At 40.6% G+C, this 72,089-nt stretch overlaps 2 protein-coding genes across 5 annotated transcripts; one reads left to right on the top strand and one right to left on the bottom strand.

Annotated features, from left to right (window-relative positions):
• Positions 1-22,556: 22,556 nt before the first annotated feature.
• hsf2 (heat shock transcription factor 2) lies at positions 22,557-47,523 on the top strand. 4 transcript variants are annotated; one of them, XM_029496051.1, is made up of 13 exons: positions 22,557-22,730; positions 23,113-23,221; positions 29,066-29,193; positions 31,891-32,015; positions 34,266-34,341; positions 34,694-34,755; positions 34,913-34,963; positions 35,147-35,225; positions 35,342-35,475; positions 42,924-43,193; positions 44,263-44,365; positions 44,468-44,531; positions 44,927-47,522. In XM_029496051.1, the coding sequence occupies exons 1-13, from the start codon at positions 22,638-22,640 to the stop codon at positions 45,250-45,252; spliced, it is 1,620 nt and encodes a 539-aa protein (XP_029351911.1). In that variant the 5' UTR covers positions 22,557-22,637; the 3' UTR covers positions 45,253-47,522. The 4 variants fall into 4 exon arrangements, with proteins under 4 accessions (XP_029351911.1, XP_029351913.1, XP_029351912.1 ...); XM_029496053.1 differs by lacking the exon at positions 34,913-34,963 and having other exon boundaries at positions 44,468-44,510; positions 44,927-47,523; XM_029496052.1 differs by lacking the exon at positions 34,913-34,963 and having other exon boundaries at positions 44,927-47,521.
• Positions 47,524-47,823: 300 nt separating this feature from the next.
• On the bottom strand, positions 47,824-66,125 carry serinc1 (serine incorporator 1). Its single transcript, XM_029496028.1, has 10 exons — positions 66,002-66,125; positions 63,642-63,803; positions 60,974-61,167; positions 60,609-60,688; positions 50,947-51,084; positions 50,666-50,835; positions 50,397-50,487; positions 49,626-49,767; positions 49,315-49,539; positions 47,824-48,855 (listed from the first exon to the last, which is right to left on the bottom strand). Exons 1-10 carry the CDS (start codon positions 66,011-66,013, stop codon positions 48,717-48,719), a joined length of 1,353 nt encoding a protein of 450 aa, XP_029351888.1. The 5' UTR covers positions 66,014-66,125; the 3' UTR covers positions 47,824-48,716.
• Positions 66,126-72,089: the final 5,964 nt, after the last annotated feature.

Raw genomic sequence — 72,089 nt, 5'->3', positions numbered from 1 at the left:
GCTGGGATTTTTCCGTTACGACTGGGACAGTGGACCCAGGGAGAGAGTGTGTGGCAGCTTTAAAAAAGTGGACATTTCGGATAATTGAATCTCCAATTATTAATCTAGTTGGGGGGAAGATAAATACTGATTAATGATTGATTATATCATTGAACAATTTGCAACCAAATCAAAATTGATGCTGCATACTCCTGTACAGCTTTAAATTGCAAGTACAAAAGAAAGAACATACAAAAAGATATTGATTTAATCACAGTTATTCTAACAGTTACTGATATTTTACACATATTTTGCCGATCATGTTTGTTCTACTTGTTCCTTCTGTTCTTTTGTGTAATTGTGAGACCAAAACCAAATTTCCTCATTTTGGACAGTAAAGTGAACTAATTAACTAAATGACTAACATATTTGATAGATGGCATTTACAGATCATAACAAATATGGATTATTTGACACAGCATTTGGCCTGTCTCTGAAATACTGAAATGTAAATTTCTGAGTGGTAGATAGAGAGAATATGTAAATGTCCCAGCAGCACTGATATGGTGTGAAAACTAATCTCTAATGCATTTTCATTTTAATATAAACCACATTGGAAGAGAAGAATCAGTGGATTTCCTGACTATCCTGCTGTAAAATCAAAATATTTGAATGGAGCGCCACAAAATATGAAAGCTCTTACACAAATGGAAATGGTCTGAACGCTCTGAAATACTGTTGGAGCTTGCAGGGAATAGTATTGTCCTCATCTAAAAACTTACACTCCTGCCTAGGTAAGGTTGATTGGAGTGATTTCTGGCTGATTTTCTGGTTCAGTGTCATTATAGCATCGCGCTAAATTGTATTGTATAATAGTGTGCATCTTTTGCTCTGATTCACATTGGTTCGAGCCAGATACCTGACATCTCTTCTTAGATGCAAGTGCATCATGTCTGGGCTCTGAGTTGAGGAAATCATCAGGACTGAGTGAAGATGTTCATCAGTGAGACGACTCCTTAGTGGTGTTTTGTTCATCTTCATCAAAGAGAACATTTGAGCACATATCTATGTGAGCAAATGTTCTCACAGAGAGAGCATCGGTGGTGAGTATGAGTTTTTCAGCAAACTGTGCACTAGGCAACATGGCGGGCGAGATAAGTTTGTCCGAGGTTCTTGGTAGAATCGATTGTCAACAGAAAGGGATGGGGCACTTAGCAGTCTCAGCTGACGCATTCTGTGCAAAGCATTCTGTGACTTGTAGTATTAGCTACTAGTCTACATCTGATTAATCTGACTTTAATTCTGGGTTATGTACCTCAGGCACTTAAGACTGCGGTCATCAAACCCCAGCTTAAAAAGCCTAATCTTGATCCAGATGTTTTGGCAAACTATAGACCCATATTGAACCTTCCATTTATTTCTAAAATCATTGAGAAAGCTGTAGCAAAACAACTACACGACCATCTGGATGGGAACAGTTTGTTTGAAGAGTTTCAGTCAGGATTTAGAGCCCATCATAGCACAGAAACAGCATTGGTTAAAGTCTCCAATGACATTCTAATGGCTTCAGACAATGGATCAGCCTCCATACTTCTCCTTCTAGATCTTCGTGCTGCATTCGACACCATAGATCATAATATTTTACTACAGAGACTGGAACATGAAATTGGAATTAAAGGAACTGCACTAAGGTGGTTCAAATCCTTCTTATCAGATAGACATCAGTTTGTTCATGTAAACAACAGCTCCTCCTCATGTACTGTAGTCAGTCATGGAGTCCCGCAGGGTTCGGTACTTGGACCAATCCTCTTTACGCTTTATCTGCTTCCTCTAGGCAACATTATCAGGAAACACAGCATCAACTTCCACTGCTATGCAGACGATACTCAGCTGTACCTATCAATGAAACCAAATGAAGTCACTCAGATAGTCAGACTGCAGGCATGTCTTGAAGACATAAAAGTCTGGATGACTGGAAATTTTTTACTTCTCAACTCTGACAAAACAGAAGTTATTGTACTCGGTCCTAAGCACCTCAGAAAAATACTATCTAATCATCTCATCAGTCTGGACGGCATTACTTTGGCTTACAGCTCCACTGAAAGAAACCTTGGAGTAATTTTTGACCAGGACATGTCCTTTGTCCCTCACATAAAACAAGTTAGTCGGGCAGCTTTCTTCCACCTGATAAAACATTAGGAAAATCAGAAACATCCTTTCTCAGGATGATGCCGAAAAACTAGTCTATGCATTTGTAACTTCTAGGCTGGACTACTGTAACTCATATCTGGATGTCCAAACAAATCTCTAAAAGGCCTTCAGTTAATTCAGAACGCTGCTGCACAAATATTAACAGGAACTAGGAAAAGAGATCATATCTCTCCTGTGTTAGCTGCTCTTCATTGGCTGCCAGTAAGAATTCAAAATCCTTCTTTAACATATAAAGCTCTTAATGGCCAAGCTCTATCATATCTCAGAGAGCTCATAGTTCCTTGCTGTCCTAGCAGGCCACTCTGCTCTCTAGATGGAGGTTTACTTGTGGTTCCTAGAGTCTCCAAGAGTAAATCTGGAGGAAGATCGTTCAGTTATCAGGCTGCTCTTCTATGGAACCAACTTCCAGCATCGGTCCGGGGGGCGGACTCTTTAGTAATTTTCAAGACCAGGCTTAAAACTTTCCTATAAGACAGAGCTTATAGTTAAAAAGTTAAAGTCCTCTACTCTTTAGCTATGTTGCTGTAGGCCTAGGCTGCTGGGGGAAGGACTGAGCTTCTCTCTCTCTCGCTCTCTCTCTCTCTCTCTCTCTGTCTCTCTGTCTCTCTGTCTCTCCCTGTCTCTCTCTGTTACCCTCTCTCCCCCGCTCCCTCTTTCTCTCTCCCTCCGTCTCGCTCACTCTCCCTCCTCCCCCCTTCCGTGTGTTGATAAGAACCATCCTTCTTAAAAAACAACCCTAACCCTAACCCTAACCCAGTTTCACCCAGTTCTAAGCATTTATACTGCATTTACTAACCATGTTCTGCCAAAGTATCTGTCTCTCCCAGTTCCTCTCCTCTCTCTCCTCTCTCTCTCCCTGTCCTCATCCTGCAGGTGGTGACTCATCGCCATCCCATGTTCCTGCAACACCTGCTGGTCCCATATTTCATGAATTCTGTATTACAGCTCAACTCCATGAACTTCATGCAGCAACATGTTCCTGCCTACACCCCCCCTCCAATGCCTGTGTCACTCTCTCTCTCTCTCTCTCGCTCTCCCACTCTCAACCCAACCGGTTGAGCCTGGTTCTGCTCGAGGTTTCTGCCTCTTAAAGGAAGTTTTCCCTTGCCACTGTTGCCAAGTGCTTGCTCCTCGGGGGATCTGTTGGGTCTAATTTATAAAGAGTTTGGTCTAGACCTTCTCTATATGTAAAGTGCCTTGATGTAACTTTGTTATGATTTGGCGCTATACAAATACATTTGATTTGATTAGCGGTGTATGTGCTATATACTGACGGGCCAGCTCTAAGACATATTTGGTATGATCTCGTGGGCCAAATGTAATAACACAGAGGGGCAGATTTGGCCTGCGGGCCTGAGTTTGACACCCATGTATTACGTCAAGTGGTTGCACTTTTGGTTGCAAAATTAAGTTATTTAATTCTAGATGGATTTCTTAATTTGAATGTAATTGTAATAAGTTGGACATGCATATCAATTTTAAGTATTTATAAACTAAACTAATTCATGACTTTAACTTATTTATTTTCAGTAGAATGTACTTACTTTTTTTATTCTCAGCACTGAAAATGAATTGTGTACATTGTCTTTAAACAAGAATACTCTTGGTCTTGCCTCATAAATGAAGTTTAATTTACTTAGTTTTAGCTATTCTTAGTGTGTGCTGAATGTGGTAGGAAGAACAACCCAGCAACAATGGTGAAGAGAACCAAGGTTCTTGGACTGCAGGGTGGATGAGGTGATGAGCAGCAGGTGTTGTGGTGACCTGACTGGCAAGTGCTGATAGCAAACAGCAAGAATTCTGCACAGTGGCTCACTAACATCCAAGACACAAACTTGACCAATAAGACAGTATTGTGGCTCCCAACTGCCAAGCTGTGGGCCGGATAGGACCTGGCAGTAGTGCTCAACGTGGTCTTCCAATCTTCCACCACCACCACATAAATCGATGAATAGAGTTGCCCATTTGACAGATAAACACGAGAGGATTGTGGTCTATATAGATGGTGATTGGGCAACCAGACGAATCGAGGTTCCTCAAAGTGCTTCAAAGTGCTTCAAAGGCAAAACCAGCGCCAGCACCTCCCTCTCGATGGTGGAATATGCCTGCTGGTGTTGATTACATTTCTTGGAGAAGTAGCACAATGGGTGTTCCACCCCATCAGGACTGCCTTGCAGGATGGAACATCCAGATATTCATCCATCCATCCAGATCTGGTAATTTTGGAGCAACATGATGTGTTAATCGGTCAGCTGAACAAGTGTATTAAAGGAACTGTGAGTTGCGTCATAGCTGACAAGCTAGGAGCCCATGGGATGGCAGGTTTTGTGGAACATTTTTCTGCTGAATACATCTGCAGATTCTGCGCAGCTAGTGTAGAACACAGGAACTTCATGTCGCCCATTTGAAGTGTGCACTAGAAACAGCAAGAGCATGTTGTGGAGTTAAATGGGATTGTATTTAGAGTAAGAATCTAAGCCATTTTTATGTCACTGCAGGCGTTATACCTGTGTACCTCGGTTTTGTGAGTCTCCAGCCCTCCCGCCAGGAGGATATTCAGGAGGCGTGGATGGCAGAGGTTGGTCAGCTGTCGTCCCTGCTGCGGGAACTGCAGGGACACCTGCAGTTGACCTCCAATCCACTCATGCAGCCACCTCCCGCTCCTGATCATGTGATTCTGTTCCGGCTGGGCCGCCCCCACAGCATTCCTGCGATTCTGAACCGGCTGGGTGGCTGCCGCAGCCATCTTGTGTTCCTGTTCTGGCTGGGCTGCCGCTGCCACCCTGAGCCCTGGCCTCCTCCTCCCTCCGTCTTCCGACGGCCCTCAATCCCATGTTTGTTTTTTGGTTTTGGACATCTGGTAGCCGTCCTTTAAGGCGGGGGTACTGTCAGGTTTTGAGTTTAGTCTGTCTAGTGTTCTGTCCTTGTAACTTCCTGTTTTATTTTGAAGTCCTGGCTCTGTTGTGTTCCCCATTACTTTACTTCCTCGTTGTGTCCCATGTTGATTGCCTTCCCTGCCCTAATGTGGATCACCTGTGTCTTGTTTTTAAGTCCTGTTTTCTGGTTGTTCGGTGTGAGATCCTTTCTGTTGTCATTCCATTGGCCCTGCTCTGTCTATTGTCCATGCTCTGTCTAGCCCTCGTTAGTTCTTTGTCTGATTCTGTACCTGCTCTGTCTGTTAATTATTAAAGTGTTTTTCATCGTGACCTACCTGGTCTCCGGCTCCTGCATTTGGGTCCTCACCCTACAATGCGCTTCACCGCGTCTCCCTGTCCTTCCTGCCTGACAGAGGCCTGCGTCTGGTTACTCTGAAAAGACACACTAACTTGCAGGGTAAACAATAGTAATATATGTAAGTACCCCCCCATATCACATTTTATTATTTACTGTGCCGATAAATAGTAAAATCATGCTTTACAGACCAGCTGCTACTTAATTTATTGAGAATTGACAGTTTTTTTTTAACTAACCAGTCATTAATGAAAGCAATGCAAGACTAATACGAAAATACATTATTCCCTTGTCCTTTTCCAGTTACAATTTCCTAGAGGCCAAGGTGACATTATCAAATTATTGTTGATTGTCTTAAATTGATTTTGACCCATGTGTACACACTCATGTAAGTACCTCAAGTTTTTTTTTTTTCATTGTGAAATATTCAAGGAGTGTATTTTTATTTTATTTTTTTTTTAATTAATGTTCAGGTCAACACAATGGTCCAGCCCATAAGACTGAGGATCATACTTGGAGAAGATGATGCTAGGAAGCTAATTTTACTAGCGGGGGTATCAAACTCCATTGAGGAATTATGCCAGGAAATAAAGACTAATTTTGGAGTTCAAGGACAGCTCTTGATTGCAGACTTCAAAATGTTTTTCAGTTTGACAAGGAAATCCTTTGCATATCAATTGTGCCGCTGCTATCTACGTTCTTTTCTGAACTAGACTAGCACACTCCAGGCATAATGGAGATCTTTAGATACAGAGGAGGGGTGGCTGGAAGAAAAATTAGACACATCATGGCGGCCATCTCCAAGGTTTGTATTAAAATGGTTAGTACTCTTTATGCCCATATCACAATTGCATGAGCAAAAATATTTATACGTATGGTCCTAAGATGTTTTTACCTAATCAAAACACTTTTGTTTTGTTTGTTTGTTTGTTATGCTACATAAATATCAGTCTGAGATTAATAAGCAATTGATGAAATCATATGGTGAAAAAACATTAGTTTGTATGGCTGCCTCATTTTGTGTTTGATTTGGTTGAGATTACTTGCCTTTTGGTCTCCTTCGACCTAAATATTGTCTACCACAGTTTTTTCAAACTGCTGCCTGAAAAGCTGAATATTTTCATAATGGATTCCCTTTTTTCCCTAGGATGACACAGTACACACAAGATGAGCATGCATCCTCAAGTCCTTGTGCGTCTACCTAAACAAAGACCATGAGAAACCAAAGAAATACGTGGTGAGTTACATTCACTAGGTGTGACAAAAATGTAGACTTACAGTAGATATTTCACACATTTACTTGTGATATATGAAATGGCAAAATGTGATACCCTGTTCAACTGAAACATAATGTAATTTGTCCTTGTTTTGTTTCATGTCAAATTTCTGCGGTTGGTAACTAGACATAGACATAGAATTTAGCATTTTGTAAACAAATCTGTTTCAGCTATTCTAAGGCAATATAATTATTTTAATATATTTTGTTCAGAGCTGGGCAGATGTCATAAATAATTTGTTTATAGAGATAAAACGCACCACCTACTTCCTCTAGGAAAAAGCATTTGGGCTTTGAATGTTGTTTAGGCAATGGCAGGCCACTTTGATGCAAGTGTCTTGATGTGGTTGAGCTCTTTTATAGTGATCCCTCTTACTTTGTTGCCTTCTATAATGAGTTCCCTTATTGCTCACTTTATTTGTAATGGGTTACTTCACAGAACACTGAGGCCAACACTGAATCCACAGAACAAACTGTGATGGGAGTGTATGTCATACAGCAGTAGGGTGCACAGCCTGGAGATGACCCAGAGAACATTGGTGTGCTGTTGTGTGGAGGTTCTCACTGATTTGGAGAGCATCTCAATTACTTGTACTGTATTTTGTTATTTGTTATATATTCTTTGAACCTAAGCTACTCACTGGCGCTCAAATGCACTTTTGAAGCCCTGCAAAAGATTTTCATGAATCTGGATGGGCAAAGGTTGTCATCCAAGGCACAGATCCTTTTAAAAAAATAAATAAATATAATAATAATAATAATAATAATAATAATAATAATAATAATAATAATAATAATAATAAGAAGAAGAAGAAGCAGCAGCTAAAGGGGTGAATGAGCTTGAAACAGACACATGGAAAACAGGTGTTTTTACATATCTATTTTTTTTTTTTTTTTTTTTTTTTTTTTATTTATATTGAAAGTTAAAAATGAGAAGTTACAAAAACACTCAGAAGGACTGTTTTTCTAAGACAGTCTAAGATTGTTGGCTCATAAGTTAGAATTCTCATATACGTATGGTATACACATTGATTTTACCACATGGACAATTATTAAAAAAAATATATGATTGACACAGTCATACTTGAACCTGAACACTCAATGAATGCGTTCTCCACAAGTTGTATAGGATAAAGTGACCATTAATGAATATAGCCTCAAGTTAGCAAACAGTACAGCACAGTAATGTTTCATTACATATTTTTGTTTTTCCAATGCACATATTGAATGTTATAACAGTGTTTAAAATGGTGTTAAAATGCATATTGCTGGTTCCGATGCATATTTTATTGCGTTTTTACAAATATGTTTTTAAATTGAATTGTTGCACAGTTTAAGTTTTAAAATTCTAAGTTGTGTACAAATCCCAAAAGATTGCATAAGGGCTATTAATTTTTGTTGGCAAAATATTGTACATTCGTTGAATTACAATATTAATGACAACATTAATGACAACCTTATGACAGACGAGCCCACATTTTCAAGGAATTTTTGTGAATTGTTTTATTTCGCACTCATTTCCACAATTATGGCAGCATTGACATAATGATGATAGTTAAGATCTGGTGTAATGTTTGGGCCACAGGAAGTCAGCATGTCTAAATTGTTCTGGAAGTTCTGTAGTCTTCTACATTCATTGCTCTCAATGAAAGATTCTAAATATACCTGTTATTTACTCAGCTCATATCAGTTCAGCTTGATATCCTTCAGAAGAGTGTGGTTGCAATTTCCACGATTGATTTGTATCCTCTGATGGCATGAAGGAAGCTATTGAGTCCAGTGGGCTGAAGTGGGATTTTGGCAATTGTTTTAAGAACGTTAGAGCAAATTAAAATAGATGGTTTTGCAGGTTCTCCTTAATGTATCTTTCAGTAATGAAAGAATTTACATTAGCTTAGCTTACATTACATAGCAATAAAAACACGAATTGAAACAAGACTGTCGCAAGTATTAGAGAAAAGCTACACGAGTTCATTGAACAAGATTAGTATTGGTATAACTGACAAAACATTTACGAGTTCATAAAACTAGATTAACTTATGCTGTTTCAATGTGTTGAATCAGTGACAAATGAATTTAAATGAATTTAATTACACTAGCGTGAAACAAACATTTGAATTTAGTAAAAGCCAAATCAACTGAATGGAAAATTTACATGTTACGTTTACAAAAATATGTGGTGTTGAAATAACATAATCACAATTGATTGTGACTAACCCTGACTGAACATGATTTATTTAGATGAAATACATATATTACAATAGACACTGAACAGCACAAATATTACCACCTAAATGACAAAATAACACAAATGACTGTCAAATATAAAAAAAAAATGTAAGAAAACTATTTTAATGATTTGCAGTGAGGGGTCTGGAGAAAACAAAGAAACACTCACACACAAATAAACAACCTCCAACAGAACATCAACGGAAAGCATGTTTTGAGTAGTTTGTGAAGAGATTTGAGAACTGTGGTTACATTTTGTAGAAATGTGAAAATCTCACTCTACATGCTGAATTATGTGTGGACTACTGTGAAAAACAGTAAATTAAGCAGTTTCCAGCAAGAAATCAACAGAAAAGCATGTATTCAGTAGTTTGTGAAGTGATTTCAGCAATTGATTAGCATGTTGTTCAAATGTGAAAACTCACTCTACATGTTGAATTATGTATGGACTACTGTGAAAAACAGTAAATTAAGCAGTTTCCAGCATGAAATCAAAAGAAAAGCATGTATTCAGCAGTTTGTGAAAACATTTCAGCAATTGAGTAGCATGTTGTTAAAATGTGAAAACCTCACTTTTCATTGTAATTTGCTTCTGGACTACAATGAAAAACAGTAAATTAAGCTGTTTCCAGCACAAAATCAACAGAACAGCACCTATTTAGTAGTTTGTGAAGTGATTTCAGCAATAGAGTTGCATGTTGTTCAAATGTGAAAAAGTCACTCTACATGTTGAATTATGTATCTGCTACTGTGAAAAACAGTAAATTAAGCAGTTTCCAGCACGAAATCAACAGAAAAGCATGTATTCAGTAGTTTGTGAAGACATTTCAGTAATTGAGTTGCATGTTGTGGAAATGTGAAAAACTCACTCTACATGTTGAATTATGTATCCTGCTACTGTGAAAAACAGTAAATTATGCAGTTTCCAGCAATAAATCAACAGAAAAGAATGTATTCAGTAGTTTGTGAAGACATTTCAGCAATTGAGTAGCATGTTGTTAAAATGTCAAAAACTCACTTTTCATTGTGATTTGCTTCTGGACTACTCTGAAAAACAGTAAATTAAGCAGTTTCCAGCAAGAAATCAACAGAAAAGAATGTATTCAGTAGTTTGTGAAGTGATTTCAGCAATTGATTAGCATGTTGTTGTAATGTGAAAAATTCACTCTACATGTTGAATTATGTGTGGACTACTGTAAAAAACAGTAAATGAAGCAGTTTCAAACAAGAAATCAACAGAAAAGCATGTATTCAGAAGTTTTTGAAGTAATTTCAGCAATTGAGTTGTATGTTATTGAAATGTGAAAAAACTCACTCTACATTGTGATTTGCTTCTGGACTACTGTGAAAAACAGTAAATTAAGCAGTTTCCAGCACGAAATAAACAGAAAAGCATGTATTCAATAGTGTGTGAAGTGATTTCAGCAAATGAGTTGCATGTTGGTCAAATGTGAAAAACTCACTCTACATTGTGATTTGCTTCTAGACTACTGTGAAAAACAGTAAATTAAGCAGTTTCCAGCACGAAATAAACAGAAAAGCATGTATTCAATAGTGTGTGAAGTGATTTCAGCAAATGAGTTGCATGTTGGTCAAATGTGAAAAACTCACTCTACATTGTGATTTGCTTCTAGACTACTGTGAAAAACAGTAAATTAAGCAGTTTCCAGCACGAAATAAACAGAAAAGCATGTATTCAATAGTGTGTGAAGTGATTTCAGCAATTGAGTTACATTTTGTTTAAACGTGAAAATCTCACTCTACATGCTGAATTATGTGTGGACTACTATTAAAAACACAAAATTAAGCAGTTTCCAGCAAGAAATCAACAGAACAGCACGTATTTAGTAGTTTGTGAAGTTATTTCAGCAATTGAGTTACATTTTGTTGAAATGTGAAAATCTCACTCTACATGCTGAATTATGTGTGGACTACTGAGAAATGTGAAAATTAAGCAGTTTCCAGCAAGAAATCAACAGAAAAGCATGTATTTAGTAGTTTGTGAAGTGATTTCAGCAATTGAGTTACATTTTGTTGAAATGTGAAAATCTCACTCTACATGCTGAATTATGTGTGGACTACTGTGAAAATGTGAAAATTAAGCAGTTTCCAGCAAGAAATCAACAGAACAGCACGTATTTAGTAGTTTGTGAAGTGATTTCAGCAATTGAGTTACATTTTGTAGAAATGTGAAAATCTCACTCTACATGCTGAATTATGTGTGGACTACTGTGAAAATGTGAAAATTAAGCAGTTTCCAGCAAGAAATCAACAGAAAAGCATGTATTTAGTAGTTTGTGAAGTGATTTCAGCAATTGAGTTACATTTTGTAGAAATGGGAAAATCTCACTCTACATGCTGAATTATGTGTGGACTACTGTGAAAAACACTAAATTAAGCAGTTTCCAGCAAGAAATCAACAGAACAGCACGTATTTAGTAGTTTGTGAAGTGATTTCAGCAATTGAGTTACATTTTGTAGAAATGTGAAAATCTCACTCTACATGCTGAATTATGTGTGGACTACTGTGAAAAACACTAAATTAAGCAGTTTCCAGCAAGAAATCAACAGAACAGCACGTATTTAGTAGTTTGTGAAGTGATTTCAGCAATTGAGTTACATTTTGTAGAAATGTGAAAATCTCACTCTACATGCTGAATTATGTGTGGACTACTGTGAAAAACACTAAATTAAGCAGTTTCCAGCAAGAAATCAACAGAACAGCACGTATTTAGTAGTTTGTGAAGTGATTTCAGCAATTGAGTTACATTTTGTAGAAATGTGAAAATCTCACTCTACATGCTGAATTATGTGTGGACTACTGTGAAAATGTGAAAATTAAGCAGTTTCCAGCAAGAAATCAACAGAACAGCACGTATTTAGTAGTTTGTGAAGTGATTTCAGCAATTGAGTTACATTTTGTAGAAATGTGAAAATCTCACTCTACATGCTGAATTATGTGTGGACTACTGTGAAAAACACTAAATTAAGCAGTTTCCAGCAAGAAATCAACAGAACAGCATGTATTTAGTAGTTTGTGAAGTGATTTCAGCAATTGAGTTACATTTTGTAGAAATGTGAAAATCTCACTCTACATGCTGAATTATGTGTGGACTACTGTGAAAACACTAAATTAAGCAGTTTCCAGCAAGAAATCAACAGAACAGCACTGTATTTAGTAGTTTGTGAAGTGATTTCAGCAATTGAGTTACATTTTGTAGAAATGTGAAAATCTCACTCTACATGCTGAATTATGTGTGGACTACTGTGAAAATGTGAAAATTAAGCAGTTTCCAGCAAGAAATCAACAGAACAGCATGTATTTAGTAGTTTGTGAAGTGATTTCAGCAATTGAGTTACATTTTGTAGAAATGTGAAAATCTCACTCTACATGCTGAATTATGTGTGGACTACTGTGAAAAACACTAAATTAAGCAGTTTCCAGCAAGAAATCAACAGAACAGCACGTATTTAGTAGTTTGTGAAGTGATTTCAGCAATTGAGTTACATTTTGTAGAAATGTGAAAATCTCACTCTACATGCTGAATTATGTGTGGACTACTGTGAAAACACTAAATTAAGCAGTTTCCAGCAAGAAATCAACAGAACAGCACGTATTTAGTAGTTTGTGAAGTGATTTCAGCAATTGAGTTACATTTTGTAGAAATGTGAAAATCTCACTCTACATGCTGAATTATGTGTGGACTACTGTGAAAACACTAAATTAAGCAGTTTCCAGCAAGAAATCAACAGAACAGCACGTATTTAGTAGTTTGTGAAGTGATTTCAGCAATTGAGTTACATTTTGTAGAAATGTGAAAATCTCACTCTACATGCTGAATTATGTGTGGACTACTGTGAAAAACACTAAATTAAGCAGTTTCCAGCAAGAAATCAACAGAAAAGCATGTATTAGTAGTTTGTGAAGTGATTTCAGCAATTGAGTTACATTTTGTTGAATTGTGAAAATCTCACTCTACATGCTGAATTATGTGTGGACTACTGTGAAAAATGTAAATTAAGCAGTTTCCAGCAAGAAATCAACAGAACAGCACTTATTTAGTAGTTTGTGAAGTGATTTCAGCAATGAGTTACATTTTGTTAGAATGTGAAAATCTCACTCTACATGTTGAATTATGTGTGGACTACTGTGAAAAACACTAAATTAAGCAGTTTCCAGCAAGAAATCAACAGAAAAGCATGTATTTAGTAGTTTGTGAAGTGATTTCAGCAATTGAGTTACATTTTGTTGAAATGTGAAAATCTCACTCTACATGCTGAATTATGTGTGGACTACTGTGAAAATGTGAAAATTAAGCAGTTTCCAGCAAGAAATCAACAGAAAAGCATGTATTTAGTAGTTTGTGAAGTGATTTCAGCAATTGAGTTACATTTTGTTGAAATGTGAAAATCTCACTCTACATGCTGAATTATGTGTGGACTACTGTGAAAAACACTAAATTAAGCAGTTTCCAGCAAGAAATCAACAGAACAGCACGTATTTAGTAGTTTGTGAAGTGATTTCAGCAATTGAGTTACATTTTGTTGAAATGTGAAAATCTCACTCTACATGCTGAATTATGTGTGGACTACTGTGAAAATGTGAAAATTAAGCAGTTTCCAGCAAGAAATCAACAGAACAGCACGTATTTAGTAGTTTGTGAAGTGATTTCAGCAATTGAGTTACATTTTGTAGAAATGTGAAAATCTCACTCTACATGCTGAATTATGTGTGGACTACTGTGAAAAATGTAAATTAAGCAGTTTCCAGCAAGAAATCAACAGAACAGCACGTATTTAGTAGTTTGTGAAGTGATTTCAGCAATTGAGTTACATTTTGTAGAAATGTGAAAATCTCACTCTACATGCTGAATTATGTGTGGACTACTGTGAAAATGTGAAAATTAAGCAGTTTCCAGCAAGAAATCAACAGAACAGCATGTATTTAGTAGTTTGTGAAGTGATTTCAGCAATTGAGTTACATTTTGTAGAAATGTGAAAATCTCACTCTACATGCTGAATTATGTGTGGACTACTGTGAAAAACACTAAATTAAGCAGTTTCCAGCAAGAAATCAACAGAACAGCACGTATTTAGTAGTTTGTGAAGTGATTTCAGCAATTGAGTTACATTTTGTAGAAATGTGAAAATCTCACTCTACATGCTGAATTATGTGTGGACTACTGTGAAAACACTAAATTAAGCAGTTTCCAGCAAGAAATCAACAGAACAGCACGTATTTAGTAGTTTGTGAAGTGATTTCAGCAATTGAGTTACATTTTGTAGAAATGTGAAAATCTCACTCTACATGCTGAATTATGTGTGGACTACTGTGAAAAACACTAAATTAAGCAGTTTCCAGCAAGAAATCAACAGAACAGCACGTATTTAGTAGTTTGTGAAGTGATTTCAGCAATTGAGTTACATTTTGTAGAAATGTGAAAATCTCACTCTACATGCTGAATTATGTGTGGACTACTGTGAAAATGTGAAAATTAAGCAGTTTCCAGCAAGAAATCAACAGAACAGCACGTATTTAGTAGTTTGTGAAGTGATTTCAGCAATTGAGTTACATTTTGTAGAAATGTGAAAATCTCACTCTACATGCTGAATTATGTGTGGACTACTGTGAAAAACACTAAATTAAGCAGTTTCCAGCAAGAAATCAACAGAACAGCACGTATTTAGTAGTTTGTGAAGTGATTTCAGCAATTGAGTTACATTTTGTAGAAATGTGAAAATCTCACTCTACATGCTGAATTATGTGTGGACTACTGTGAAAACACTAAATTAAGCAGTTTCCAGCAAGAAATCAACAGAACAGCACGTATTTAGTAGTTTGTGAAGTGATTTCAGCAATTGAGTTACATTTTGTAGAAATGTGAAAATCTCACTCTACATGCTGAATTATGTGTGGACTACTGTGAAAAACACTAAATTAAGCAGTTTCCAGCAAGAAATCAACAGAACAGCACGTATTTAGTAGTTTGTGAAGTGATTTCAGCAATTGAGTTACATTTTGTAGAAATGTGAAAATCTCACTCTACATGCTGAATTATGTGTGGACTACTGTGAAAACACTAAATTAAGCAGTTTCCAGCAAGAAATCAACAGAACAGCACGTATTTAGTAGTTTGTGAAGTGATTTCAGCAATTGAGTTACATTTTGTAGAAATGTGAAAATCTCACTCTACATGCTGAATTATGTGTGGACTACTGTGAAAACACTAAATTAAGCAGTTTCCAGCAAGAAATCAACAGAACAGCACGTATTTAGTAGTTTGTGAAGTGATTTCAGCAATTGAGTTACATTTTGTAGAAATGTGAAAATCTCACTCTACATGCTGAATTATGTGTGGACTACTGTGAAAACACTAAAATTAAGCAGTTTCCAGCAAGAAATCAACAGAACAGCACCTACGTTTAGGGTTAGCAGGCTGCTTCTTCCCCCTTCTGTCAAATCAAATCAAATCTGATGTATTTGTATAGCGCCAAATCATAACAAAGTTACATCAAGGCACTTTACATATAGAGCAGGTCTAGACCAAACAGGCATTTTTAAGAAGCATGGTTATTGTCATCGCATACGGGGGGGGTGCACTCAGTCCTTCCCCAAGTAGCCTAGTAGATGGACTTTAACTTATTAACTATAAGCTCTGTCATACAAAAAAGTTTTAAGCTTGGTCTTGAACATTGCTAAAAAGTCCACCCCTTGGATCGATACTGGAAGTTGGTTCCATAGAAGAGGAGCCTAATAAGTCAAAGATCTGCCTGCAGATTTACTCTTGGAGACTCTAAGAACCGCAAGTAAACCTCCATCTAGAGAGTGGAGTGGCCTACTAGGACAGTAAGGAACTATGAGCTCTCTGAGAAATCATAACAGGTTAGGGTTAGGGTTAACCTCGGGCAGAACTAGGCTTGGGGGGGGGGGGGGGGGCATCTGCCTCAACTGTACTGTACTCACTCCTTTCAGCCATACAAGGACAAAGACGGGGATCAGAACAGAAGGATAGCAATGTGCACATAGGTGGTGGTGGACTAGAGGAGGAAATGGAGGAGACCCATCCCAGTCGCCTTCTTCACCAGCCTTCTGGATCTGTTACCATACTGTTACCCTAACCCTAACCCTGACCCTCCTTGTCTACTATTGTAACAGGATGAAAAGATTTGGTTAAAATATGGGAGTGTTTTTTCTTACAATTCTAGTAAATGGATTTCTTGTATGAGTAAAATATCTGGTTTGAAATTTGTGATGCAGTCTATAATTTAGAGTTTTTTCTTTCTCTTTTTTGCCTTCAAGCAAGTGCCATGCAAATTCCACGATGCTGCAGTTAAGTTATACATGGAGACAGAAGCCGTTCTGTCATTCTGTACATGAATATGGAGAATAGTCTGCATGTGTGCTCTATGTAAGCTTTCTACTGCTATCGGTATGTAGAGTGTTACAATCAATCAGCACTTTGTCTTAGTTGTCTCATCTTCTTCATTTAGAGTTTGGCTCTCAAACAGCAAGCTGGATTTAATTAAAAATAAACAAACAAGACAATAATTAACAAATACAACTTGCTTAAATTAACACAAAGTTTGGTTGTGGCATCATGAGGTGAGGCCAATATTGGTTGTTTGGCCTGCTATTGGCAACCACCCCTGGATCTCCCACTGCTGTCCTGGCTCACCTATTGCTGGACGGTTTTGATCCACGCCTTTTGGGATAACTGTGAACTCAACAACCATTTCTGACTCACTTTGATGAGGCTGATTGCCCCCTGGGCCGCTCTCGGCCCAGTCTGCATGACTGTTTTAACTGGATATTTTAAAGGACAGTTTTCTACCGTTTTAACTTGTAATGTAATAATTAGCTTTCTTGGTTTTCCTTAATTTGCTTATTTTAAGACATTCATTTAGTTGTATTTCGTTTCCAAAAACTTCATTTGTTTACTTATATTTCTTTGGATTTGATTTATTTTGTTTGGTATTAAGTATTAAGTATTAAGTATTAAATTATAAAATTTATTTTATAAAAAACAAAAAACACCACCACCCCACCCAATTCATAAACAAAGTATGAAACTGATCAGGTGGAGAGTAAATGACTGGTTGGCTCAAGAGGAAAAGGACACTTTGCTAATTGCAAAGAGGGAGCCCCTACACAAGCAGGACTGATTCTCCACCAGTAAATGAGTATTTATAGGAAGAAGACAGGGCGGTGTAAGACCCTGAGGTTGGAAGTCGATGTTACACTTGTTCTTGCTGTTCATATAAGTTTTTTTTTTTTTTTTGGTTATTCTCACAGTACACATGTTTATGCAGCTGGCACATGTGGATTAACCTATTGTTATGGGATGTAGCAATTTGACACATGGCTTCTTGGAATGTAAATGGCTTAAATAATCCTGTTAAGAGGAGTAAAGTAATGGCAAAAACCAGAAGGGAGAATAATAAAGTTATATTTCTGCAGGAAACTGACCTATCTCAAAATGAACAAGAAAAATGGAAAAGATTTGGATATAAAAACAAATTTTACAGCACATCCAAAACAGGTCATAAATGAAGTGCTGCAATTTTAATAAATAATTCTGTTAATTTTGAACTAATTAGGAAGATTGGGGATAGTGAAGGCAGATATATATCGGTGTAAGGCAAAATAGAAAATCACCTGTCCACACTCATTTCAGTTTATTTACCTCCACTAAGCGATCAAAACATAATAAAAAAGCTCTTCGAATTGATTAGTTCAGAATCTCAAGGCACACTAATCTGCTCAGGAGACATCTAACAGTAAGAGAAATATAACTCCTCAAAATAAAGTACTGAAGAAAGGTCTAGAAGAAATGAGCTTACTTGAGCTCACTTGGAGGGATATTCACCTGACAGACAAAATTCAAACCTCTCAACTCTCATGTCCTGTTTGCTACAGTAAACAGATGAACAAACCCTCCACTTTCACTCCCCTTATTATTATTATCTACATCTAAGTGAAATGAGTTTGCAATATTCTTTCATGACAAAGTTCAAGGAATTAAAAATGCAATAAATTCTGCAACACAAATAAATACCCTGCATCCAGCTAGACACCTAGAGCTGACACATTTCACACCTGTCACTGACAAAACATTAGAAGAGATCATATGCAGAGTCCATCAGAGTGCTGCCTTGATGAGTTACCCACTAGATTACCCACTAGTCTGTGCTGAGCAGTTTGTTACCACAACCTGCTCAACTAGTCAACATCTCACTTAAGACTGGAACATTTCCAAAGGCCTTAAATACTGCTGTCATTAAGCATCTTCTAAAGAAAATTGGCCATATCAAACCTAACACTCTTAGGAGAAAGTCAGTAAATTGTTAGTATACAACTTTTTCCAGGACTTTGCCAGTCTAATAGTGTTTTTGATACTTTCCAATCAGGGTTTAGGCCCCACCACAGCACAGAGAGAGCTCTGATCAAAGTGACTAATGATATCTGCCTGAGCACAGACACAGGCAAAGTCTCAGTGTTAGTTCTGCTGGACCTGAGTACTGTCTTTAACACAGATGACCATGTGATCTTATGACAGAGGTTAGAAAACTGGGTGGGAATCTCTGGTACTACTCTAAACTGGTTTAAGTCCTATCTTGAGGACAGGACGTGAAATTGGTAACTGTGTCTCAGGCCAAGTGGCTATGACCTGTGGAGTTCCCCTGGGGTCAATTCTGGGACCCCTATTGTTTAATCTGAATATGCTTCCATTAGGCCAGCTAACATGCAGCTGTAATGTGTCCTACCACAACTATGCAGATGACACTCAGATCTACATGTCACTGATGGCAGGTGAACATGGGTCTGTAGATACACTCTGCCACTGCATTGAACAGATCAGTGTGTGGATGCAAAACAATTTTCTTCAGTTAAACTCAAACAAAACTGAAGTCATTGTCTGTGGCCCACAGAAAAAAGGAAAAAGAGCTATCAGTCACCTCAAGACTCTCTCTCTAAAGCCAAATAATCAGGTTCGAAATCTAGGGGCAAATTTAGACTCAGACCTGAACTTTAACAGTTAAATTAAATCAATCACAGCAGAAGCTTTATATCATCTAAAAAACATTGCCAGAATCAAAGGAATATTGTCTAAACCAGACTTGGAGAGACTAATCCATGTGTTTGTCTCCAGCAGGTTAGACTACTGTAACGGCCTGCTCACTGGACTCTCTAAGCGAGCTGTAAGACAGCTGCAGTACATCCAGAGTGCTGCTGCTTGAGTCCTGACTTGAATCAGGAAATACAACCATATTAGTCCAGTTCTCAGGTGTCTGCACTGGCTTCCTATCGCTCAGAGAATAGACTTTAAAACAGCTATGCTTGTGTATAAGTCTCTTCATGGTCTAGCACCAAAGTACATCTCTGACATGCTAGAGCCATATGGAATGTCTTGGACTCTGAGAACCTTGGGGAGTAGTCTCCTGGTGGTAAGGGTCAGGGTCAGAACTAAACATGGTGAGGCTGCATTCCAGTTTTGTGCTGCTAAAATCTGGAACAGTCTTTCAGAAGATGTCAGACATTCCTCAACTCTATCAATGTTTAAATCCAGGCTGAAAACAGTTCTATTTAGGTGTGCATGTGACAATTGGAAAGTATTTTAATCTGTGCTTTTTTTGTAGCTTTTAATTAATTCAATGATGATTTTATTTTTTTATGTAATGATTTTGTATGTAATGATTTTATCTGCCTTTTTCTGTATCTGTAAAGCACTTTGAATTCCCCTGGGGATGAATTGTGTTCTACAAATAAACTTGCCTTGCCTCCGAAATTTGATGCCCATTGTTCTACAAAAAAAAAAAAAAGAGGATGCTCGCAAATTCAACAGCAACAAGTCTTTTCAACAAATCTTTTGATAGCATTCTGACAGACATTAAACTCAAGGCACAGCTGTGTAACTTTGCAACACTATGTGACTCCATGATCCGTGACCATGCCGTATTTGGCATGGTGGACCAAAAAAAAAAAATATATATATGTTGTTTTGTTTTTTTTATTCAGAGAAAAGCATCTGAGGGAGACCAAGCTGACATTGGAAGGACCTATGAAGATCTGTTAAGCATATCAGTAATCACAACAGCAAGTTAAGACATTCAGTGGGATAGGCACATCCGTAATCAGTGCTACTGTGCTACTGTGGTAAAGGAAAGCAAACCTTGCCGTCTGACACAGAAGCGGTCAGATAGGAAGATAGGAAGTTTTTCAACTTGCTTAAGGCATATGCCCAGACCATTATCCAGCTTAAAAGGTAAAAAAGTACTGTTTGTCATAGGAAGAGTCACTTTACCAAACAAAGCTTCTCAAAAAGGAAGGAAGAGAAAAAAAGAAAAACTATAAACACAGTTGAAGATTCTGATCTAAATGAAACATTTTTTGTTGGTTTGATAAACTGCAGGAAAGCATAGAAGTTAGCGTTGTTGCCTCAGAGCAAGAAGGTCGGGAGTTTGGTTCCAGGGCCCAGGGCTGGGGCCTTTCTGTGTGGAGTTTGTATCTTCTCCTAGTGCTGGCAGTTTCCTCCCACAGTCCAAAGTCACACTTCTAGGTTAACTGGTAATTCTAACTAGAGTGATTGTTGATCTTTCTCTGTCTCTACGTGCCAGTTGTGTGGACTGGCAACCTGTCCAGGATGTACTCTGCCCTCTCCAAATGTGAGCTGGGATTGGCTCCAGCCCCCTTCCCCGCCCCATGTGACCTGGAAGCAGACAAGCGGTAAAAAAATGAATGAGTGAGTGAGTGAGTGAATGATAAACTGAACCAAACAGAAACTAAACAGAAAAATAAACAGAAACAAATGCCATGATGGAAGACAAATGGACAGCAGTACTTACAATCAATGGGATGCTAGTTACATTAGAACTAAACACTGTGAAAGCAAATCTGATCTTATCTGACACTAAAGAAATGAAAGAACAGCCCAAAATATGAAGGATAATATCTCCTCTAAAGGATTTTAATGGACAAAAGAGTGAGAGAGGTGATATATGCAGATGGAAAGTTGTGGTAAAGGACAAAGTGCACCACCTATTTTTCTCTGTTGTTGCTCAAGAACGTTAATTCCTACTTGGTGACAAAGCCTGTGAACATCTTGGACTGATGAGATCAGTGTACTACATCAACTCAGATGTAAAACCACCAAATGACTCTGTAGACGACATAGTTCACAGTTATGCGGGGATTGGCACCTTACCATTCATACAAGATTGAGCTGAAGGAAAATGCAAAGCCAGTTATATATGCTGCTATAAGAGTTCCTGCACCAATAAAGGACAAACTAAAGAAAGAACTTGGCAGGATGACGACACTGGTGATGATAAGAAAAGTTAAGGAACCAATTGACTGGTTGAACATTGCCAAACTTTGAGCTGTTTTTTAAATGACGAAAGCACCTAATAATTGCAGACACAAGCACCAAGAGGGATAAACATGGTCTCTGCTGCACTTCCTGTGCCATCAAGCCGAAGAGGAATCCAAAAGTACATCAGAAAATTAGACAACTAAAACTGAAGCAAAAGTCATTTTATGACAGAAGGACCAAGCTGCTTCCACCATTGGCAACCAAGATTGAGGATCATGATTGGTGGAAAACCAAAGATACTGTCCTGGAAGAAGTGCGTAGGGAAACACTCAGACCCAGTAGCAGACACGGATGCAGGGTAGGAAGATGAAAAAGGGTTTTATTTAGTGGAGGGAGGTAAGGTTGAGGCACATTGTGGTGGCGTGAATGGGCTCAAAGCATGCTGCAACCAGGCTGGAAGCAGGCTGGAGTAGTGATGCTGGGGAGCAGTGTGGCTGACAGGCTGGACCTGGAGGGCAGGGCAAAAAACCTAAGGCACAGAGAACAAAAGATAAGTGGAACTAGAAATCACAGAAAAACACTGGTGAGTCTCAGGAAAAGAACTTCAACTAGAAGCAGCCAACTCTACCACATAGCAGTGGTAACAATCTGGCAACAAGTGTCCTTGGAGTCTCTGCTTATATGCAGCCTTGATTGTCAACGGCTCTAGCTGTGTGATACGCAGCTCATCTGCCACCTGAGGATCCATCCCCACGACTCTGCAAATAAGGAGCCCAGTCCTCTCCCTAGCTCACATGACCAAAACACCACAAGAAGTGGCTGCAAAGTCATTGATGTAATGACTGAGGATAGGCAAGTCATTTGTAGAAATCAGCGTAGTCTGCTGAAAACATCAGAAACTTTTCCAGAGGTCACTGAAATACAGAGTAAGAATGAAACCATCTCTCCGTCTGACCCAGACTGCAAAAAATAAAAAAATAAAAAAATAAAATAAAATTTCAAGTGAAGGATGATGTGAAGAGGATCTGCTAGAAAAAAACCCCAAATGTATATATATATATGCATATGTGCAAAGTGATTCATTATTTCACTGATAGAAAGACAAACAAAACAGCACTGACCCTTCTACAACGTTAATTACATACAAAATATTAAAAATGCTTTGCTGCCAAACATGTCAGACGTACCTCTGGAGAAGGGTGCCTAATTTATTTTCGTTTGCATGGAATTCCACGTGAGTCAGACGAAAAACAATCCTCGACCAATCTGCTTCAGCAGATTCGCACCGGAAACTGTAACCCATTGGTGTTTCTCTAAAAACGACGAGAAGGCTTTTGCAGGCAAGTCTAGGGGTCACTACGCAGTTTCAGTCAAGGTGTATCTTTTGTTGCATTTGAGAAATGAAGCACAACTCAAACGTCCCGGCGTTCCTCACCAAGCTGTGGACCCTGGTGGAAGATGCGGATACCAATGAATTCATATGCTGGAGTCAGGTAACGCTAAACTGTGCGTCGTTAGCATGTCAAGCCTAAAAGCTAACATTAGGCAGATAACCAGAGGCAGCTAGTCAACAGCTACTAAAAGAACCTAATTTTTCACGCACGAACACGCTACGTTACTCAGCCTTTCTGTGCATTGAAAGACAATATCTTAGGCAAATTATCAGCTGTTAGCGAAGTTAGCTAGTCGTTTGCTTTCGTTGTGTACAAACAGAATAGATAGAACTCAAAGCGAGATCCCTGCGTCATGCCAGCATTACTAGATTTTAGAGTTTTGGACAGTGAGTCGATATATAATGTGTGGTTGCTTTGGAGCATGGGCTTAAATTACTTTATGCCTAGTTTTGACTGCCATGGTGATACTGACTGTTTTCAGGAAGGCAACAGCTTCCTAGTGTTGGATGAGCAGCGCTTTGCCAAGGAGATCCTCCCCAAGTTCTTCAAGCACAACAACATGGCCAGTTTCATCAGGCAGCTTAACATGTGTAAGACTGCATTTCTCAATCCACCTATATTTGTTCTTATGGCAGAGGATGAACACACGTTCTTCCATGAGTCATTGTTGTTCAGGGGATTCATTTACATAGGATATTGTGTTTTTGGTCGGGCTGGGCGATAAAACAATAACGATAATTATCGCAAAATAACTTTTCCTCAATAGAAATATAAGACATGGGCTGTGTCCAAAACCACCTTGTGCTTGTCATTTTGTTGTGGTGTCCAAATGTTTTGCGACAAAATGTAGTGCACCCAAAATATCCCACAATGCATTGTGAAAAGTAGTGAATAGCCGATGGTCGTTAACCCAGGCAAGATATCCCATGATGCATGATGCTCATGGCAAAAATGGCGATTCCAGCAGAACAGAATAGTTTATTTTATAGCACATTTCAAGAACAAGGCAATTAAATTTATTGTTTACATGATTGTAAAGAGCATTAACATCATGCAAAACACAGTATCATCAGACATTCAGGTAACGTTAGATTACAATTAAAAACTGTTATCTCAGAGCCAAGAGAATAGAAAACAAAAATATAATAAAAGACTGAATACAAGAATAAATATTACATTGCAGTGCAAGAAGCCTTTAACAAAATGCAGTAATAAACAGAAATGTTTTTTTTCTGTCTTTAGCCGTGAGTTGGCTACGTTTTAATTGCGCGATACCAATGATGCAATTAACGGTGTCAAAAGTAGTGTACGAAAATGACTGTTCATTTTGTGAATAAGTTCACTATATAGTCTGCTACATTCATCTCCCTATATATGGAGTGGAGGGGTGGTTTTTGGACACAGCCACGGTCGATAGGACTGATTCAATCCATGTTTGACAGACAACATGAACAGCCAATGATAATAAGAATAGCACCAGGCCGAGCCAATCACACAGCTGGAATAGAGTTACAGCCACATCAAGCTAGGTTGACACACACATATAGAGAGTAGGTGATGCAGCCGGCTTAAACGTAAGCACACGTGCTTATGTTTTGGCCACCGGTATGTTAGCAGTGGGAGTGAGACACAAAAAATGTTAACATGAGTAACAGTTTCCCCAAAGAAGACAGCCCAAGGCTCATTGTTGAGAAGAAAGGTCAGAGGAATTTGGTAGTGTGGGGATATTTTGGCTATTTAAAGTCTGACAAGAAGCATAGTGTGCACGGCAAATTGTGTCCTGATATGTACAGAATGTTTTTTTTTTTGGTCTGTTTATTTGTGGGTTTGTTTCCCAACAATTTAAAAAAGTTTGAATATATACAAAGCATATGGTGAGGTTTTTTTTTTTTTTTTTTACAGATTTTATTTTGTATTAATACCTACTTTATTTATTTGGAACAGACCAAAGAATCTAATTTGTGTCCTCAGTAAAACCTGGACGCTTTTGATGGTCAGAATTGAGACTGTTCTATTTTGTATTACCTATTTTACTTTTTTGTAATTGACCAAAGAATTTAGTTGTCGATTTTTTTTTTTTTTTTTTTTTTTTTTGTGTTCTCCTGTGACACTTGAAGCTTCTGACTGGTCAGAATTAATATTTTAGTTTACTATATAATCAATTTATTTATTTGGAATTCATTCATTTTTGTACTTGTGACAGAAAATAAATAATAATATAACTAATATTAATGTGGTATCTTCACATCTCACATGGGAGTAAAAAGGAACCTTTAAACTTGACAGAAATAGTTAGTTGATTTATATTGTGATATACTGACTATCGATATCTACTGATATGAAATATCATGATAGGATTTTCTTCCGTATTGCCCAGCCCTAGTTGTTGGCTAGGTATGGCGTTATATCTGGGCATATAACCCAGTTCTAACCCCCCAAAATATATAGGATAATGGCCATTGTAGTTTGACCAAGTCCCTTGTGTAATTAAGCTAAAAATCTGTTAACTATAATGTAGCACAAAGGAAAGTTTATAGAAAAATTGACTTTACTACTTTAGAAGCAAGCGCGGATATTTATAAGAATTGCATTTACTCGGTGTAAAACAAATTATTTAAGTGAAAAACTGGAATGAAATGGTACATATGCTGTAATGAGATGGAGTCCTTGATCGTTTGTTTTGCATGAGTTTCTATCGGACCCCTTTCTGAATAGGCATAAATATGGATTTGGTCACCTCCTTGCACAGCTTCCACTCTTGTGGACTAGTCCGGTATTTTGATACCAAACTCACCCATGTAAACCTTTGAAGGCCTTTAAAAGCAGGTTTTGGAAGAACCTTGCTTTGTTGACTGGAACAGAAAAGGGCCTTATTAAAATTGTTAAAAATAAACCCAGACTCAATCAATCAGACTAGCAAAGAGCATGTGTTGTGCCTGGGATTGTGTATAGGGTTGCCTTTTATCAAATCTCAATCTAGAAGGAATGTTCTTTACTGTGGATTGACTTAAGAACAATTACGGAAGGAGTGTAACAATGGCTTAATTTATGGGTTTTTTATTAATAAAAAAAAAAGGGGGAAATAAAACATTATATTCAGGTGCAAGTCAAAGCATAAACTAGGTAAAACAGATGAGCTTGGATATGTAAATGGAATGGCATGATATAACAATGATAATTAAGTGGCTGGTGATTCTTGAGGATTTGGGTGAATGAGTGGCTTGTGATTGTTTGTTGAAATACAAAGGGGGAGTCTGTCTGAAGAAGGAGAACTCTAAAACTAAAATTTGATTCACTGTTGTCTAATATCCATGCCTCACACCACTCAGAACAACTCGCTGGGGAAGCAGATAAACACCACCTTACTTGGTAGACAACTCAACTGGCCACAAAAAGAGCAGATGTCCAACAAGAGCGGCCGTGTCGAGGTCCTTCGTCATTGCCTCCCAAGACTTTAGTCCTCGGCTAAAGTGGCTGTCGGTCTGGCTCGTCCTCCTTCAACGGCAGTGTTGTCTTTTGTGCGATTGGCTTGGTTATTAAGTCAATATCCAAATTATTCTTCTCTTTCCTGATGAAAACAGACTGCGGGTTACCATGGCAACTCAAGACGCTGGATGCTGAGCGCCGTGCAGCCAAACTTGTTCCGGTCTCCAGCAGCTTTGGCTTCAACTTGGAACTGAGCCCTTGTATCTTAGCAGCTAAATTCTGACTTCTGAGTTTCTTTTCTGTTGTGGTTGTTATTGCTTCGTCAGGTCACCTGGGGAAGCTCTCCTCTTCAGACCTTCCCCAGAACGCCCCAAGACTCCTAAAAAAAATTTATTTTGACTACTTTTATTTGGAGGCCGCCCCATGGGTGTGGTCTTGTTGTGAATTTGGTCCAATTGAATTTCTCCCTTAAGCGTCAGGGCATAGCAAGGGCGGTGTTCGGATTTTAACTACGCCTTTCATTCACCCAAGTTTGAAGTTATATGTAAACAAGGACAAATGTATCATTTGATAAGTACAGTTTTCTCTGCTTGTTGTAGTTAATTTGGTGGGCATGGTTTTATCTGATTCACTATAAAACACAATTAAATGGTTATTAGGCAATCACGACCTCACAGAGCAAACAAACGAATGAACTAAGAAAAGATCATTTTCATGCATATGTTGACTAGCTGTGGCAAATCAGAGACATGGCTATGGACAGTGTATGAAGTGTCTTTCTTTTTCTCTTTCTCAGACATTTATGAGTGGAATTCAAGTACGTAGGTTATGGTGTGGTGGCAACACGCCATTGGTTCCAATGGCTCACCATCAGGTGCTGCTGTGGCTGCGTGATTGGAGTAGTTCATTATTCGGTGTAAGTCCTATATCTGTTAAATTGAACAGTTCGAACAGCTACGAAGTACTCTTTTTGCAAAGAAGTCGGTTTGGCGTCTTTGCAGTGTCTTACTTGAGTATCCTATTTCTTATTATATCAACCCTTGTGTCCTTATAAGTATGGATGCATTCCAGAGCGGCAATTTGCATTTTCTGCCTGATGAGGTTATCAAGTCAGCCTGAGTGGAGGGTCAGAAAAGGGGTACCTCTCTGCAGGGTGAGGCAGGTTCATGCTAATTTGTGGCACTGACTGCAATCTTGGGAAAGCAGGGTCTCTAGATGCCAGGTTCAGATAAGGATCCAAGACGGCACTTAACAGAGACCTGAGAAATCTCTTTTGGAGACAATAGTCTCTTAGAAGTTTGAGGGGTGTGGGGGATTGGAATCTTCACCCCCGTTTCTTCGGACCTCACAACACGTGAGTCTACGGAACACTCCAGTATGCTTACACCACTCCATACAATGGATAGCATTGTACTTGGTGATGGTAAGATTTGCAGGCATCTTTCTGGCCATTGAAACCTATGTGATGAAGTTCCCGGCACAAAGGTGGCAGTTTGCGAGCCCTTTTTCAGCAACCGGCAACCCCACTCGGTAGCTTTTTATGGTCTGCCACCTCGTGGCCAGGTTGCTCTGGTTTTTAAGTGCTTCTACTTTGCAATATTACCTTTTAGTGTTGATCATGGAATATCTAGGAGGTAAGATATTAAGATATTTCATGAAATGACATGTTGCAATGGTCATGTTTTATTAAATTACCACATGTGTAAGGGCAGACTGCATGGCCAGGTACTTGACTTTTTTTTTTATGTTTGTCTTTTCCTTCTCTCCCTTCTTTCAGCTTTTTCCCTATTTGGGTTTGCCACAGCAAGTTGGCACTGCCTAATTTTGCGCCGGATGCCCTTCTTGCCATTACCCTCCCCATTTATCCGCGCTTGGGACTGGCGCAATCCTACCACTAGTTTGCATTGTGGCTGTGGATTGAACCCGGGGCCCCTGTATGCAAAGCATGCACTCTACCACTGAGCTACGTCCATGGGTGGTAATGGGACTGAATGAAACACCCAAATTTAATGATTTTATACTTTTTTTTAAAATTAGTCAGTGTTATATGGGTCCGAGCTCACTATTCACACTCCACTACGGACTGAGCAATATGGATAACATTTCCAATAAGAGTAAACCTGTTTTTGTGTACGTACAATCTACGTAGGTCAGTAAATGTGCATGAAATCTCTTGAGAAAGAGAGTGTTAATTGATAAAATAGGCAGACAGGATGGAGGGGGCAAACCAGTAAATTGTATATGACAAATTGAAACTAACATGGATTACAGTGTTTCCTCTACATTCATTTAGCAGTGGTGGGCCGCCACGCCTTGAAATTTCTTCAAATTTCAATGCTTCAAATGCACCAGCATGGCTGTGAAAGTGACATCACGTCAGGCACCAGGTCAGAGTCAGAGAAGTGTAGTCGTGAGGAATAAGGCAGCGAGTTATCGGAGAAAGGGTAGACTTATTAGCCAACTCCAGTGTTTCCCCAGTATTAGGGGGGCACCCCGCCCTCCCAATGGCACCTCCCGCACCCCCAGAAGGTGAAGTTAATTTAATATAATTAAATTTTCTACATAGGTCCAGATCGCAACAGACGTCATTTAAGGTTAATTTTCCTATAGCACATGTCTATACCTACCTTGTACTTTGATTAAACAACATAGTAATGTTATTTATTTTATTTGCGCGACACAATGTCATTTCTGTCTCTCCATGTTCGTACAGTTCTCCTCAGCACACTTTTATGTATCACACACAGCAATGTTCTGCCTCGATGTGTGCACACACGAGCAGACTTCCACCAGCGAGTGTTGGAAAATGTCACAAGAAAAGCAAAGCAAAATATCAGCATTATTTAAATGCTCACAGGGCGTTGATGACAACACCTGTCTCCCACCCCCACCCCAGGCTGCAATCCTAGGGGAAACAATGGATTACTCGAATTAAGTGATTTACATCAGTTCCCAAAATGGAAAGTGCTATTTGATGCATTAATACCTATGTGTATCTGTTTGTGCAGATGGATTCCGTAAAGTTATGCACATTGATACAGGCATTGTGAAACAGGAGAGAGATGGTCCGGTGGAGTTTCAGCACCCTTACTTCAAACATGGCCAGGACGACCTTCTGGAGAACATCAAGAGGAAGGTGCCGTAATCTCTTTTTTCCCCAAGTCAGTTTGCCATCACCACACAATGAATACCTGCCTGTTAAAGACAAAGTGATTCAGAGGGATTCACTTGGTCTAGACTAGGTAGCTACCATTACCAAAGTTGACCACAAGTTTATGGAAAGAGGTATAATACATTCACGTGCAAGCAGTCATTTATAGCAGGAAAATGTTTGAACCTTAATTATTCTGTATTTTTTGTATCCTTGTCTGTCTGATCATATCTTGAAGTAACTAAAGGGAAATAAATATTAGTGTTAATTACAATAATTTTGTGTTGAAAACATGTTTCAAATATTCAGTTTGTCTGGAAACAGTTTGTTGTTCCTCAACTAACTAGAGTCAGGAGTTACTAGACCTGGACTCAATGAAACCAGAATGGTGGTGTCAAAGACACTTTGACTTATAAACAAGGCTCATAACAATTAGAGAAACGTCTGCTGATTGGATGCTTGAATGCTAACAGTTTTTATAAATGGAGATTATTAATGTTATATCAGCTACACTGACTCTTTCAAGATAGCTCTTCACAGTTCATTGTAGCATCACTGCTACATCACTGCTCCCTTGTGTGCTCCCTCTGGAAACCAGCATGAAAACATCCTTCCATGAGTGGATTGGCAGTGAGGGAGCATCAGAAACTAGATGCTCCCACTGGACCTGGACAAGTTTACATCTTGGAGACTGAAAGTTTATTCCCAGGTTCAAGGTCTATTCCAGGTCAATATCAGGATGATTCTACCTGCTCAAAGTCTTGATGCAGCAAGTCCATGGGCCTCAAAATCAAAGAAATGCTGTTACCTGAGCGGCTCACTGGAGCTGGCTTCAAGTTATTCAAGACAAGTTCACTGAGCTTGGGAGGTTTAATGATGGTTGAGTAAAAACATGGAGATTATAACCGTTGGTGTGAAACTATCTCAGAGACTTTGTGTTTGTCTATTCAATCATGAAGATACAATCAGTTCTATGATCTGTAAATGCAAAGAATTAAGTCATTCACATGTAACAATTGTGCCAATGATCGTTTTAGGTCACCACATTGCTGACTCAGACCAGGTTGTTTGTTTGTCAATAATTTTCCATTGCATTAAGATAAGAACACTTCATTTTAACTCTCCTGTAATCCTCAAATATAACAGCACATTTGACTCTGGGGTCACATTGACCTCAGGGATATCTACCCCCAGAAGATGATTTAAATTGTTAATTGAATACGTAAATGATCCCCTAATAATGAAACTTAATGAAACTCATTTTGCACCACTATCAAATTAGAATGAATTTGTCTTGAAAATGACTTCATTTTTTATTTTTTAATTAATTTTATTCATTTATTTTTTTTTTTTTGGGGGGTGCGTTTCTTTTTTCTTTTCGGGATGGGGGAAGAACTGAAACATGCTCAAATTCAAATTTGCCCAAGTAAAACACACATTTTCATTTTTATCAGAATTTCAGGGTTTAGTAAAGTTAGATCATCAGAACATGAAATGGCTTTTTATTTAGAATATGTGTGTGTGAGAGAAATCCATCTATACAGTGTGAACATTCTATTTTTTTGACTATTCATAGTCAAGCTTTTAGTCTGTGCTACTGTACACATGATGTGCATGCATGTCATGGTCTTTGCAGACATTCTCACTCACTCACTAATTTTCTATCACCTATCTGTTTTCAAGTGAAAACGAATAGGTGTTAGAAAATTAGTGTGGGTGCTGGAGCCAATCCCAGCCAACATTCTGGGCGAGGGTGCACCCTAGACAGGTTACCAGTCTATTGCAGGGCCAACGCATAAAGACGAACAACCGCTTCCACTTACACCTGTGGGTCCACAATCCTGTGTGCCTACTCTGGATAGAAAGCACCTGGAAATTGAATTCACAACCTTTTTCACTTAGAGGCAGCAACACTAGCCACTGGGTCACCACGCTTCCTTCCAGAGCTGTTACTTGTATTTAGCACAGGCCATTCTTGCTTGGAATCATTTTGGGTGTGAGAAACCTGGCGCCTGCTGTGATTCCTACCTGTGGTTTGTACAATTCCACAAGTTGATGTTCCTCACCAGGGTGCAAGATTAAAAAAAACTATCAGTTTTAATGTTATGATTTTCCTGTGTAAACCTGCATATTGCAGACATAGCTGAACTGTACATCATCCTGCCCAAATTTTAATGCTGTACTTGGCAGGTTTGCTCAGCATATATAGTTGGAATTGAAACTGCCCAAAAAACACAACCAAGCATTCATCAAAAGCCACTATGAAAAGTATCAACGCTGCACATGCAGTGATGTGAGGTCTCACACACAAAAAGACATGTTTTACACAGCCAAAAACAGCTTGGTGTCAAATTGACACCAGTGGCTGCTTAGTTGGACTGAAGGACTCATTTGTTTGTTGTCTTTTAAATATGTGTGAGCTGAATGTGAAAATGACAGCTGTGTGGGACTTGTGTTACAATTTGTGCCAGGCATAATTGAATCTAAACACAGGATAGACGGAAGCACACACATCAGGGACATTAGGCGTCTGTTGACCCAGCCAAGTGAATTCATGTTTGAGGATTCTATCTGAATTGTAGGCCATCTTATGCAAATCAAAATATCCTGACTATCCTAACTTTTTTCCCATTTTTGCTTCCTGTGATGAGATACTATAAACCCATTTCACTGTAATTTTAGGTTTCGAATGCTCGGCCAGAGGACAATAAGATTCGCCAGGGAGACCTGAGCAAGATTTTGGCAAGTGTTCACAGCGTTCACAGCAAACAGGAGAACATTGATGCTAGGCTGGCAACCCTGAAGAGGTAAGACTTAGATTCCTTTACAGGTTATCCCTGAAAACATTTTCCCAGCAACCTGGGAAAAGTTCATACTGAGAATTTCTCAGTAAGTGACAAATCTGGGGGGAACTCACAGTGAGGGACTATCACAAGACGGAGACATGTAAAGCTCTGATGGAAAACCTTTGCCTTTTTGCATTCATCGCACAACCCCATTGTTGGAATGATAACACTTCAAAGTATAATTTGCTCAAAAGTTTGCACCTACAACAGTGACCCTCTAATTTAGGGGGAATGTCTTTTAATGGTTGTATGGCATTGTTATGCTAGTAAGAAATTGTTAATTCAAAGATTATAGGGCTAATATGAACTGATCACCACTACTGATATGCTACTGGTATGTTTCAGAGGCAGGTCTTCAGTTCTGTACAGGAAGTCACATTCCAGCCCCCTGATCCTAACTTTTACCCTCACTATTCCACCTCAGAAAATGCTTAAAGTTAATGCTGGGTATGGTCAAGAGCTCCACCATTCAATTCAATTCAATATACTTTCAGTATCAATTCAGTAATACGCATAGATGACAAATATACACAAATATTTCATGATAATACCTTCTGCTTCTGAAGTGTGCAGACTAACCCAAGAATGTGTTTTACCAATTATTTTGCTATACCTCTGTGCATGAACACAGCTTGGCAGTAGTTTGCAGCGTAATGATTTGTTTAGCTGCATTTGTTTATGATCAACAGGTTAAGCTATAGCCACTGGTTTTCAGAACTTCTGCGATGGTGTCTGCTGAAAAGGTTGCATATGTTTGTTACATTCTTGCAGTTTTTAAATACGCAAAATAACTTTTGTCGATTTCCTCTGTTCCAGTTTTTACACTAGAATCCAAAATGTGTCCAAATGTTAGCTTTATAGGTTTTTTGCACTGGCTCTAAGGAACTGCTACTGCTATCTGACTCTCTCAGTAATATTGATGGGCCAGACCACACTTTTATGATTCGATACAATACAGAATATTTTTTGGGGATATTTAATCGATAACGATTCTGTCATTCTGTGTTTGTTTAACTAAATGTAAAACCTTAAAGACGGATAACATGACGGTTATTATCACACAAACTACACTTTCCATAGGTGAAAAGTATGGCCATAACATGCTGTGTTCCTCATTAAGATACATGATAAGTTGTTGCTAGCAGGCTACAAACAGACACAGCTATTATTTTTAAAGCTAAATATTTTTTTTACCAACTTTTGGCTTTTTCCCTGTTTGGGGTTGCCCCAGGAAGTCAGCTCTGTGACTCGCATGATTTGGCCACAGTTTTTACACCAGATGCCCTTCCTCCACAATACTCCTCATTTATGCAGGCATGGGACTGCACGAGCCTACCACTGAGTTGTGGCTGAGGTTTGAACCTGGGGCCTCTGCATGCAAAGGATGCCACTGCACCACTGACTTCTGTGTCCTAGAAATATATTAATATAAATATCTTAAACTTTCCTGTGATAATTCAGCTAATGGGTCACAAAATCCAGTGTGCCTCTTCTGATTTGGAGTTCCTCGCCAGACACCATTCTTCCAATTAAAAATTAAGGCACGAAAGGAAAAAAATACAAATAAAAAAAAAGGCCGGTGAGCTATCAAGTTAGCCTCTGTATCCATCCAAAAATGAGCTTTTGCTGCAGGCTTTGCCATATTCGACATGTAGCAGTTAGCAGGCTTCTTATGTCTAACCTCTTATGTTTGTATTTACATTTGAAATGCCGTGCAACTTCCAGGTATTAGCTTGGCGTGAAACTTATGCACATGCGCAGATCACCTGCTCCAGCTCCAGTTCGACTGTCCTTATACATGCAGCAGTAGATTGACGTTCAATTGCATTATCTGGGTGTGTTAGTCCGACAATTTTAAATCTGATTTCAGTCGAGCTAATGTGCTTACATGTACTTTAAAAGTCCAGTTTTGGTCCGACTAGCGCAGTAATTAATAATTTTCTTAGGCGTCATGTGAACATGTAGTTGGAAATGAGACACTGTAGTTGCTGTGACACAGTCGGTCTTAAGATATAGCCTGTTAAGAATGAGACCTGAACTGAGACGCAGCTACTGAAACAATAGAGAGATAAGTCAGTTTTATGGAATGTTGCTGTTGAGATGTCATCAAACACCTTTCTAATGATTTTTCTGGAACATCCACATTAGTAGCAACTGTTGTGAATAAACAGAAGTTTGTGCTGCAGTAACAAAACTTGTCCTGTTCTTCAGGGAGAATGAAGCTCTGTGGAGGGAGATCTCAGACCTGAGGCAGAAACATGCCCACCAACAACAGCTCATCAAGAAGGTCTGTCCCACAGAATACCCTGAAATTTAACAAGTAGCTTCCTGTGTTTCACAAAGCAAACTATGTTCAGAAGTGTGGGTCAAAATTAATTAGTATTTCTATTCTGATCATGCTGGAGTAAGTGGTGTATTAAGATATTAAAAGAAGAAGTTATAAGAAGACACAAATTACGTATTTCTAGCCCATAGAGCCTATGCATTGTGAATTGACAGTGAGGATAATCTGAGAAAGTGATATTGTAATTAAGGTGAGAGTGTGGTTTTGGAGAGAAAAGTATCATGTGACCGCAGATGATATTTTCATCACTGTTAGTTCTGTCTTGTGCTGAATCTGAAACTTTTCTTTTTTTCAGCTCATACAGTTCATTGTCACACTCGTACAGAACAACCGCATCCTGAATTTAAAACGCAAAAGGTGAGTCCAGGTTGCTCATATACCTGTCGCTGATGATGTTGTCATCATCATCATCATCATCAACTGTTACAGTTGAACTTTACTTCTGTAACACAGAGTTGACTTCTGTAGTTCATATGATCACAAACTAACAACCTAACTCATACTAACATTTAAGAGCTCCATCTGGAGTCACTGTGACTATGATTTCCTTCAATAGCTACTTCAGGTGAGTAGTGCAATCATTATATATTGTTACTGAAAAATTTGACAATGGGTGGATAATCAACAGTGATAATATGAAGAAAAGCAACAACCTCTCCATGATTAAAGACGCAGCTAAAAATATGACATGATGCAATTTGTCATAGTCCTAGGTTTAAATGTTAATGTGTCCTTCTGTGCCTGACAGGCCAATTCTCATGAACAGCAATGGAAAGAAGTCCAAGTACATTCACCAGATCTATGATGACAAAGTGTGTGTTGAGCAGGTCAGTTCACAGTTTTACCAACTGGTGGTAACAATTATCAGTGTGTTTCACAGTCACATTGTTGTTTTTTGTTTTGAATATGTTAAGTTCAGATTGTGCCTGTGTGTCTTGTCTAGTCGTCTGTCAACAGCCTAAATGGTGTGAAGGGTTCTGAATTATCTGATGATGTCATCATCTGTGATCTGACTGAGAGCGATGCTGAGGTTACGGCTGAGATCACAGATGGGTCACCCAGATCCTTTGAGCAAAGGTAAGACCCTGACTCCAGTTCTGCTGCTGTCAAAGTGATCTGCTAATTTTGATGATGTTCTGGGGGGTGTGTTAGTCCCAAGACACCCATTTCCTGCAGCTTTCTTCAGCTGTCTGTATTGAAGCTACTCATTTTGATTCTTTTCTTGATCGTTGTGCTAACTGACAGATGCAATTAAAATGTATCATTTGGGAGTAGGTGCTCGTAACTACCATATTTATCATATTTATATACAATGCAGTGGGCCAGAAAGTTTCTATGGTTCCACCCACTTTATTACATTTTATTTTATTTTTAATGTTATTTCTTTTTTTTTTGGAACACTTTATTTGTAATTTTCCATAATCATATACAGAAATCGTATTTTCTGTTTAACAAACAGCATAGTAGAAAAAAGAGAAAGAAAGAAAAAAAACCTAATGGTAATAAAAATTGTTATATTAAAATAAGAAAATAAATAAGGAATCCAGACAAAGGACAAAAATAAACCAAAATCACAGTCAACACGACAAAAGAGGTTTTACACACACACAAAATAATCTCAACAACTGCACCTAATATTGTCTCCTGTTAAACAGGGCAGGTATGATCATTTAGTGTTCTAATTCTATGCCCGGTAGATTATTCACATATGTTATTAGAGGGTCCCAAGTTTTGTGGAATTTGTTGGAAGAACCACTGAGAGTACATCTGATCTTTTCCAATTTGATGTTCAACATAACGTCCCTGGTCCCTTGGTGATGTGATGGAAGAGTAGCCACCTTCCATTTATGTAAAATCAAGCATCTGGCTCGTAGAGAGGAAAAGGAAATGACCCTTTGCAGGTGAGCAGGGGGGGCAGAGGCCGTTGGATCAGAAGCCAGCCCAAAACAGCCACCGAGGGAGAAGGTGAGATATTATAGGCATAGGCATCGGAGATAACTTTACAAAAGGATGGCCAAAAAGGAACAGGTTTTGGGCAGGACCAGAACATAAGGTAGGAAGTAGCTGGAGCCTGTTTACATCTGTCACATATTGGGTCTAAATTGGGAAATATTCTTGCTAATTTGGCCTTTGAAAAGTGGAACCTATGCAACACTTTGAACTGTATCAAAGCATGTCTCGAACATATGGAATAAGTATGGACCCTGGTAAGCGATATCCCACGCTTTGTCAGACAATTGAACCCATAGAGTGGTTGAGGGAATCCAGATATGAAAGAGGGGGAGAGTAGGAAAATTTGCAAACGTTTTATGAGTAAAATCCCTAATTTGCAAGTATCGCCAAAACTGATTATTGGTCAGTCCGAATTTTTTGGAAAGCTGTTCAAAGCTGGCAAACGTATTATTGATATATATGTTTTCAATTCTATGAATACCCTTGTCGTACCAAATTTTGAAGCCATTGTCCAATAAAGATGGTTGAAAAAGGTGATTATGCATTACAGGTGATTGAAGAGAGATACCATGAATGCCCAAACATCTTTTGAACTGATTTACTATATGCAAGGATTGAGTTACAATTATATTATCATTAATATTAACTAGTGATAGTAGGGGTGCATAGAGTAGTGCAGAGAGTGAGTGTGGCCTGCTTGTAATCTTTTCAATCTGGAACCATGAAGGGATTTTATTGTTCTCGTCTTTTAAATCAAATCAAATCAGATGTATTTGTATAGCGCCAAATCATAACAAATTTACATCAAGGCACTTTACATATAGAGCAGGTCTAGACCAAACTCTTTATAAAATTATTTAAAGAGACCCAACAGATCCCCTGATGAGCAAGCACTTGGCGACAGTGGCAAGGAAAAACATCCTTTAAGAGGCAGAAACCTCGGGCAGAACCAGGCTCAGTGGGGGCGGCCATGTGCCTCAACCGGTTGGGTTGAGAGTGGGAGAGAGAGATGGAATGGCATTAAGGTTTGCAGCCTAATAATATGTGCAGAAATTGGGAAGTGAAAAGCCCAAGTACAAGTATACAAGTATAGAAACTTAGGTACAATATTCATCTTCACAGAGTCTGTTCTCCCAATGAGAGAGAGAGAGAGAGAGAGAGAGAGAGAGAGAGAGAGAGAGAGAGAAAAGACCACCCTTTAATATCTTTAATTTTGTTTGCACTGTTCCAGTAAGGGAGTGAGATTACATTTAAATAAACTGTAATATGATTTGGTAACTTTTACACCCAGATATGTGAAGGATTCAGTGGACAACATAAATGGCAGATTTGGATATTCTCTAGCATTGCTGCTAGTGGGAAAATATTTGCTCTTATTCTATATACTGTATTAGTTTTAAACCAGTTTTTTCTACCATGTCTCCCTCTCCATCTACATGATTGTTGCAGAATTAACATTGGCTTGCTGAGGCTATATACAGGTTCAGTTGGGATGTGACAGCTTGCTTATATTTGTGTCATCCAACAGGATCTGCCAATTCAGAAAGTGCATCATTGAAACTGTCATTATTATAATTTCTACATTTTCCCTATTATTTGGCTCTGTAAAGAAGACAAGTGTGTTGTGTGTGGAAATTCTCTGCTGCTGGTGAAGACTGAAATAGACTTCTGCCGTTTTATTTTCTTTTTAAAGAAAAGGTCATTCATCACACGAGCGGTAAAAATGAAGAAAGACCCCAAGCATAGAGAGAGCTAAACCTTTTTACTGATGGATGGAAACAACCAGACCATTTAAATTGAGGTGGCAGATCATGATAGGCCTTTCTACCGCAAGACCACATTATTCCTGGTTGGGATAAAAGTTGCTTAAATGGACAGGCAGTCCACTTATCTTTGTTATTTGGCCATTTGTGAGAACAGTTGGTTGATGTTGTATTATTCACAAATATTCTATTCTGACAGCTTGACTGGCCTAGGTAAGGACCTGATGATGATGATGTTGAACAAACACAAGTTTCTGTATCTTGTAGTGGAACTTCAAATTACATGTTACTAGGGGCTGCATGGGAGTCAATACAGGTATTATTGGGATATGGAACAATGAGACATTATTTCTGATTTGTTGTCCGGCAATTGGTAACATCATCATTATCAAAGGGACAGTGCATTTTCCATGGTCTTCTCTGCCCCAAGATTCTTTCATGTAGCTCTGTAACACAACATCTCAAATCAAATCAGATTTATTTTTATAGCGCCAAATCATAACAAAGTTACATCAAGGCATTTTACATATAGAGCAGGTCTAGACCAAACTCTTTGTAAAATGATTTAGAGAGACCCAACAGATCCCCCAATGAGAAAGCACTTGGCTACAGAGGCAAGGAAAAACTTCCTTTAAGAGGCAGAAACCTCAGGCAGAAACAGGCTCAGGGGGGCAGCCATCTGCCTCGACCGGTTGGGTTTAGAGTGGGAGAGGGGTAGCGTAGGGTGAGAATGAGCGCAAGAGAGAGGGATATTCAAAACGGGTGTAGGCTGGAACACAATGCTGCATTAAGTTCATGGAGATAATGCTGTAGTATGGAATTCATGGGGATAAGGGAGCAGCAGGCGTTGCAGGAACGAACATGGGAAGGCGCTGAGTCACCACCTGCAAGATGAGGACAGGGAGAGAGAGAGGAGAGGAGCTGGGAGAGACAGAGTTCAATCCTTCCCCCAGTAGCCTAGGCCTATAGCAGCATGGCTAAAGAGTTAAGCTGGTCTTGAAAATCACTAAAGAGTCCACCTCCCAGGACCGATACTGGAAGTTGGTTCCATCGAAGAGGAGCCTGATAACTGAAAGATCTGCCTCCAGATTTACTCTTGGAGACTCGAGGAATCACAATTAAACCTCCATCTAGAGAGCGGAGTGGCCTACTAGGACAATATGGAACTATGAGCTCTCTGAGATATGATGGAGCTTGGTCATTAAGACAGCAGCAGTTAACAGAAGGATTTTAAATTCTACTCTGTATTCTACCGGCAGCCAATGAAGAGCAGCTAACACAGGAGAGCTCTGATCTCTTTTTTTAGTTCCTGTTAATATTCATGCAGCAGCGTTCTGAATCAACTGAAGGCCTTTCAGAGATTAATTTGGAAATCCAGATAGTAATGAGTTACAGTAGTCCAGCCTAGAAGTTACGAATGCATGGACTAGTTTTTCTGCATCATCTTGAGAGAGGATGTTTCTGATTTTCCTAATGTTTCCCAGGTGGAAGAAAGCTGCCCAACTAACTTGTTTTATGTGAGGGACATCTAACAGTGGAGCTGGAAACCAAACTAATGCCATCCAGACTAATTAGATGATTAGATAGTGTTTCTCTGAGGTGCTTAGGGCCAAGTACAATAGCTTCAGTTTTGTCAGAGTTAAGGAGTAAAAAATTTTGGGTCATCCATACTTTTATGTCTTCAAGACATGTCTGCAGTTTCACTATCTGACTGACTTCATTTGGCTGAGTGTCATCTGCATTACAGTGAAGGTTGATGCTGTGTTTCCTCATAATGTTGGCTAGAGGAAGCAGATAGAAAGGAAAGAGGGTTAGTCCAAGTACTGTGGGACTCCATAACTGACTACAGTGCATGAGGAGGAGTTATTGTTAACATGAACAAACTGATGTCTATCTGAAAATAGGATTGGAACCACCTTAGTGCAGTTCCTTTAATGCCAATTTCATGTTCCAGTTTCTGTAGAAAAATTTTATGAGCTATGGTGTCGAATGCAGCACTGAGGTCTAAGAGAAGTATAGAGGCTGATCCATTGTCTGAAGCAATTAGAATATTGTTGGATCTCATCTCTTTTTTTTTTTTGTAAAAGAGCTGGGGCACATGCACTGTTGTCATTACATTGTCTGAGGGCTTGTGGTACTGTGTCATCTATGTGAACAACAATGTTTAAGTCACTGAGGTGGTAGTGCTCTACTTCAGAGGTTGGTAGGACAGTCTTTACATTTGGTAGCATGTTAAGGGGGGCGTCATGTGGGTCTGGTGGCCCACTGACTGAGTTTGAGTTGTTTTCCATATCCGAGCTTGGATATTCAATTCCTCACCTATATGTGCCTGTATCAGTGAATTTGACATCAGAGATGGTGATCTGGGCTCTGCTGGAATTCTGAATTTTTGTTATTATGAAGCATGGATCTCTGGAGCAAGGGTTTTGTCAGTGGCGGCCACAATAAAGTGCCAATCACGTGTGCTGCAGGCATCGTTGCATAGGTACTTGTCATATTTGGCATAATATGTGTAGCTTTAACCTGATTGCCAAATTTCGGGATGAACAGTGCACTTTGTCCTCCTGTCAGAGTGATAGATAGATATACTTTATTTATCCCAGGCTGGGATGGTCTTCACCGTTCGTTTATAGGTACGGGTCTCTATCAGCATCACTGAACATGATAGGATCAGGATTATGTGACGCATGGTGTAGTCTGGTGGAAAAAGGTTTTGCGTTGTTTGTCCTGCACGTCCTTTAATCCCAAGTACATTTTCCAGTCTCTGTAGTAAAATGTGATGATCTATGGTGTTGAATGCACTGAGATCTAAGAGAAGAAGTATGGAGGCTGATCCATTGTCTGAAGCCATTAGAATATCATTGGGGACTTTAACCAGCGCTGTTTCTGTGCTGTGATCTGCTCTAAATCCTGATTGAAACTCTTCAAGCAAACCGTTCCCATCCAGATAGTCATATAATTGGTTTGCTACTGCTTTTTTAATGATTTTAGAAATGAACAGAATGGTTGATATGGGTCCTTAATTGGCCAAAACATCTGGATCAAGATTTGTTTTTTTTACATTGAGGTTTGATAACTGTGGTTTTAAGAGTATGAGGTAAATAATCCAAAGATAGCGTCAAATTAATGAGATCTAATGAGATCTAAAGATGAATGGCTCAATTAAGTAAAAAAATTCTTTAAAGAGGCTAGTTGTTACGGGGTCTAATAGAATCCTGACTGGCAGTCAACAGTCTGGTCCCACACAAAACCAAAGCAGGTCTGTCAAAATCATTGTTTCTTCCATCAATTGGGTCATTTAAACTAGTGCAAACTGAACAGGAACAGAGCCTGGTCTCATGTCCAATCACTCCACATATCTGTGAGGAAGGTGCTACTGACCACCTGTTGCATGATCCTGAGCATTATTTGGCTGCTCCATTTATCATATCTGCGTTGATTTTATAACATGATGATGATACAAAGGCACTGGATTAGCCATCATACCATCAGAGATGCAGGTTTTTCAACTGAGCACTGAAAACAAGAAGGACTCTACCTGAGTCCATGGTTTCAAATTTCAATTCATCTTAAAACAAAACAGTATTTGGATTGCCTAAGTCCATTTTAAATGAGCTTGGGTCCAGAGAAGATGACTGTTTCTAGGTTATGTTCACACATGACTTTTTCTTTGCATGATAGAGCTTGTTGGATTTCAACTTTCACGGGGCACCATTTGGTTGGGCCTAGGTAGTTCATTGCTGATCTCAATATCAAAGTTAACCTCAGGGCACCAATAATAACAATAACCAAATCACCTATGTAGTCTCATTAAATACTAATAATTCGGATCTCTGACTAACAATTAAATCCACCCAAAGGACTATATTAAAGTAGAAGGATTCAGAGTTCTGCAGAGAAGAGGCGGGAAACAAAAGGAAGACGTTTTGTCAAGTCTGTTGGCGTGCAGCTCGTCCACTCTTAGAAATCAGGACCTCACGTTGTTACCATGGGGAGAGTAGAGAGTTGCAAAGGAGGTCTGGGCCGACCTTGGAGCCAGGAGAGCTAATCCAAGAGAGACTCGGAGGATCCAGGAACCAAGAAAGAAGAGCCCAAGGGGGTGCGAGGGAAGACAGAGATAGAGGAAGATCGAACAGAGGTTTTTGTAGACCTGGGTCACATGTCATACAGTGACCAATAGCAACCAGACTTAGTTTGTGGCTATGGGTGTTTCACACCCATGGCTATGGGCCATGGGTGTGAAACGGTGAGCATTGTGGACAACATTGAACATTGAGTGCTTGTCCTTGTTCTGAATGGGGTAAGGCCCAACAGAGCTTTAACTTTTGCGTTCACAGATGCGGATTTCTGAATGTTTTCCTGAGTGCATGCAGTGATTTCCATCACAGAATAGTGCATGCTCATCTTTACTTCTGAGGTTCTCTACCCACTCTTGCTAGTGACCTGTTGCTGATCAATCTAGTGAGTGGCAGTTTGTTGCTTCATGTACTTCTCTTTAGCACCACTTAACTTTCCAGACTTTTGTTTCCCCATCGCTTTTAACTTTTTAAAGACATATGAGCTAATATGAGCTGATTTCAACATTCAAATTCAAATAAGCTCATATCATTCATGGAATAGAAAAATGTCTATTTAAACATTTGATAAGTTGTCTGTCATGTTGTACAAAAATTGGTTTTATGAGATTTGCTTTTAACTGCTTTCTGTTTTTATTCACATTTTACACAGCATCCCAACTTTTTTGGAGATGGAGTTGTAGTTGTCAAGAGCATCTGTCTGATAGCATGCTTTGAAAATCTTCTTCCTCAGTGATGTGGAAATTGTGGAAGTGGAGCTGGACAGCTGTGCATTGCTACCAGCTGAGACAGAGGTGAGCACCACCTGCAAAGACGACATCAGGCAGAAGGAAGCAGCAGACAACAGCCAGAAAAGTGGCACTTTAAATGGCAGCAAATCAAACATCAGTGCCCTGCAGCTCAATAAGCCCTTAGGCCTGAGTCTGGAGGATCCCGTCAAGATGATGGACTCCATAATGAACGAGAATGGGGCAATATCACAGAACATCAACCTGCTGGGCAAGTAAGTGAGTTTAACATTTTTTGAAAAATGGCTGCATAGGATTTGTGATCGCTGTTTGCTACTGCTAGCAGTGGGAAACGGCAACAGCCAGCTTTGGGCTTTTCTAAGAAACAGAGAGAGAGATCGAAGTAGACGAAAGGCAGGGGGAGTGGAGAGAGAACGAGAACAGGAGGAGAGAAGATGCAATGAAAAATGCCAACAAAACATGCAGATGAGCAGATGACAGAAACATTAACTCCCTGATGAAAATTTAATTTTAATTTTTTTCCAAAGTGATGTTAAACAGAACAAAGAATTTTAACCACAGCTTTTTCAAACATCTTGGTTTTATTTTGGATGCATACATTATTTTACTTTGCACTCAGAAACAAAATTATTAAAAAAAAAAACAAAAACACAAGAGTCTTTCATGTCCTACCTCTAACAGGCTTAATAGAAAGAATAATGTTATTGTGTGCAAATAATAATCTATGCTTACTAAAGAGAACTAGTATGTTTAGAAATGCTCTGATCAAAGTTCTTTGTTCTGTGAAAAAAGCATGGGTTAAAAAAAAAAAAAAAGTACTTTTAATTTTATAGGGAGGCTAACAATTTTGTCCTCAATTGTAAATAGTGATTGAAGTCTGGTAAGTAAATGTAAGTACTCTAATTTGATCTGTAAAATAGTAGTATCAACTGACCTTACTTCAGTCAACAAAGTCATCTACACTAATTATGACCACCTGCCAAGTAATGTGTTGTGTGTTGTTATCTTTTGTGCTCCCGTATGCCGGGTTGGACAGGTGACCCGATTCTGGGCTCCGATAATGGTCTCAAGCATATTTAGGGAATACCCACATGCCTCTCTGACTTCACTTACTCACTTTACTCACTTCAGTTTTGGAGATGCTCTGACCCAGTTGTCTAGCCATCATCTTTGAGGACAAAGTTTTCACTTGCTACTGAATATATCCCACTGACTAACAGATGCCACGATGAAGAGATAGTCTGTGTTATTCACTTCACCTGAATCTTCTTCACAAGAGGTGCTAGTTATTGATGCAGTGTTTGTGTATGCTTATTTTGTCAGGGTGGAGCTGATGGACTATCTTGACAGTATTGACTGTAGTCTAGAAGACTTCCAGGCCATGCTTTATGGGAAACAGTTTGGCATTGATTTTGATGCTACAGAGGTAATGGATGTCAAAAATCTTACTGGGACCTCCTCAAACATGTCAGATTGTCATCTGATGTTTGGGTGTCATCATTTCATCACTTGTTCCATGTGTTTACAGGAGAGTGTGACCTCCAAAGAGAATAGCACACAGTTGAACAGAGGCAGGACTGAAGAACACACAGGTGACACAAACAACACTGCTTCCATTCACCTGCATATTGGTTTCAGGAAGTCCTTACTTGTTACAGACTAGATTCAACTGTAGATTTAACTGTGAATGGATAAAGTCAGTCGATAATGCATAGCAATATATATAATGCTCAATAATCTCCAATGCACACAACCTTTCTAAATGCATTAAATGTCAAAAACAAAATCAAAAATAATCTTAACCCTAAGACTCCACCTAAGGCAAACTTAGCTGACTAGACACACCTGTGTATAAGCTCCCACAGGTCAGTGCACATCAAGACAATCACAGACAGTAAAGATAGTAGGGGACCTGCCAAGAATTTTTTTTGTCTATGTTGTACTGGGGGCAGTCCAGTCTGAGTCTTTGATATTTGTCTTTGTTCAGATAAGCAGTTGATTCAGTATACCTCCTGCCCCTTGCTGGCTTTCCTTGATGGCTGTACCCATGTTCCAGAGCTGGATCTGGGCAGCAGCAGCACCAACCCATCTAACACCCACCTCCAGTCTTCTTCAAGCTCAAGTCCTGTGGAAGCTGAACCACCCTCAGAGCTACTGGACACCAGCCTTGACTCAAAGCAAATGGCCCGTAGCTCCCTGATCCGCCTAGAGCCTCTGACCGAGGCTGAAGCCAGCGAAGAGACGCTCTTTTGCCTCTGTGAACTGAGTTCAGTCGGACTGGAGACAGACTCGACCCAGCTGGACAGAGTTTGAGAAATTTCACCACAGTTTTGCACCCTTCTATGCTCCATATAATGCTGACTTTGTGTTAATGGCCCTTCACTCCTCTGGTCTGAGGTGTGCATGTGTGTGCACGTGCAGTTGGTGAAAGAGGAGCTGAGTTTATGTGCACATTTTTACATGTCTGACTTTGCATTGATTTGGAGAAACATCTTTGAGTGGAATAACAGTGGAACAGCCCTTAAAGAATAAAAACCTCTTAACCCATAACTGAGAATATACTCCTCGCATGTAGTCTCTAAAACCTTCCTCATCTTTACATCTGCCCTCATCATCGCATCATCATCATCCTGAGGTCATTCTGGGCCAACCTATTCAACCTATTGTTTCTGCTGCAACCTGAGATCCTTCTTTGTGGTATACGCCTCTGGACTTACTGGCATTATAGTTCCTGTTTGCATCACGGAAAGAATGATGTGTACAAAACCACAGTATAATCTAACAAAAAAAACTAAAGAAATTGACAAAGCCCCTTTACTACATTCTTAGACAGACCCCTACGTATTGAGTGATGAGACTCAAGAAGCAGGTTGATAGAACGTTTTGGCAGTGAATGCCCCACCTTCTCTGTCATAAGTCCCAGAGCATGGTACTTCTCTACTGATCATACATAGATATTAACTACACTTTGTGTGAAGGCCTGTTTATGCAGGCAATCCACAAGCTTAAGCTCTGCCATGAGTCTTTCAAATTAATGAAGGCTAAGCAGCAGCAGGGTGAGGTGTCTGAAAGTTAAACTTGGACTCCAGCAACGATTTCTTCAATCCAAACAGCTCAGATGTAAAAATTAAATTGTGGCTAGTTTGAGGATGGGAGCTACCACGCAAGTTCATCACGCTGTCCTATCTGCAGACATCTGCCTCTTCACTGTTGATTATAAAAAGTCATCCCCTTACCACCAAACTGAACCATGTGTACATACTTGTAATAATTTATTTATTCTGAACTTGAGACTCATAAATCAACATTCCTTCAAAGTCCCTTCTCTATGGATTGGGGATAGTGAGTTTGTCACGCATTTAATGAATGAATGACTGAGGCATTATGAAGCAAGTGGCACACTAATTTTAATATGTGCTGTGCTCAGGTGACTGTAATGACACAACTGAGTCCATTTTGAAAATTATATTAAGGCCAAGAAATCAAATGTGCTCTACCTGGACATCCCTTGTCTTTGTAGTTTCAACAATGATTCATGTACCTATCATAACCTGTGGAGCTATGTTTAGGTTTAGACGTCTAACCCAGCACATCACGGCAACTGGGTCAGTTTTTATATGTACACATATATGTACACATACTTGACTTGAAAGACCTTTATCAACATGTACAGTAACAAGACTTGTCAGGAAAACAAAATAAAAGTTAACATTAGATCTTTACATGAGTGCTGTTCCTAAGACAACCTTCCTGCACCATACCGAATCAGTTCGAGTCAGTTCAGTCCAGAGACAGCTCTAGGAAATGCTGTGACAAAATCAGCTGTAGATATCTCTTAGTGATGATTACTTACCATTAACATACTATTTTCATGTTTATATAAGAAAGTTCTTCAAAAAAGTGCTTGCATCGTTTATCCATTTCCCCTGGCAGACTCTTAATTCAAGACCTCAGGTGATGATTGTAGCATTGCCTGAATCTCACATGCTGTCATGTTCGCAACTCTTTCTGCAACAATAAAGCAGGTGTCACAGCATTCATCTAGAGGGTTGGTAATTTTTATCACACACATTGGATGTTGGATTATCACTGTAAAGGCTTCAGTCACTGAAGTTTTATACTATTTATTGCAGTGAAAACTCTGGGCAAGCAATGTCTTACGTACAGCTCACATCAAGTTTTCAAACTAGTGCTTTTCATCAGTTGTCTTCAGCTACATTGAATCTCGTTGACGTTTCATCTGTGTCAAAACAGTTAAGCAAATTAATGTTGGCTAGCATGTAACTCAAGCTGTCATTGTAGCAAACCATTATTATATTGCCTTATTACCAGTGTAAGTACCATATATTCCCCACTTTCATGAAACACCAATATCATAACTGAGTAGTGAGAAATTGATGGATTTAGAAATGTGGACAGGCTGTTGCTTGTAAATGTAGGTTTTGAAATCAATAAATACTTTATTTAATGTTACTTGTGTTTGTAAATTGTATGTAATTACTCTTGACCACTGTTAATACAATATGCTGAGCCTCCAGCAGACATAATGCATTTACTTTAATTTAGGATTATGTATTCAAATCTGTCTTGCAAATTTTGCTCCTGGCATTAACGAGCAGATATATTGGCCTGTTATTAAACCAACATGCGCACACCTGAACACTTACACCATTTTTGACTTAGAGTGGACTAATATCTTGGTTGTTCTGACTACCTAGCTCCTGGCTGACAGCTGCGGATTCAATAAAGCTATGTTCATCTTTAAACATAGTCTGGTGGGGCAAGTCAAGTTAATATGTCTACCTCCTATCCATACCCTTAATGACATGCAGGCCTCACAGTTACAGCACGCTATGTCCAGTAGAGGCAAGAAACAAAACACACTTGACTTTTTCCTCAGTTTTATTAAATGATTTACACATTTACTTTAATGTGTCAAGACAAAATCATAAAAGCACAGGAGTAACAAACCACAATATCTGGCAAGCCTAAGAAGATGCGTGATGAGGTTAAATAATATTAAATAACTTTAGCTTTCAAACTTGCAATTTTACATTTTAAATAAAAATTCAATGCAAATTAGAACTCCTTTGTTGTCTATATGTTAAGGAGTGTGCAGCCTTACCTGTAGAAAGAAGACGACTGGACTGTAGTACACATGACAGCAATAACTATGATACCATACATAATGCGACACAGGAAAGCTCATGCCTAGTGAACTACAACAAACCCCTCTCCTGCTTTCAATTTTGGAATCTGAATTGCACACAACTCAAAACTATCCGGAAACAGCACAGTCAAAGCAATTTCCCCTAGTTTACACACACACACACACACACACACACCAGAATTTCCTACAACATCCAGGCATCCAGACTACAATCATTATCTTCAAAGGGTGATATACAACTACTGACTCTCACATCAAATTTTCAAGGAAACACGTGCAGCTCTGAAAAAAATTCACAAGAAGTACACAGGATTTACCTACAATGGCAACATAATTTGGGGGGAGGGAGGGGGACTGTAACATGCTGAGAGTTTACGATAGCACACCTGATGAGACTGGGCTGCAATCAGATGGGACAAATTCAAACATCTTTGCTGGCTCTCAAGACCTCAGCCATCCAATGTCGACCTGACCAGCAGAACAGCCAAACTGAAAACTTCCATCCTGTCTCAGAGCAGCCACGCTCCTCCTGCTGCAAGGGTCTAATCTACTATGTAACTGACCGCTAAAACAAAAAATGGGTGAAGCGGGACGAAGAATGTATGATTCAATCGAAGTCTCTGTTGACCAGGACAAGTGGAGCCACCAGGGTCCACACATAGAGGGCAATGCAGATCCAGCTGGAGGAGATTTTTACCCACACTGAAGGCCACTTGCTGGTCATAGCTTCATAGTTCGAGTCAGGGCTGCAGTGAGATAAGACACATCATGTGACAGTTATACTCAGCTGCCAACAACAAGAACATAATAGGGGGACATCATAATGAGTACATGATGTTGCCACCAAAGTTAACATAAGATCACTGTCATATTAGGCGGTTTTTAACTACAACTGATCATCACTTTGATCTATCGTTTGTCTGAAGCAATCCACATCCTCTCTGTTAAGCACCTTTTCTTCCTGTTGATGCCATTTAAATCAAATCAAAGCAGATTTATTTTTATAGCGCCAAATCATAACAAAGTTACACCAAGACACAGCAGGTCTAGACCAAACTCTTTTGTTGGGTAGAGTAGGGAGAGAATGAGAGCAGGAGGAGGGGATATTCAATACAGGTGCAAGCAGGAACATATGATGCTGCATGGAGTCCTTGTACCTTGACCTGCAGTGTAAAACCAACCTCTAGCTGAAGCAAGAAGCCTACCTGTACCAATTGGTGAGGGTCATCATGATATAGAGTGATGCCAGGAACAGCATGAAGTGGAAGAAGGAGTAGGAGTATGTAACGCCATCCTTCTCATTGTCCACGGCTCTGTTGAGAGTGCTGTCTTCCTCGAAGCTATCAGTCTGAGGCCCATCTTCAATCAGAGCTGACTCGTCACTTGTCAGGGTCAGCTTGTTCACCTGGGCATTGGATGAATTTCGAATGCTGTAAACAGCCAAAGAGAGGGAGTCATGACAGTGGTTCTACTGCTCTACAGGACAAACAAATCAGATATGCTAGGTCTTTCTCACCTGGAATAGAGGACACACATGAGGAAGAGGATCAATCCCACAATCCCCTGGGCATCCCACCACTGAACGACTCTGCCCTGACCTGCAGGACTGGTGCCGTTCAGCCCAATAATACCCAGAAGGCTTGGGTTACATTTCCTGTCTGTGAGACACAACAAGAGAAAACTTACTGGTTTCTCTTCATAATCACTATTGTTGAAGTTGGGTTTGTGTGTGCACGATGCTTGTGAGTGTAAGTGTATAATATAAAAAAAATAAATTCCTATACAATGTTGGTATATATGTTTTTAATTTCATGCCACTGAAAAAATACAAAACATGATCCTTACATCTGGAGAATGTGATCAAGACCATAACAGCTATGGTGGTAACAATGCACAACATAGCATTTTATACTCGTCAAGTAAATTGCAGTTCCTGTGATATGCATATTGCAATTTAAATTACATCCCTCTTTATTGTGCAGCCTTGGTGTGTTCCCGAGCGTAGCATACATTTGTGTGTAGTGTGTGTAGTCCACAACACATACTTGTCTGTATGTGTTGTGGAACTCTGCATTTGTGGACCTGTGTCTCATTAGTCATGAGAAGCATCATTAACAGATGAACATTTTCCACGTTTTTTCATTCCACACACACATACCTTTTTTACCTTACCTTTTTTTCTACATTCACTCATGATGGCAAAGAGAAAATTCACTCTGGTCATAGGTAAAGCTAAAGTACTGATGGTAGAATAGGACAAAAGCTTTATCTATGAAGGTGATCTTACCAGGCTCATTGGTCATGGCAGACCAAGTCAGGTACATGGTGTACAAGGTAACCAAGGAAGACTGTAGCAGGCCAGACCTCGGCTGGGACTCCTTCACCCAGAGAACAACAGGTAAAATCACATATTTGACAGCTCAGGGTCATAAATTGTCATAAATCACCATGAACAGATTGTAAAACTATCCAGTGGGGATGCACTCTACAGTATCTGATTTTCTGTGTCCTGAGCATAACTTGAAAGTTAAAAAAAAAAAAAAAAAGGATTTTAACCTGTATCTGAGGCAGAATGGACATGATAGAAGCTGCGACACAGAGGAGCATGTTGATGCTGATGAAGATCTTATTCTCGGTGCAGCCGTCAGAGTGGGTGTAGTAGACGTAAAACATGACCAGAGATACCAGGGACAACAAGTAGTTCAGTGTGGTGACTGACAGCAAAGCTGTGAAAATTGAATAACAGGAACATTTCATCAGTGAACAGGCAGGTTACTGGAGGCTCTGAGTTCAACTTTGGTCCTTCGTCAAGTGTTCATCTACACCTTTTCTCATACCTGCATACCAGCAGCGAGAGTTGCCTTCTTCCATCTTCTCAACCCAGGACTCGTTCCAGGAGTGGGCAAAGTCAATCAGCAACACCAACTGGATGAGGATGAAGCAAAAGGCTCCCGCCATACCCATGTAGAACCACACTGTAAGGGACAAGTACTCAACTTCACAACATATTAAAGCTACAGTCACCAAGCAGCTGACCATCAGTCTGAAGACACAAACCTGACCAACAACATCAAGACCATATCAGGATATTGGCTGATTTGCATTTCAAAAGGACTGTGAAAGAACACTGCGTTCATGTACTGAATTGGGATCTAGAGTAGAATATAGAGTAGAATTCAAAATCCTTCTTTTAACACATAAAGCTCTTAATGGCCAAGCTCCATCATATCTCAGCGAGCTCATAGTTTCTTACTGTCCTAGCAGGCCACTCCGCTCTCTAGATGGAGGTTTACTTGTGGTTCCTAGAGTCTCCAAGAGTAAATCTGGAGGCAGATCGTTCAGTTATCAGGCTCCTCTTCTATGGAACCAACTTCCAGCATCAGTCCAGGGGGCGGACTCTTTAGTAATTTTCAAGACAGGGCTTAAAACTTTCCTGTATGACAGAGTTTATAGTTAAAAAGTTAAAGTCCTCTACTCTTTAGCTATGCTGCTATAGGCCTAGGCTGCTGGGGGAAGGACTGAGCTTCTCTCTCTGTCTCTCCCTGTTACCCTCTCTCCCCCTCTCCCTCCGTCTCGCTCGCTCTCCTTTCCTCCCCCTTTGCATGCGTTGATAAGAACCATCCTTCTTAAAAAAAACACAGTTTCACCCAGTTCTAAGCATTTATACTGCATTTACTAACCATGTTCTGCCAAAGTCTCTGTCTCTCCCAGTTCCTCTCCTCTCTCTCCCTGTCCTTATCCTGCAGGTGGTGACTCATCTCCATCCCATGTTCCTGCAACACCTGCTGGTCCCATACTTCATGAATTCTTCAACTCCATGAACTTCATGCAGCAACATGTTCCTGCCTACACCCCCCCCATGCCTCTGTCTCTCTCTCTCTCCCTCTCTCTCCCTCCCCCTCTCTCCCCCTCTCTCCCCTCCCAGGCCATACTGCCTCTGAACCTAGGTGCCACTCTCATGGGACATACACATATTTAATCTGGCCACGCAAGTCTAGGAGGAAATAAAAACTTTCTATGTGTCTTCACTGACAGCTGAGCATCTAAGCCACATCAGGGTTAGTAATCAGTGCACAATAACAACTGTGACAAGTTATATGCATCATGACAAGTGTCAAGATAATGAAGATGGATGCAGAATGTCCGTCATGTGGAAAAGGCCAATTCCATGTGTACTTCAGCGCAAACTTGCTGCATCATCATCATCTCTGCCAGCTGACATCAGATACTTGGACAAATAGAAGCAGTTACAACAATTGCATTAGGTGAATGCAAAATGTAGCAAGTAGGTCGATTTGGGCGATTTGGAGAAAATATCCAATTGTGACAGATGTTGCCATTGTGATTTGAAATGCAATTTAATTTTGTGCTTTTTCAAGTGTTGTTGGATAATAGTTGTATTTCCTCTGATGAAGCTCACAGTTACCACTCAATGTCAAACAACAGATCATTGAGTAATAAAGTTGATTTGAATTTTCTAAAGAGTAGCCTAATCTGCTTTATTGAGGCATAAGCTCCACAAGGTCAGTACTGACTTTGGGTTTAGCAGAGGACTTAGTATGTGGTTAGGGTTATCTTTTTGTGCACTTTGAATGAGTATTTTATGTCATGTATAATAGGAAACAATGAGCTACTGTTGGTATGCTGCTTTTGATCCTGGTCCAACTCACTGCATTGAGTATTTCTTAAATTGCAGCCCTTAGTGTACTTGTACACAACTCTTTTTGGGAAAAAAATGGTATCAGTGCATCCCTATTGTACACAATTGAAAACATCTGCAGATGTCATATTGGTGCGTTGTCAATTATTCAATCATTCATCCATTCATTCAGTGCGGGGCAACAGTGCTAACTATGCTGCCATGCTGTCCTCGTGTGCCATCAGGAGAGCTGAAATTCAAGTTCTCTAACCTATTTGGCACGGCAGCTGTTGCACTTGTAGTATGAATGTTATGGGCAGGCCATTAAAAATTTGTCAATTGAAACGATCTTGTGGGCCAGATATGATTGTATCCCCGGGCATTGAGTTTGATGCTTTAGTAGGAATGATGAACAACAACGTGAATATAGACTTTTTCCTTCCTTATTTTGACTGTTAGGGTATTCTATATTTAGTACACTAACTGTTCATGTTAAAAAAAACAAACAAAAAACAAAAACAACAACAACAACAACAAAAAAAAAAACAACTACTCCAGTCGAAAATAGCTCAACCTTTGGTAGTTTATAAGTGGATTTTTGGGATTCTGGACAAAAGGTGATAGGTGCACCACAAGAGCCGAGATTCTCGTGACCTTGAACTCCTCCACAATGGAAGGTTGAGAAGAGGGCCTGACGTCTGGAGGACTGGGATTCCCTTCACCATTGGGGTTCAACAAACTCGGTGGCTTTTAGCACCTCACTCTCTTTCCTGGTGAATTGTGATAACTATGCAGGGAAATTCTTTTCTCCAACTACTGAGATTGGTTGGCAGACCACTTTCAGGGAGAATTGTGTGTTGGAGAAGTGACAAGCTAGAGTGCAGGTCAGGGACCTAGAGAGTCAGGTGGCACCTCAGGATCCTGACCTGATTATTCCAACTGTTAAAGGTTGGGGGAAAAGGTGGGTAGAGACTATCTGGGACAAAAGGAGAAATTTGCTTTCAGAGCGTAGCCCATTTAGATCTGTGGGTCAAGGAGTGTATGTTCCTGAGAGCAGGCAGTGTATCAAACAGCTGGAGGTTCTGGAGGCAGGAGACATATTTAGGGAAGAAGGGCGTGACAGGTAAATCTGGTAGAAAGGTTGAATTGGAAGCAGATTGGTCAGCTTTTAACTATTGGATGAAAGTGGCGAAGCATTGACAGGACTCGAAAGTTACTCTGGCTGTGTGTCTGAAACTGGATCCGAGCCTCGACTCAGCTCCACCTCAGTCAGCTGAGATCCATGATAGGCCCCCACCATTTCATGAACAAGCCCCGAGGGCCGAAGGAGCAACATCCCCCTCTGCACCAGAGCGGGAGGACACCATTCTTCCCATCAAACCCTGAACCAAATACCAAGGCAAATGAAGAGGCCGTGACGTGTCACCTGACCACCAGCCTGGGACCAGCTCCTCAACACACTCTGGGTTAGAGTTCAGAAACAAAACAAAGAACATAAAGCCAGAGGACAGTGAGCAGGAACTGAAGGCCGTTCCCATGAGTGCGAACGCTCCCATGAAGGAAGTAGTGGGGGGAAATGGTTAGACACAGCTGGTCTACAGATAATTCCAAGGTGGGGTATCCCAGCAAAAATCAACTCAGATAATGGCACACCTTTTACAACTGCAGCTTTGAAAACTGTCGGTGAGTACATGGGCATTGATCTAAAACAACACTGTGCCTACCATCCAGCCTCAGGTGCAGCTTGTGCATTTGAGATTTTGTTCGGCAGACCTCAACACCTGGACTGGGCCCGTCAAAAGATAGTTGTGGGACACCTGCCAATGTGAGGATAAAATGTTATGATATTGTGCAACCCTGTCGTCTGTTTCGTCTCTGTCCAGACCTGCAGAAACAAGACTGCACAACCTCAATCCAGGCAACTACAACGTGGTGAGAGACGTCAAATGAAAAAATTTGAGAGCTTGTAGGTAGTTCTAGGTGCTCTTGGTGACAGAGACAGCAGTGAAAATTCCACAGAGAGCTATGTGGATACACACTGGTCACTGCAGACAGGTTCCAGATCCAGGCGCACATCATGATGTTGATCAAGAGGCCAAGGCCATGGCCTATACCCAAGCCTTAGGTGGCTTGGGTATAGGCTAAGGGTGTCATCCAGCAACTTGCTGGTCATCTCTGTCTGGGTGGGGCTGGAGGAGATCTACAACCATAAGACGAGCAACAACAACATCACAAATCGGACAAAAAGACCTATTATTATTATTGCAGGCAACTCAACTTCAAGATTGGAGGAAAACGTCTGCTACAAGGCAGTAATGACAGCTGCAACAGCACTTGACAAACACAAAGTGCTACGTCTGTGCTGAACTCCCACATGAAATGGGTAATTCCATACCATTAATGCCATTTCCTTTGAATGTTTCTGAGACCCTTGGAGTGATGGTTGCTTTCACTCAAGGAGCTCACAACAAAACCAGGACTGTTTCCGCCTTCACCAAAGGACTACAAAAGCTAAACATCAATGTGGTAAACTACGAAGGATCAACAGTGAGATTTTTGAAGGTCACGATCTTATCTCAGCAGGATGTATTTCAACCTGTGATGGGCACCAACGAAGGGGTTGTTTGTTTTTCTAAAGATTGTAGTTCAGAGGCTTGGGGGGGTCACATTGTGGGTAGTGATTGTTGCACATATATCACTGACGCTGACGCTACTGATAACACGAGACACGTTTTTGCTCAGATCAATGACCTTTTAAATTTAGAGAAGACCGGTGATTCTGAGATGACCTTTGGTTTTGACCTATGGCCTGGCTTCTTTTGAAAGGATGGGCGAAATCACTGATGCATTTGATTATTCCTGTTTTGATCGTTTTACTCGTCCTATGCATTTTTATGTGTTGTATTGTGCCTTGTGTCAGATCAATTATCACCTCTACGGTCTGCTGTAGGAGGTATGTGTAGTTGGAGGAGTGGTCTCCTCCATACAATGTGCAGGAGTCACTAGCTTAATTTTTTTTTAATCAATAAAGTTGATTCTTTAATAATGGTTGAAGGTTAAAGGTTTAGTAGTTAGAATGATTAAGTCTAATGCTGATTGAGTTCACATAGTCATCATACATTCATTAATATATTCATTATCCATTTTGGTTCATATTTATTCTTCACATAAGGATTTATGTAGATTTATTTGGATTTTGTCATTCTTTCATTTAATCAGTTGAATGACAGACCATCAGTTTTAGTTAGTGTAGCTAGGCAGATAAGTCTTTGACTCTTTCCTTCGTCATATTTGGAGGAGGGTGTTTGGCTTGTCTGCGCTTGTGTCCTGTGACCTCTGCCTAAGGTTTTTAATCTCCCATGTTGGAGACCAAAGCCTTTAGCTTCTTGATGGAGCATGAAGGACTCATGGATTATCAGGAATTAAGATGTTGTGGAATTTTCCATCAAGTATGGCTTAGCATTAAAATGCTAAAAAGGAATGTGAAGGGAAAATTCTGACTTTGTCTTGCTGTGACATAACTACCTTGAACAGTCAGATTGTTATGAGAGGGATGATAACACCATACGTTTTGTCTACTAACCCCCTTTGTCAAGAACACTATATAACTTCTCTCCCTCCTCAAGATGATAAGTGTCTCAATTCTGGACTACAGTAAAAATCATATACAAAATGGCACCAATCACTGCCCTCCAAACCACCATGGTCTTTATTCATTTGTAAAGTCTTGAAATTTATACCTAGTGGTTTAGCTTTCCAAAGAAATTTGGAGATGTTGGAGTCTAGTGATTTGAGCCAAGTCGGGGTGGGTTGGAACCATTGGAAAAAAAAACTGTTAATTTTTGGCAGGATCATCATTTTCCACTGTTGCTACTCTTCACCATAAGTGATATGGGTAGTGTCCTCAACCGGGTGAGGTTGGCCGCTATTTGTTTAATTGCATTTTGTAGGAAAAGTAATACATCATCAGCATAAAGACTTATTTTATGGTTCACATTTGCTGTATTAATTCCCTTAATATTTTGGTTCTGCTGAACTGCCGCTGCGAGTGGCTCTATAATATAGCAAAAAGGGAGGGAGAAAGTGGTCAACCCTGCCTGGTTCCCCTTTGGAGAGAAAAGATTGGAGAGGATAGCACTGGGCGAGCTATACAATAATTTGATCCAGCTCACAAAGTTATCACTGTCAGACTGTGCATCTACCATGCGCAGGCAGCGTCTCCCATCAATCAAAGTCACGATGAAAACAAAATTTCCATCCAATAGCAGAGGCCCCTCTAGCAGAGAGGTTTCCTCTGATGTATAACAATCCCTGATTGGGCCGTTTTTTCACCCCAAACAAGGGCTGCATAACGGGACCAGAGCCGCACGGGACATGCACGCAATGACGCACTCAGACGGCCTGGATGTCCCTTTAAACTCTCTGTTTAATCGGATTTTACCGTCGTTTTTGTTACTGTCGTGGAGAAGTCTGACACTTTTTTATACCAAAACTTTGAGAATTTGGTGTTCCGACGGAGGTGCTGCAAATGCAAGGACGAAAAGGAGGGCGACGTCGACGACTGCATCCAGCTGGTCCCTTTGTTGGCTCTCCTGTCCGTGTCAACAAGTCAGCAATGGACATTTCGACTAAAAGCGTGTTATTACTGCCCCAAGTTTTAATGTAATTGTCAGATTAATAATCAAAGACAATACATGAAATTTAATAAATTCATATTTCGAAGGTCTTTGTTAATTTAAGCCACCACTGATAGTTGTGGCACTGTTTGGTAAAAACTGTATAGTTCCTCAGTAGTTTTACCTATCAACCTAAAATTTGGTACACATGTGGACAGGGAATGTGTATATATGTAAAATTCTACCTGTTTCATAGTGGAAAATTTTGAGATATCACTGTTTTCACAAAAAAATTTTGAACTAGTTTTTTTTTTTTTTTTTCCCCAAAATATAGTTTTTCAATGGCCCTATTTTTTAGCCAATTTTTCAATTCAATATTTTATTCAATAGATGTAAAGGTACGGATGTCTTCTTTCATTAAAGTCATCAGCCATAGTTCTGGGATTAGTACTTCTGAAGTTATAAAGCTTTATTTGCAGTGCATACCAAAACAGGCGGAAATTGCCAAAAAGGGCCTCTGCATGAAGAGGTTCATAAACCCAGATTGGTTGGGATGTATTATGGGAGTTAAGGGGTTAAGTAACCAAAATAAAAGTGTCTCTTTATAAATTCTCTAAATATAAAAAAAGTGCAGTTAAGCATGTGTAGTGGACCTTGGATGGCAGAGATGAGATAAAGAAGTCATGGTAGGGGCATGGGCACTAAGGAGAGCCTCCGGAGCCCACACCACCTCATAACACTATCACTTGGACCTAAAACAGAAACTAAAGGAATGTCCAACACCACCAAAGTTCTTAGTATTGAGCCGTGAAGCTGTAAAGGTGCCAAAGCAATTTACAGTTGGCTCAAGAAATCTGCCTCAAAACGCCTCTCCCACAGGAAACAAACAATATACATGAAAGCCCCATAAAGTGACACTGGATGAATGTGGCAACAACTATCACCTGGGATTGATAGTTGGTTGTCACCTCTCAACAATGTAATAAGGTATCTTGAGCTCCATCAAGGTACTACCCCCCTGTGATGCTCACATCAGGAGAGCATTCCACTTAGATCATCAAGGAGAGCATTGTCTTAAACTGCAACACTCTCCTGTCCTCTCATACCAAAAGGGGGGCCTCGAGATAAAAAACAGGCTCCTGCCATAAATCACCTCACACACCAACCTGAACTAAAATACGATTCAACCACACTCATTAAAGCATGTTTAAAATATCAGGGAACGAAATATATAATCACTACGTAACCAATGTGTTACCCCCTTCCTACGACCAAGGATAAAAACAGCTGTTTCCTCTGGCACGCTCTCTTAATCTGTTTTACTTTTTGAAAGTTTTACTCTTACTCTTTTGATGCTCTTCTTATTTAGTTTTTGGGTGTTTTCCTTGCGCGCCTCTATTTTATCTCTTAGCTTCCCACTCTTGTTCATACATGAACAAGTGTTTTATTTCTCTTACGCGAGTTTTTACTTTGTTACGGTAATAAGTCAGATCAATTCAACTTAAATCTTTCAGAATTTTGTTCCTTTTTCCAAATTTTGTTTTTGAAATTCAGAATTTTTTGCGTCGTTTGGCCCAGTGCCAACACCTTCCCGAGCTTTTGATAATATTTTTTGGACCTGAAAGCTTATTCCAACGTCAACCTCCGGCCCAGCTATCCATCCATCCAGGACTGGCTGACCAGACGGGAGAGTGCCTACAGAAGGAAGTCTGCTGGCAGACTACGTCGACTCTGAACCACCAAGATCCCAGCAGAGCCCATTACCCCGGATGGCGTCTGTCCTCTCCAAGAGAAACCACTCGGAGCTTGACGCCCGGTTTCCTGGAAAACTCAACTCCTGTGCGGCGTCATTCAAAGTAAGCAACTCCACCCTCTGCTCTAACTGGGTTGATGTTAAAATAACCTTTAGTTTATGAATGAACCATTCAAAATTCAAACCATTCAAAATAACCACACTGCACATCACCGAACTTACCCTCTTTCTCCATCTCCCAACAATGACCTAACCATTAGAAATAATACTGTTCAGCATAGTTTTCTGTGTTTATTATCATTCATTCATTCAATTTTCCTTATTAGTGTTTAGTCAATAAACTTAGCAATTTGACCCAGTCGTTGTTTTGTGTTTCACTGAAGTGGAGATCGATGTTATTGAGAAATCACTGCTTTGGTAAGACTGATCAAACTAATTAATAAATTCAATTAATTATCCTCTTTGAAGACTGGTGCCCCTTTTAACAAGAGCAAATTCTAAATCGTGGCGTTCACGCTACACACGCTACCTTTTAAATTCTAAGGAAAGTTCCTTTTCCAATTTTTTTGACCATATCTGCTACTCTAAGTAGCTAGCTATAATATAAGTCATGTCTGGGGCATAATTTGGGGGGTGGCAGGGGAGACATGGAGGCAGACAGCCTGCACATTTGCTTAATTTTTTTAAATTTATTTTGAGGCATTTTAAATCGATTCTGAATAGTAGTAAATGAGAATTATGATTCTTATATGAATCGATTTTTTGGCACACCCCTACCAAGCTGCCCCAAATATGTCATGCATAATCAGGTTCCCACCTTGAACACATCTACCTGTTATTACTGAGTCATATGCAATGCACCACCAGACAGGAAGTCAGCACACCTTATAAATAAAAGAACTCCAGCAATTAAAACCAATCACATGCACAGAATATAATTTCAAAGCTTTGAAGATGTTATCAGAATCATTTTCATCCATTACAACCGTTGGCTGTGGCAATGGCACCAATTTCGATATGTCAGCATAAAAGAGGAAGCGCTTATACTTCCAGCATACATTGTCTAACGTACGCCAAATTATTCATAAACAAAACAACCATAATCAGACTTACAAGATATTTACAGGCTGTGCTCTCCACATCCTTCGACATGACATTGCACATTGAGTGGGATGTCCCTGCTCCAATAAGACACCAGAATCTGGTTCAGCTATCAGGGAACCACAGACCAGAACAGTCTGACGTGCAATAGTCTTGTGTGCAGAATTGGTAATGATAGACCACAGACACAGGTCCTATTTCTCCCATGAAACTGTTTCAACTGTTCTCAAGAATTAAAAGGTAATGTCTAAAACTAAGTACACTTCTGTACATTTAAGTTATTAGAGAGAATTCAAGCAGCTTCAAGCTCCTCCTTCCTCAATGTCATATGGAGGCTACTGCATATGACTCACAATCTGACTCACAATCAGAGAAGATAAGATCACTTGCCAGTGGTGAAGGGACCCTCTGAGATGAAGAATGACCCAATGGTGATGGCAACAGCTGCAGCAAACTTGAAAAACCAGAACCTGCAGAGAAGTATTACAAAAGGAAATAGTTGCGGGCCCATTTATTTTAGGTAAGAAATTAATCATTAATCATAGCCATATATGAAGGGAAGACTCAGTGGGTCTCTGTGCACCACAGTGTACCACACTGTCGACTGAACCTCTCTCTGAAGGTCAGATAGACCTAATAGTCGCTGTGTTAAAAAAAAAAAAGCTCAACCAAACAATAGAACATGATCAAAATCATCCCAAAAGTATAAATTTAAAGTGTAAAAAGCAATTCAACAAAGTGTGACACTTACTCACCCATTGTGCAGTGCAGCTCTTGGGTCCTGACTACTCTTCACTTTGATCATGAGCAGGGAGAAGAGCAGGAAGAACATGGCCATGCCAAAGCACACACGGTAAACAGCTTTGTAGCCAACCAGAACATCACAGTTCACATGACCCTCTACGCCAGGGATGGAAGAACCCATTCCTCCTTCACAGAAGCCTGGAATCTGCAACATCATAAAAGCTGAAATGTTGCAGCAGACTGAGACCCAGCAACTGAAGCGTACACACTATCTGCTTTAAAGAAACCTTAATTTGGCCAGAGTAACCTGAATGGCAGAGAACTGAGTCCTCCAGTGTCACATCAAACTGTGTTCATCACATCAAACCTATGTTCTATGTACACCCCTTTTGATATGGCACAAAACCTAGTTTACATCTGCTGTGCCCAAGTTTAAATTAAACTTTAACCCTCTGAATCCCATGGCTTAAAGAATGAAGAGCGCGTCTTCTTTTAGCCAATGGAATAAAAGCCGTTTTGTCCCACGGTTTCCCATGGTCTTCCAACTAATCACTGAAGTGCAATGTACACAGGTACAGGTGAGGTCTCAGTTTTGTTTGAGGCTGTTTTGCTTAACATTTATTCTTTATTATCATTACGTAATGTAAAATGCAGGGTGTAGTTTTCTTCTCAATGCCTGTTATTTGCATGTACAGTTTAGTCAGGTAAATAAATATTTTCATTAAGATTAATATTTCTACATGTTAACCTTTACCCATACTTGCTGCACTATAGGAACGGTGCGATTGGCAAGGGAAGTTATTATCATTTGTTATTCATTTGCCTTCTCTTCAGGGTGTTATTGCGTTTTTATCTAGTTTGTATCATTTTACTGTTTTGTTCCTTCCTCCCTGTAAAGGGTCTTTGAGAACTGTCGTAAACACCTTTTAAATAAAATGTACTACTATTGTTGAGTTTGTATTGCGCTTGTGTTCCACAATTCTAACATGCAACAGACTTTCAAGAAGAGAAAAAAATAATAGAGTAGCGCTTAATGTTTAATAATGTCCTTCTAGTCATGGTCCAGCAATCATGCTAAATACAGATACATTACATTAAATTTGAAAAAAAATCATTAAAAAATTATTTCTTTCAGTTATCAAGTCAAGTCAAAAAGTGAAACTTGTATTATGTAGAGTCATTACACATGATACAGACTAAACAGAAACACAGTGATATATTTAGTTTTTTTTTTTTTTAGTATTTCTTATGATTATAACAGCATTGCTGCATGTGGATTTTGCATGTTCTCCCCAAGACTGCGTGGGTTTCCTCTGGGTATTCCGATTTCTTCCCACGGTCCAAAGACATGCATGTTTGGGTTAACTGGTGACTTTAAATTGTCTGTAGGTCCGAGTATGAGTGCGAGTGGTTGTTTGTCTCTGTCTGTGTCTCTGTGTTGGCCATGCAATGGACTGGCGACCTGTCCAGGGTGTACCTCGCCCTCGCCCAGTGCGAGCTGGGATTAGCTCCAGCACCCTGGGACCCGAAAACAGATAAAGCTGTTGAATGAATGAAAGTTTGCTGTACTGTTTTTAATAGTTTTTAAGTTATATTCTAATTTTCTTAAACTTTGCATGTGTTAATTAGCTGATCAATGTGACAACATGAGTCTCCAATATGACACCGCCATCTTGAAGTCCACACAAGAGCTTGACCCTTGCCTCACTAAAGTTGACAGGCGTGGTGAAGAAGCAACACCTTGCAGCTACTGTTCATTGGACTCATGGAAGAGTTAATTATGGCTCACACAAGGGAAGTCCTCCAGTACAGGGACTACAGGGACACTAAAGTGTCAACAACCAGCATCACGGTGAGGATAGGAAGGAAGTGGAGAAGGCAGTGGAAGTGGCAGAGTCACGCCTGAGATAAAAGATATTGGTGGGCACTGTGGCAACCGGGCTACTTCCAAAGGACCCAGGTCAAAGCCCAAGGCAAGGAGAGACACCACTTTCTCCAGGAAGAGGTCCGAGCAGGCGTGGAGGAAGAGTGAGCAGGGCTTTGAGACTCCAACAGTAGGGAGCGGCCTACAACACCTTGCCTAGCCCAACAAACCTCCACATCTAGGGAAAGAGTGAGACACCTCCCTATCCGCTTTACTCTGGGAGGAGGAGGCTCATTAGAATATCTCCTCAGAGCTAGTGGAGGAATGCAGGGGCAGAGGCTGGAAAACAGTCTATGAGCCTATAGCAGTGAGCTGTAGAGGATTTGCAGGACATTCTCTCTGCAAGTGCTCACTCAGTTGGGTGTCACAAGAGTAGCCAAAAAGAGGGCTATCCAATCTGCCAGTGAGGGCCCCAGAAAAAGCCACTAGGTTGCTTTGGTTAAAGAGGCCTGATTCGTGGGCAGCTGCTGGGTCACCTGGGTGATGGTGTGTGTAGTGAGCTGAAACATCTTATGACCCCAGGTCACAACGCTGATGATGCATCCCAGTACATCCTGGAGATGTTTCTTGAAGACCTAATTTTCTGAGATTAGCTATAAGTTATAATAATGAAAAAAAGCTGTACATATCAGTCTGTTTATTGAATCTATTTGAATGGAGTTTCACTTTCAGCTGCTATAAATCAACTTTTTGATGTTTAAGTGTATTAAGATGCAGTAGAAGCCAATAAGTGCCTCAATAACGTGACTGATTACCTTTTTCAGCTGAGTCTCCATGCCGGGCATCAACATGAAGCAAGCAATGCCCACCCCCAGTAGCAAGAAAAAGGCATAAATGAGCCGAGTCACTGTGGAGTTATTCCCACTGGGGCAGCAGCGGCAAAGCAGGCAGGGGGCGCTGCCGCACAGACACGGGATCTACACACAAAGAAGGGAGAGATGAATAAAAAGTCAAACTGATAAGAGTTCAGAGTAGTAGTGGTAAACTTGGTTAATTTTATGGATTTCGGTTAATCTGAGTCACTCACTGAAGTGAGCAGGTTCACTTGAATCAGTGTTGTTGGCAAACCTCCCCATTACTTGGTAGGGTAAGTTTGTTATCGTAGTGCTTACCTTAAAATATGCTGCATGACTAGTTTATACTACTACTGATGATGATAGTAAAAATAATAATCATCATCAGCATTATATATATATATATATATATCATTTGAACTTTGTTATATAGATTCACTGACTAGAGTGAAGCTAGTGAACCAAATCATCTGAGTGTGCGGTATTTCCAGTGAGTTTCTTTACCTGGGTCTGTGAACCTATTCAAATGAATCATATAATTCAGCGCTGTACTCACTGATTCAAGTCGGCAGTGAACCGTTCACCCGAATTATCCAAATCAGTGAGCCACTTCATGCAAGTATCTGATTCAGAACGAAGTATTATCTTTATGTACTTAGCAATATCCAAACAGCGGACTCATAGGATCCGGGTTAATGAAGAACCTGACTAGTTTATACTACTACTGATGATGATAGTAAAAATAATAATCATCATCAGCATTGCATGTGCATAAGATATATATATATATTTGCCACATAAAGACCACAAGTGCATCTACTTGTTTATGCAATATTCATTCAAACTTTGTCATATAGATTCACTGACTAGAGTGAAGCTAGTGACCCAAATCATCTGAGTGTTCGATATTTCCAGTGGGTCTGTTGACCCTGGGTCTGTGAACCGATTCAAATGAATCAGATAATTCAGTGCTGTACTCACTGATTCGAGTCGGCGGTGAACCGTTCACCCGAATTATCCAAATCAGTGAGCCACTTCATGCGAGTTATCTGATTCAGAACGAATATTATATTTATGTACTTAGCAATATCCAAACAGCGGACTCATAGGATCCGGGTTAATGAAGAACCCTGACTAGTTTATACTACTACTGATGATGATAGTAAAATAATAATCATCATCAGCATTGCGTGTGCATAAGATATATAATATATATATATTTGCCACATAAAGACCACAAGTGCATCTACTTGTTTATGCAATATTCATTCAAACTTTGTTATATAGATTCACTGACTAGAGTGAAGCTAGTGACCCAAATCATCTGAGTGTTCGATATTTCCAGTGGGTCTGTTTGACCTGGGTCTGTGAACCGATTCAAATGAATCAGATAATTCAGTGCTGTACTCACTGATTCGAGTCGGCGGTGAACCGTTCACCCGAAGTATCCAAATCAGTGAGCCGCTTCATGCGAGTTATCTGATTCAGAACGAATATTATATTTCTGTACTTAGCAATATCCAAACAGCGGACTCATAGGATCCGGGTTAATGAAGAACTCGGACTTGTGATTAGTGAGTCAGTATGAAGATTCAAATCATTAACCCGGCTGATTCAGGAACCGATCAGTTCTATTTCAAAGTAACACTGGACATGATTATGACAGAGCTGATAAACACCGAAAGAGGCATTCGATTCTGTCTTCTTTCCGAAGGGCTCTAGGTAGCAGTAATAAGGTTGATTTCAGTAATATAGGCGTAGCTACTGATTCAGTCCCTTCTATGGCCAGCCGTCACCACCTCATTTTCAGTTTCCGCGCAGTTTTCCTGCTGTCTGTTTTTTCCAGAGTTGTAGCAAAAAATGTCCAAAGGCTATTTCAGGGCCAGATTCTTCTTAAGCAGTGGTTATAAATGTGGGTCCTGGCTGAGGCTCATGACCTTGGAAGCGAAGCCTGCTTGACCACAATTGATGCCTGAGTCTGTTTACAAGCTACGATGTCGCAACAGTGAGGTCCTGCGGGTCTGCTAGCTGCATATTCAGCAGCTCTGCATCATACGGCGATGGAGCCGGACACAGTAAGCCGGCTCATTTAAACAGAGGGCGTGGAGTGGGCTGCCCAAAGCTTAGCCCAACTGCTACATAAAACATATATATTAGGCTATGTGTTAATATATAGTAAACAAGTTCCCCGAGGTGACGTCGTGTTTACGGCCTGCTGTGTTACTGCGCAGTCACAGCGACCCGCGGGAGGATGCAGGGCTAGAGAACACAGACACTACCTACGACGTCGGCACCATCGGTTCGGAGGCATCGTCACTCACCCAGCTTGCCATGGAACACAGTCCCAAAAAACGGCTCCCATTTTACCGATGTTCGTCGTTTCTTCTAAAGTCGACCGGACACTACAGTGTCTGAAGATGGCGAATGCTCTGCCCACCCTCCTCCTCTTCTTCTTTCCCTCTCGGTCCGTTGTTCAGATGGTGAACTGTTTTTGCTGCCGCCTACAGGGCACCTCTCACGAGCGACAGTGCCAGGAAAACATCAAATCAATCAACAAGATTAATTTGTATAGCGCAAAATCATAACCAAGTTACCTCAAGGCACTTTACATATAGAGCAGGTCTAGATCAGACTCTTTATAAAATGATTTAAAGAGACCCAACAGATGAGCAAGCACTTGGCAACAGTGGCAAGGAAAAACTTCCTTCAAGAGACAGAAACCTAGGGCAGAACCAGGCTCAGGAGGGTAGGCCATATGCCTCAACTGGTTGGGTTGAGAGTGGGAGAGAGAGAGAGAGAGTGCGAGAGAAAGAGAGGCGCGGGGGGTGAGAATGAGAGGCGCTGCCTCTGCCGCCTACTGTTCCCGAGTTCACGGCGCTGTTGCTGCCATCGACTCCTGTTCCTGCCTCGTCTGGGCCGCCGCCTCCGGAGCCCTGGCCTCCTCCTCCCGCTGCCCTGGAGTCCTGGCCTCCTCCTCCCCCAGTCTTCTGACGGCCCGCCATCCTGTGTCCTGTGCTTTTTTTTGGGGGGGGGGGGTTGGATGTCTGGAAGCTGTCCCTTGGTGGTGGTGGTGGGAGGAGGGTTCACCCTGATCACGTTGTCTCTCTGCTTGTCTTTCTGTTGTCCCTCCATCTCAGTTCTTTTGTAGTTTTTTGGTTTTGGTCATAGTCAGTGTCTCTCTTATTTTGTAGTTTTGGTTTTGTTCATTAAAAGTATTCTTCTTTCACACCTACTTGGTTCTCTGGCTCCTGCTTTTGGGTCCTCATTCCCAGACCGCCACCCTCAACACAACACCACCCTGTGACAGATCCAGATCTGCGGCGGCCCAGCCTGAACAGGAACACATGACGGTTGCGGCGGCGGCCCAGCCGGGACAGCAACACATGACGACGGCGGCCCAGCCGGGACAGCAACACATGACGACGGCGGCCCAGCCGGGACAGGAACACAAGACGGCTGCGGCGGTGGCCCAGCTGGGACAGGAACAGGATCAGGAGCGGGAGGTGGCTGCATGGGTGGATTGGAGGTCCATTGCAGGTGTCCCTGCAGTTCCCGCAGCAGGGACGACAGCCGACAAACCTCTGCCATCCACGCCTCCTGAATATCCTCCTGGCGGGAGGGCTGGAGACCGAGTCCTGGGGCTGGGAACAGCAGGCGGAACGGGTAGCCGCACGGTCCCCAGGGCAAACACCGACTCCGCTGGGTCCATTACTGGTCCACATCTGATAGCCGCAAGAAAGTTCAGCAGTTCCTCGGGTTTGCTAACTTATTCATCAGGGTTAGGGTTCATCAGAGGCTTCAGCCATAGCGGCTCACCTGCATGCACTCACCTCGTCGAAGGTACGGTTCTCCTGGTCTCCAGAGGCAGAGGCGGCCTTCCAGACCCTGAAATCCCGCTTCACCACAGCCCCCATCCTCATGATGCTGGACCCCAGGCGACAGTTCACGGTAGAGGTGGATGCCTCTAACAAGGGAATCGGGGCAGTCCTCTCACAACGGTCCAAGCAGGATGGGAAGATGCATCCATGCGCCTTCCTATCATGGTTGTCTAAAGCGGAGCACAACTATGACGTCGGCAACCGGGAGCTGTTAGCAGTCAAGGTGCCTCTGGAGGAGTGGAGACAGTGGTTGGAGGGACCTGAACATCTATTCATCGTCTGGACAGATCACAAAAACCTGGAATATATATGCAAGGCCAAGAGACTCAATTCCTGTCAGGCCAGGTGGGCGCTCTTCTTTAACCGTTTCTCCTTCTCCATCTCTTACAGGCCGGGATCCCGGAACGTTAAACCCGACGTACTGTCATGTCTCTACGACCCTGAGCCTGTTGCCAAGGAACCAGAACCAGAACCTTCCACTGACCTGTGTGGTTGGAGCGGTGACTTGGCAGATAGAAAATGAAGTTAAGCAAGCTAATGGTGAGGCTCCGTCACCTAGTGGGTGCCCCGAGAATCAATTGTTCATCCCTGTCAATCTGCGCCCACAGGTGATTCATTGGGCCCACTCCTCGCTGCTTTCCTGTCATCCGGGAGTCCGGTGGACGATATTCACCATCTCCCAGAGATTCTGGTGGCCATCCATGGAATCGGAGGTCCGGGAGTACGTCGAGGCGTGTCCGGTCTATGCCAGAAATAAGATGTCCTCCAGGTCACGTATGGGACTGCTGCAACTTCTGCCCATGGTCGGATATGTCTATGGACTTCGTCACAGGGCTAACACCACCGTCCTCACGGTGGTTGATAGATTTTCTAAAATGACCAGATTCATTGCTTTGCCGAAGCTGCCTTCAGCCAAGGAGACGGCTGAAATAATGATTAACCAAGCATTCAAGATTCATGGCTTTCCCAAGGACATTGTTTCAGACTGGGGGCCCCAGTTCGTCCACATTCGTCACATTCTGGAAGGAATTTTGCCGCTCATTGGGAGGCCAAAAGCCAGCCTGACCTCAGGCTACCACCCAGAGGCCAATGGCCAGACCGAACGCCTCAACCAACAGCTGGAAACCGGCCTCCGTTGCCTAGTGTCCGAGAACCCCTCTACATGGAGCAACCACCTGGTCTGGGTCGAGTATGCCCACAACTCCTTACCCCACCTCGCCACAGGGTTCTCTCCTTCAAGTGTGTTTACGGGTATGACCCACCTGTTTTTGCTGCCCAGGAACCTGAAGTGACGGTCCCCTCTGCCCACGCCATGATCCGCCGCTGCCGACACATCTGGGCTGCTGCACGTCAGGTGTTGATCCGCCAAGGAGACCGCACCAAGAAAGCTGCGGATTGCAAACGACGACCCGCACCCACTTACCAGCCAGGCCAGAGAGTATGGTTCTCAGCCAAGAATTTACATCTCCAGGTCCCCTCCAAGAAACTGGCTCCACGTTTTGTGGGTCCCTTCCCCATCACCAAGGTCATTGGTCCTGCAGCGGTCCGTCTGTGCCTACCTCGCTCCCTCCATGTCCACCCCACATGTCAGCCAGGTCAAACCAACCAAGGAGAGTTCCTTGGTCCCGCCCCTCCCACCCCCACCTCCTCCTGAGGTGATTGACGGGGGCCCCGTCTACAAGGTCAAACGGCTGTTGGCTGTCCGCAAGAGGGACCAGGACAGACAGTATCTGGTGGACTGGCAGGGGTACGGCCCGGAGGAAGACAATGGGTTTCCTTCACAGTTCATTATGGATCGAACCCTCATCACTGACTTTCACCGTGACCACCCTGTACCCTGTATCTCCCACTATAATGATTTTATCTGTACTGAGTACTAACTCTGATATAAACGCAGAAAACTCTGATAGGAATTCTAAGAATGGACCAGGTGGATGGTATACTGTAACTAACAGAACTGGTTTTTCAAGTTTCCAGTTTTAGTGGGAAAGACTAAGAGTGAGGCTTTCAAAAGAACTACAGCCAGATTTTGGTCTAGGGTTGATTAATAGGCTTGACTGAAATATCACAGCCACCTCCCCCTCCTCGACCTGTGGTACGAGGGATATGAAAATTAACATGAGTGGGGGGTGTAGCTTCATTAAGACTAACATACTCATCCTGCTGCAGCCAGGTTTATGCTATGCAAAATAAATCAATATGATGATCATCTAGGAGATCATTAACTAGTAGGGATTTTGATAGTGATCGAATATTCAACACACCACATTTAATTGCAGTGTTATTTGAGACTGAATTTGTGGTCGGGTCACAGACACCTAAACATATAGAGCTAAACATAGATGAAGGATGAAGACTCTATTCTATTCTCAGCAGGTGACCACTCTGACTGAGGTGCAGAGGAGCGTGTTAAACTGCGGCTCTGCCTCCTGGTCTCGACTCGGGGCTGTCGGGGTTTTGACTTTCTAATAAACTCGGCCATATTCCTGGATCTGAGAGTGGCTCCACCCAAGGTGGGATGGACACCACCACTAACCCTAACCCTAACCCTAACCCACCTCTCCTAATCAGACCAGGTCTCCCCCAAAAAGACTTCCAGTTATCTATGTAGCTCACATTGTTTTTGGGACACCATCTCGACAGCCAGCGGTTAAATGACATAGCATGAACAACACAATTTAGAATTTGCTCTTGTTGAAAAGGGGCACCAGTCCTCAAAGAGGACAATTTTATTGAATTTATTAATTAGTTTTGATCAGTCTTACCCAAGGCAGTGATTTCTCGATAACATTGATCTCCAATCTCCACTTCAATGAAATACAAAACAATGACTGGGTCAAATTGATAAGTTTATTGGCTAATTACTAATAAGGAAAAATACATGAATGATAATAAACACAGAAAACTAGGCTAAACAGTACTATTTCTAATGGTTATTGTTGGGCGATGGAGAAAGAGGATAAGTTCAGCTATGTGTAGCGTGGTTATTTTGAATGAAGAAGTTTAGATGGTTCATTCATAAACTAAAGGTTATTTCTACCCAGTTAGAGCAGAGGGTGGAGTAGCCTACTTTGAATCACATTACGCTGCTGAGATCTCTTGGCTGGAGCTGAAGGAGTTGAGGTTGCCAGGGAACCAGGCATCACACTCTGAGTGGTTTCTCTTGGAGATGAAAGACGTTGCCAGGGATAACGGGCTCTGTTGGGGTCTCGGTGGCTCAGCATCGGCGTAGTCTGCCAGCAGACGTCTTTCTGTAGGCACTCTTGGGTCTGGTCAGCCGGTCCTGGTCCGGTGGATAGCCGGGCCGGAGGTTGACGTCGGAAAAAGCTTTCACGTCCAAATAATATTATCAAAACTCGGGAAGGGATTGGCATTGGCCAAATGACGCAAAACCTGAATTTCTCAAACAAAATTTGGAAAAAGAGAACAAAAATTCTTAAAGACTTACTAGTGTGAGATTTAAGTAAAACCTTAAATAGAACACTCGTTCATGTATGAACAGGAGTGGTAAAACTAAGAGATAAAATAGAGACCTGCAAAAAGGAAAAATGTAAATGAAGAAAAGACTCAAAGAACCCAAAAACTAAAACACAATGACAGATGGAAAAACTTCTAGAAGACTTAGACAAAAACTCGCGGCAGAGGATGCAGCTGCTTTATCCTTGGGCTATGTAGGGGGGGGCTTTAAGGTGATTGCCACCCATGGAGCTCACTTCACTTTCAAAGGTGTTAGTTGCACAACAGAAAGGAGCTGATTCTAAAAATTTTCCAATGTGGATTTGAATTTTCATGCATGTACCTTATATCTCCCACATGGCCCATTCACAGTTTATAGCATACACAAACTATATAGTTATCATTGAGAAGTAGTTAATACAGTGGTATCGAACTAATCTAGTTGCTTGTACACAATAGTTTCAATTTATAGGGAAAACAATTATTCTAAACACACAAACGTGATAACATGAGATAACATCAATATATGGTATATCAGAGGTTATGAGGTAGTTCTAATCCTTTCAGGTGGATTCAGGTGTGGAAAGGTCCTTAAAGAGTACTAGTGTCACATGGTGGATATTCACATCAGAACTAGAAAAATACATCTCAGCTGTGCTGTGGACTAGAGAAATGTACTTCAGATTAGGATTCTTGAAAATTTACACAGTGTATTGACAAATTGGTAACATAGTGATTATATCTTTTGTTCCGTGATAATTTAAACGATGTGTGTAGTTGAATAGTTCTCAATTCAGGTTGGTGTGTGAGGTGATTTATGGCAGGAGCCTGTGTTTATCTTGAGGCCCCCCTTTTGGTATGAGAGGATAGGAGAGTGTTGCAGTTGAGGACAATGTTCTCCTTGATGATCAGATGAGATGATGATGAGTGATTTCCTGGTGTGAGCACCACAGGGTAGTACCTTGATGGAGCTCAAGATACCTTGTTACATTGTTTGTTGCGAGGTGACAGTTGTTGTTGCCACTTTCATCCAGTGTCACTTTGTAGGGTATTCATGCATATAGTTCTTTTCCTG

This window comes from Echeneis naucrates, chromosome 24, assembly GCF_900963305.1.
Source record: "Echeneis naucrates chromosome 24, fEcheNa1.1, whole genome shotgun sequence".
Lineage (NCBI taxonomy): Eukaryota > Metazoa > Chordata > Actinopteri > Carangiformes > Echeneidae > Echeneis > Echeneis naucrates.
The sequence above is the reverse complement of the archived record's forward strand: the minus strand, read 5'-3'. Positions and strand labels throughout refer to the sequence as shown.

Excerpts from the sequence above, each read along its gene's own strand:
- hsf2 (XM_029496051.1), top strand. The coding sequence starts at position 22,638 with ATGAAGCACAACTCAAACGTCCCGGCGTTCCTCACCAAGCTGTGGACC. Across the intron at positions 29,194-31,890 it reads TGGAGAACATCAAGAGGAAG|GTTTCGAATGCTCGGCCAGA; the intron begins GTGCCGTAATCT and ends CTGTAATTTTAG. Across the intron at positions 44,366-44,467 it reads TTGATTTTGATGCTACAGAG|GAGAGTGTGACCTCCAAAGA; the intron begins GTAATGGATGTC and ends ATGTGTTTACAG.
- serinc1 (XM_029496028.1), bottom strand. Across the intron at positions 61,168-63,641 it reads TGGAGACTCAGCTGAAAAAG|ATTCCAGGCTTCTGTGAAGG; the intron begins GTAATCAGTCAC and ends ATGATGTTGCAG. Across the intron at positions 49,540-49,625 it reads ATGTGTGTCCTCTATTCCAG|CATTCGAAATTCATCCAATG; the intron begins GTGAGAAAGACC and ends GGCTGTTTACAG.